Below are 68,620 nucleotides of genomic sequence, written 5' to 3'. Positions count from 1 at the left end.
TTGGGTTCGGTTCATCATGGTTGGGTCAATGGTTGGGTTGGTCCATCATGGTCGGGCCAATGGTGGGGTTGGTCCATCATGGTGGCATCTCTGGTGGGGCTGGTCCATCATGGTGGGGTCAATGGTGGGGTTGATCCATCATGGTGGCGTCTATGTTGGGTTCGGTCCATCATGGTGGGGTCAATGGTTGGGTTGGTCCATCATGGTGGGGTCTATGGTGGGTTCGGTCCATCCATGGTGGGGTCAACCCAACCATGATGGGGTTAGTCTTGTCAATGGTGGGTTCGGTCCATCATGGTGGAGTCAATGGTGGGGTTGGTCCATCATGGTGGGGTCTATGGTGGGTTCGGTCCATCATGGTGGGGTCTCTGGTGGGTTCAGTCCATCATGGTGGCATCTCTGGTGGGGTTGGTCCATCATGGTGGGGTCAATGGTGGGTTCGGTCCATCCATGGTGGGGTCAACCCAACCATGATGGGGTTAGTCTTGTCAATGGTGGGTTCGGTCCATCATGGTGGGGTCAATGGTGGGTTCAGTCCATCATGGTGGGGTCAATGGTGGGTTCGGTCCATCATGGTGGGGTCAATGGTGGGGTTGGTCCATCATGGTGGGGTCAATGGTGGGGTTGGTCCATCATGGTGGGGTCAATGGTGGGTTCGGTCCATCATGGTGGGGTCAATGGTGGGTTTGGTCCATCATGGTGGGGTCTATGGTGGGGTTGGTCCATCATTGTGGGGTCAATGGTGGGTTCGGTCCATCATGGTGGGGTCAATGGTGGGTTCGGTCCATCATGGTGGGGTCAATGGTGGGGTTGGTCCATCATGGTGGGGTCAATGGTGGGGTTGGTCCATCATGGTGGGGTCAATGGTGGGTTCAGTCCATCATGGTGGCGTCTATGTTGGGTTCGGTTCATCATGGTGGGGTCAATGGTGGGGTTGGTCCATCATGGTGGGGTCAATGGTGGGTTCAGTCCACCATGGTGGGGTCAATGGTGGGGTTGGTCCATCATGGTGGGGTCTCTGGTGGGTTCAGTCCATCATGGTGGCATCTCTGGTGGGGTTGGTCCATCATGGTGGGGTCAATGGTGGGCTTGGTCCATCATGGTGGGGTCAATGGTGGGCTTGGTCCATCACGGTGGGGTCAATGGTGGGCTTGGTCCATCATGGTGGGGTCAATGGTGGGCTTGGTCCATCATTGTGGGGTCAATGGTGGGTTCGGTCCATCATGGTGGCGTCTATGTTGGGTTCGGTTCATCATGGTGGGGTCAATGGTTGGGTTGGTCCATCATGGTGGGGTCTATGGTGGGTTCGGTTCATCATGGTGGGGTCAATGGTGGGGTTGGTCCATCATGGTGGGGTCAATGGTGGGTTCGGTCCATCATGGTGGGGTCAATGGTGGGTTTGGTCCACCATGGTGGGGTTGGTTCATCATGGTGGCATCTCTGGTGGGGTTGGTCCATCATGGTGGGGTCAATGTTGGGGTTGGTCCATCCATGGTGGGGTCAATCCAACGATGATGGGATCAGTCTTGTCAATGGTGGGGTTGGTCCATCATGGTGGGGTGTCTGGTGGGGTCGGTCCATCCATGGTGGGGTCAATCCAACCATGATGGGATCAGTCTGGTCCATGGTGGGGTCTATGGTGGGGTCTGTCCATCTCTGGTGGGCTTGGTCCATTCATGGTGGGCTTGGTCAAACCATGGTGGGCTTGGTCCATCCATGGTGGGATCTGTGGTGTGGCCAGGCCATCTCTAGTCAGATCTGTGGTTGACTTGGTCCATCACTGGTGGGCTTTGTCTATCCATGGTGGGGTCTGTGGTAGGGACAGTCCAGTCATGGTGGGCTTGGTCCCTCCATGGTAGGGTTGATCCACGCATGGTGGGGTCAGTCCAATCACAGGGGCATTGGTGGTAGGTTCAATCCATCCCTGGTGGCATCAGCGTGTCCATGGTGGGATCCACGGTGGGTTGGGGTGGCCATGGTGGGGTCAACCCAGTCATGGTGGGCCAATGGTTGGGTTGGGGTGGCCATGGTGGGGTCAACCCAGTCATGTGGGCCCATGGTTGGGTTGGTGGGTCCATGGTAGGGTTGGTGGGTCCATGGTAGGGTTGGTGGGTTCCTGGTTGGGTTAGTGGGTCCATGGTTGGGTTGGTGGTTCTCAGGCAGGGTTGGTGGGTCCATGACAAGGTTGGTGGGTCCATGGTTGGGGTGGTGGGTCCATGCTTGGGTTGGTGGGTCCATGATTGGGTTAATGGGTCCATGGTTGGGTTGGTGGGCCCATGGTGGGGTTGGTGAGTCCATGGTTGGGGTGGTGGGTCCATGCTTGGGTTGGTGTGTCCATGACAGGGTTGATGGGTCCATGGTTGGGTTGCTGTGTCCATGGTTGGGTTGCTGGGTTCATGGTGGTGTTGGTGGTCCATGGTTGAGTTGGTGGGTCCATGGTTGGGTTGATGGGTCCATGGTTGGGTTGCTGGGTTCATGGTGGTGTTGGTGGTCCATGGTTGAGTTGGTGGGTCCATGGTTGGGTTGATGGGTCCAAGGTTGGGTTGGTGGGTCCATGATGGGATTGATGGGTCCATGGTTGGGTTGGTGGGTCCATGGTAGGGTTGGTGGGTTCATGGCAGGTTTGGCAGGTCCATGGTTGGGTTGGTGGGTCCATGGTAGGGTTGGTGGGTTCATGGCAGGTTTGGCAGGTCCATGGTTGGGTTGGTGGGTCCATGGTAGGGTTGGTGGGTTCCTGGTTGGGTTGGTGGGTCCATGGTTGGGTTGGTGGTTCTCGGGCAGGGTTGGTGGGTCCATGACAACGTTGGTGGATCCATGGTTGGGGTGGTGGGTCCATGCTTGGGTTGGTGGGTCCATGACAGGGTTGATGGGTCCATGGTTGGGTTGGTGGGTCCATGGTTGGGTTGGTGGGTTCATGGTGGTGTTGGTGGTCCATGGTTGAGTTGGTGGGTCCATGGTTGGGTTGATGGGTCCAAGGTTGGGTTGGTGGGTCCATGATGGGATTGATGGGTCCATGGTTGTGTTGGCGGGTCCACGGTTGGGTTGGCGGGCTCATGGTGGGATTGACAGGTCCATGGTTGGGTTGATGGGTCCATGGTTGCGTTGGTGGGTCCATGACGAGGTTGATGGGTCCATGTTTCGGTTGATGGGTCCATGACTGAGTTGGTGGGTCCATGGTTGGGTTAGTGGGTCCATGGTTGGGTTGGTGGGTCCATGATTGAGTTGGTGGGTCCGTGGTTGGGTTGGTGGGTCTATGGTTGGGTTGGTGGGTCCATGGTTGGGTTGGTGGGTCCATGGCTGGGTTGGTGGTTCCATGGTTGGGTTGGTGGCTCCATGGTTGGGTTGGCGGGTCCATGGTTGGGTTGGTGGGTCCATGGTTGGATTGGTGGGTCCATGGTTGGGTTAGTGGTTCTCTGGCAGGGTTGATGGGTCCATGGTTGCGTTGGTGGGTCCATGATGGGGTTGCTGGGTCCATGGTTGGGTTGATGGGCCCATGGTGGGGTTGGTGGTTCTTTGGAAGGGTTGGCAGGTCCATGGTTGGGTTGGTGGGTCCATGGCTGGTGGTGGGTCCATGGCGGGTTGGTGGGTCCATGACAGGTTTGGCGGGTTCGTGGTTGGGTTGGCAGGTTCATGGTGGCATTGACAGGTTTATGGTGGGGTTGATGGGTTCATGGTGGGGTTGGTGGGTTCATTGTTGGGTTGGTGGGTCCATGGCAGGGTTGATGGGTCCATGGTTGGGTTGGTGGGTCAATGGTTGGGTTGGTGGGTTCATGGTTGGGTTGGCGGATCTATAGTTGGGTTGGTGAGCCCATGGTGGGGTTGGTGGGCCCATGGTGGGGTTGGTGGGTCCATGGCGGGGTTGGTGGTTCTCTGTCAGAGTTGGTGGGTCCATGGTTGGGTTGGTGGGTCCATGGTTGGGTTGGCAGGTTCACAGTTGGGTTGGTGGTTCCATGGTTGGGTTGATGGGTCCATGGTTGGGTTGGTGGGTCCATGGTTGGGTTGGTGGTTCCATGGTTGGGTTGGTGGGTCCATGGTTGGGTTGGCAGGTTCACAGTTGGGTTGGTGGTTCCATGGTTGGGTTGGTGGGTCTATGGTTGGGTTGATGGGTCCATGGTTGGGTTGGCCGGTTTATGGTGGGATTGACAGGTCTATGGTTGGGTTGATGGGTCCATGGTAGGGTCTGTGGGTCCATGGTTGGGTTGGTGGGTCCATGGTTGGGTTGGTGGGTTCATAGTTGGTTTAGCGGGTCCATGGTTGGGTTGGTAGTTCTCTGGCAGGGTTAATGGGTTCATGGTTGGGTGGGTGGGTCCATGGTTGGGTTGGTGGTTCCATGGTTGGGTTGGTGGGTCCATGGTTGGGTTGGCAGGTTCACAGTTGGGTTGGTGGTTCCATGGTTGGGTTGGTGGGTCTATGGTTGGGTTGATGGGTCCATGGTTGGGTTGGCAGGTTTATGGTGGGATTGACAGATCTATGGTTGGGTTGGTGGGTCCATGGTTGGGTTGGCGGGTCCATGGTTGGGTTGGTGGGTCCATGGTTGGGTTGGTGGGTTCATAGTTGGTTTAGCGGGTCCATGGTTGGGTTGGTAGTTCTCTGGCAGGGTTGATGGGTTCATGGTTGGGTGGGTGGGTCCATGGTTGAGTTGGTGGGTCCATGGCTGCCTGAGGAGGTCTCAGGTGTCCCCAATGGTCTCCAGGATCCAGGGCAGGTAGCTGTAGACCTGGCTGTAGACCCCTGGCCTCCCCGCCTGCCCGCAGGGGTGGTCGCCCCAGGACACAATGCCCTGCAGGACCCCGTCACACACCAGAGGTCCCCCCGAGTCACCCTGGGGACAAAAGGGACCGTGACAAGACCTCAGTCACAGACCCGGCCAGAGAGGGGACACCAGGGAGGGGACACACGGCCACCGGAGGGGACGGCTGCCCCTGAGACCTGGGGACAGTGAAGTGACCAGGGTGGGGTGGCAGGGGCTGAAGAGATGTGACCATGGGACATGGTGATGGGACATGGGGATGTGGTGATGGGACATGGAAATGTGGTGATGGGACATGGGGCCATGGTGATGGGACATGGGGATGTGGCTGTAGAACATGGTGAGTGGCCATGGGGACACGGGGATGTGATGGAACATGGGGACGAGACACGGGGACATGGTGATGGGACATGGGGATGTGGTGATGGGACATGGGGCCATGGGGTCATGGGAACATGTTGAGGGGCCATGGGCACGTGGTGATGGGACATGGGGACGTGGTGATGGGACATGGGGACATGGTGATGGGACATGGGGACATGGGGTCATGGGGACGTGGTGATGGGACATGGGGACTTGGTGATGGGACATGGACATGTGGTGATGGGCCATAGGGATGTGGTGATGGGCCATGGGGACTTGGTGATGGGACATGGGGACATGGTGATGGGACATGGAGATGCAGTGATGGGACATGGTGATGGGACGTGGGGCCCTGATGGGACATGGAAATGTGGTGATGGGACATGGAAATGTGGTGATGGGACATGGGGCCATGGTGATGGGACAGGGGGACATGGTGATGGGACATGGGGATGTGGCTGTAGAACATGGTGATGGGACATGGGGCCGTGGGGCCGTGATGGGACATGGAAATGTGGTGATGGGACATGGGGCCATGGTGATGGGACATGGGGCCATGGTGATGGGACATGGAGATGCGGTGATGGGACATGGGGACATGGTGATGGGACATGGAGATGCAGTGATGGGACATGGGGACATGGTGATGGGACATCGGGACGTGGTGATGGGACATGGAGATGTGGTGATGGGACATGGGGATGTGGTGATGGGACATGGGGCCATGGGGTCATGGGAACATGGTGAAGGGCCATGGGCACGTGGTGATGGGACATAGGGATGTGGTGATGGGCCATGGGGACTTGGTGATGGGACATGGGGACGTGGTGATGGGACATGGACATGTGGTGATGGGACATAGGGATGTGGTGATGGGCCATGGGGACTTGGTGATGGGACATGGGGACATGGTGATGGGACTTGGAGATGTGGTGATGGGACATGGTGATGGGATGTGGGGCCCTGATGGGACATGGAAATGTGGTGATGGGACATGGGACCATGGTGATGGGACATGGAGATGCGGTGATGGGACAGGGGGACATGGTGATGGGACATGGGGACATGAAGATAGGACATGGGGATGTGGCTGTAGAACATGGTGAGGGGCCATGGGGACATGGGGATGTGATGGGCCATGGGGACATGGTGATGGGACATGGGGACATGGTGATGGGACATGGAGATGTGGTGATGGGACATGGGGATGTGGTGATGGGACATGGGGCCATGGGGTCATGGGAACATGGTGAAGGGCCATGGGCACGTGGTGATGGGACATAGGGATGTGGTGATGGGCCATGGGGACTTGGTGATGGGACATGGGGACGTGGTGATGGGACATGGACATGTGGTGATGGGCCATAGGGATGTGGTGATGGGCCATGGGGACTTGGTGATGGGACATGGGGACATGGTGATGGGACTTGGAGATGTGGTGATGGGACATGGGGACATGGTGATGGGACTTGGAGATGTGGTGATGGGACATGGTGATGGGACGTGGGGCCCTGATGGGACATGGAAATGTGGTGATGGGACATGGAGACATGGTGATAGGACATGGGGATGTGGCTGTAGAACATGGTGATGGGCCATGGGGCCGTGGGGCCGTGATGGGACATGGGGACATGGTGATGGGACATGGAGATGTGGTGATGGGACATGGAGATGTGGTGATGGGACATGGGGATGTGGTGATGGGACATGGGGCCATGGGGTCATGGGAACATGTTGAGGGGCCATGGGCACGTGGTGATGGGACATGGACATGTGGTGATGGGCCATAGGGATGTGGTGATGGGCCGTGGGGACTTGGTGATGGGACATGGGGACATGGTGATGGGACTTGGAGATGTGGTGATGGGACATGGTGATGGGACGTGGGGCCCTGATGGGACATGGAAATGTGGTGATGGGACATGGGGCCATGGTGATGGGACATGGAGATGCGGTGATGGGACAGGGGGACATGGTGATGGGACATGGGGACATGAAGATAGGACATGGGGATGTGGCTGTAGAACATGGTGAGGGGCCATGGGGACATGGGGATGTGATGGGCCATGGGGACATGGGGACATGGTGATGGGACATGGGGACGTGGTGATGGGACATGGGGATGTGGTGATGGGACATGGGGCCATGGGGTCATGGGAACATGTTGAGGGGCCATGGGCACGTGGTGATGGGACATGGGGACGTGGTGATGGGACATGGGGACATGGTGATGGGACATGGGGTCATGGGGACGTGGTGATGGGACATGGGGACTTGGTGATGGGACATGGACATGTGGTGATGGGCCATAGGGATGTGGTGATGGGCCATGGGGACTTGGTGATGGGACATGGGGACATGGTGATGGGACTTGGAGATGTGGTGATGGGACATGGGGCCATGGGGTCATGGGAACATGTTGAGGGGCCATGGGCACGTAGTGATGGGCCATAGGGATGTGGTGATGGGCCGTGGGGACTTGGTGATGGGACATGGGGACATGGTGATGGGACTTGGAGATGTGGTGATGGGACATGGTGATGGGACGTGGGGCCCTGATGGGACATGGAAATGTGGTGATGGGACATGGGGCCATGGTGATGGGACATGGAGATGCGGTGATGGGACAGGGGGACATGGTGATGGGACATGGGGACATGAAGATAGGACATGGGGATGTGGCTGTAGAACATGGTGAGGGGCCATGGGGACATGGGGATGTGATGGGCCATGGGGACATGGGGACATGGTGATGGGACATGGGGACGTGGTGATGGGACATGGGGATGTGGTGATGGGACATGGGGATGTGGTGATGGGCCATGGGGCCATGGGGTCATGAGAACATGTTGAGGGGCCATGGGCACGTGGTGATGGGACATGGGGACGTGGTGATGGGCCATGGGGACGTGGTGATGGGACATGGGGATGTGGTGATGGGACATGGGGCCATGGGGTCATGGGAACATGTTGAGGGGCCATGGGCACGTGGTGATGGGACATGGGGACGTGGTGATGGGACATGGGGACATGGTGATGGGACATGGGGACATGGGGTCATGGGGACGTGGTGATGGGCCATGGGGACTTGGTGATGGGACATGGACATGTGGTGATGGGCCATAGGGATGTGGTGATGGGCCATGGGGACTTGGTGATGGGACATGGGGACATGGTGATGGGACTTGGAGATGTGGTGATGGGACATGGGGCCATGGGGTCATGGGAACATGTTGAGGGGCCATGGGCACGTAGTGATGGGCCATAGGGATGTGGTGATGGGCCGTGGGGACTTGGTGATGGGACATGGGGACATGGTGATGGGACTTGGAGATGTGGTGATGGGACTTGGAGATGTGGTGATGGGACATGGGGACATGGTGATGGGACTTGGAGATGTGGTGATGGGACATGGTGATGGGACGTGGGGCCCTGATGGGACATGGAAATGTGGTGATAGGACAGGGGGACATGGTGATGGGACATGGGGACATGAAGATAGGACATGGGGATGTGGCTGTAGAACATGGTGAGTGGCCATGGGGACACGGGGATGTGATGGGACATGGGGACGAGACACGGGGACATGGTGATGGGACATGGGGATGTGGTGATGGGACATGGGGCCATGGGGTCATGGGAACATGTTGAGGGGCCATGGGCACGTGGTGATGGGACATGGGGACGTGGTGATGGGACATGGGGACATGGTGATGGGACATGGGGACATGGGGTCATGGGGACGTGGTGATGGGACATGGGGACTTGGTGATGGGACATGGACATGTGGTGATGGGCCATAGGGATGTGGTGATGGGCCATGGGGACTTGGTGATGGGACATGGGGACATGGTGATGGGACTTGGAGATGTGGTGATGGGACATGGGGCCATGGGGTCATGGGAACATGTTGAGGGGCCATGGGCACGTAGTGATGGGCCATAGGGATGTGGTGATGGGCCGTGGGGACTTGGTGATGGGACATGGGGACATGGTGATGGGACTTGGAGATGTGGTGATGGGACATGGTGATGGGATGTGGGGCCCTGATGGGACATGGAAATGTGGTGATGGGACATGGGGCCATGGTGATGGGACATGGAGATGCGGTGATGGGGCAGGGGGACATGTTGATGGGACATGGGGACATGAAGATAGGACATGGGGATGTGGCTGTAGAACATGGTGAGGGGCCATGGGGACATGGGGATGTGATGGGCCATGGGGACATGGGGACATGGTGATGGGACATGGGGACATGGTGATGGGACATGGAGATGTGGTGATGGGACATGGGGATGTGGTGATGGGACATGGGGCCATGGGGTCATGAGAACATGTTGAGGGGCCATGGGCACGTGGTGATGGGACATGGGGACTTGGTGATGGGACATGGACATGTGGTGATGGGCCATAGGGATGTGGTGATGGGCCATGGGGACTTGGTGATGGGACATGGGGACATGGTGATGGGACTTGGAGATGTGGTGATGGGACACGGGGCCATGGGGACATGGTGATGGGACATGGGGACATGGTGATGGGACATGGCGGTACCTGGCAGGAGTCCTTGCCGCCCCCATCCACGCCGGCGCACAGCATGTCCTCGGTGACCTTGGTGCCATAGGCCATCCGGCAGGCGGTGTCACTCACCACGGTGACGTTCACACACTGGGGGGTGTCGGGGTAGGACTCTAGGGACACACGTGGACAACCGGGGTCAGGAACCATGGAGATGCCACCACCAAACCCAGGGCAGGTTGAGGTGACCATCCCTTGGTCACCTGTGCCCATTGTACATGGAGATGCCACCACCCAACCCAAGAAAGGTTGAGGTGACCAAGGGATCTTGGTCACATGGGTGTCACCTGCAGAGGTGCCACCATCCAACCCAAGGCAGGTTGAGGTGACCGTCTCATGGTCACTTGTGCCCATTGACCATGGAGATGCCACCACTCAACTCAAGGCAGGTTGAGGTGACCGTCCCATGGTCACTTGTGCCCATTGACCATGGAGATGCCACCACTCAACCCAAGGCAGGTTGAGGTGACCGTCCCATGGTCACTTGTGCCCATTGACCATGGAGATGCCACCAGCCAACCCAAGGCAGGTTGAGGTGACCGTCCCTTGGTCACACGTGTCCCATTGACCATGGAGATGCCACCACCCAACCCAAGGCAGGTTGAGGTGACCGTCCCATGGTCACTTGTGCCCATTGACCATGGAGATGCCACCACCCAACCCAAGGCAGGTTGAGTTGACCAACCCTTGGTCACATCTGCCCCTTGACCATGGAGATGCCACCACCCAACCCAAGGCAGGTTGAGGTGACCATCCCTTGGTCACTTGAGCCCATTGACCATGGAGATGCTACCACCCAACCCAAGGCAGGTTGAGTGACCATCCCTTGATCACACGTGTCCATTGACCATGGAGATGCCACCACCCAACCCAAGGCAGGTTGAGTTGACCATCCCATGGTCACTTGTGCCCATTGACCATGGAGATGCCACCACCCAACCCAAGGCAGGTTGAGGTGACCGTCCCATGGTCACTTGTGCCCATTGACCATGGAGATGCCACCACCCAACCCAAGGCAGGTTGAGTGACCATCCCTTGATCACACGTGTCCATTGACCATGGAGATGCCACCAGCCAACCCAAGGCAGGTTGAGGTGACCATCCCTTGGTCACTTGAGCCCATTGACCATGGAGATGCCACCACCCAACCCAAGGCAGGTTGAGGTGAACATCCCATGGTCACTTGTGCCCATTGACCATGGAGATGCCACCACCCAACCCAAGGCAGGTTGAGGTGAACGTCCCTTGGTCACTTGTGCCCATTGACCATGGAGATGCCACCACCCAACCCAAGGCAGGTTGAGGTGACCGTCCCATGGTCACTTGTGCCCATTGACCATGGAGATGCCACCACCCAACCCAAGGCAGGTTGAGGTGAACGTCCCTTGGTCACTTGTGCCCATTGACCATGGAGATGCCACCACCCAACCCAAGGCAGGTTGAGGTGACCGTCCCATGGTCACTTGTGCCCATTGACCATGGAGATGCCACCACCCAACCCAAGGCAGGTTGAGGTGACCGTCCCATGGTCACTTGTGCCCATTGACCATGGAGATGCCACCACCCAACCCAAGGCAGGTTGAGGTGACCGTCCCATGGTCACTTGTGCCCATTGACCATGGAGATGCCACCACCCAACCCAAGGCAGGTTGAGGTGACCGTCCCATGGTCACTTGTGCCCATTGACCATGGAGATGCCACCACCCAACCCAAGGCAGGTTGAGTGACCATCCCTTGATCACACGTGTCCATTGACCATGGAGATGCCACCAGCCAACCCAAGGCAGGTTGAGTGACCATCCCTTGATCACACGTGTCCATTGACCATGGAGATGCCACCAGCCAACCCAACGTCCATCAAGGTCTCCATCCCCGAACACCTGCAGAGATGCCACCACCCGCCCTGAACGCCTGGGTCCCGCGTACCCTGCGGACTGGTGGTTGTCCCCCAGCCCATGACGGTGCAGTTGACCCCGGTGGCCGGGGGTCCCTCGGGGAGCCGCAGGGGTTGGACCAAGGGGGTGACACTGAAGGGCGGCTCCACCCGCAGCAGCATCAGGTCGTGGGCGTAGGAGTTGTCACCGTCCAGGGCGTCGAAGCCGGGGTGGACCACGATGTCCACGGCCGTGGCGAACTGCTCCCAGCCCGTGAATGTGGCCAGGCTGTGCTCCCCGGCACGCACCTGGATGTGGCTGGGGGACAGGGGACACCGGTGGGACGGGGGACACGGGGTGGGGTGGCAACGGGGATGGGGGACACGGGGGAGGTGGCCGTGAGGGTGTGGGTGTGAAGGTGGGTGAGTGAAGGACATGGCTGTGGTGGGGCTGGGACATGATGGGGGTGGGTGTGGAGGGGTGGGGACAAAGGGACGTGGGCATGGAGGGATGGGGACATGAGGGATGGGGACAGGGAGAGATGGGGACACAAGGGACATGGCCATGGAGGGATGGGGACAAGAGGGACATGGCCATGGAGGGATGGGGACAAGAGGGATGGGGACACAAGGGACATGGGCATGGAGGGATGGGGACAAGAGGGATGGGGACAAGAGGGACATGGTCATAGAGAGATGGGGACATAAGGCACATGGTCATGGAGAGATGGGGACACAAGGGACATGGTCATGGAGAGATGGGGACACAAGGGACATGGCCATGGAGAGATGGGGACAAGAGGGACATGGACATGGACATGGAGGGATGGGGACATGAGGGACATGGTCATAGAGAGATGGGGACAAGAGGGACATGGCCATGGAGGGATGGGGACATGAGGGATGCGGACATGAGGGACATGGTCATGGAGGGATGGGGACAAGAGGGACATGGCCATGGAGGGATGGGGACAAGAGTGATGGGGACAAGAGGGACATAGCCATGGAGGGATGGGGACAAGAGGGACATGGTCATGGAGGGATGGGGACAAGAGGGACATGGTCATAGAGAGATGGGGACAAGAGGGACATGGCCATGGAGAGATGGGGACAAGAGGGACATGGTCATAGAGAGATGGGGACAAGAGGGACATGGTCATGGAGGGATGGGGACAAGAGGGACATGGTCATGGAGGGATGGGGACAAGAGGGACATGGCCATGGAGGGATGGGGACAAGAGTGATGGGGACAAGAGGGACATAGCCATGGAGAGATGGGGACAAGAGGGACATGGTCATGGAGGGATGGGGACATGAGGGACATGGCCATAGAGAGATGGGGACAAGAGGGACATGGTCATAGAGAGATGGGGACAAGAGGGACATGGCCATAGAGAGATGGGGACAAGAGGGACATGGCCATGGAGGGATGGGGACAAGAGTGATGGGGACATGAGGGATGGGGACAAGAGGGACATGGCCATGGAGGGATGGGGACAAGAGTGATGGGGACAAGAGGGACATAGCCATGGAGAGATGGGGACAAGAGGGACATGGCCATGGAGGGATGGGGACAAGAGGGATGGGGACAAGAGGGACATAGCCATGGAGAGATGGGGACAAGAGGGACATGGCCATGGAGAGATGGGGACAAGAGGGACATGGCCATGGAGGGATGGGGACAAGAGTGATGGGGACATGAGGCATGGGGACAAGAGGGACATGGCCATGGAGGGATGGGGACAAGAGGGATGGGGACAAGAGGGACATGGCCATGGAGGGATGGGGACATGAGGGATGGGGACAAGAGGGACATGGCCATGGAGGGATGGGGACAAGAGTGATGGGGACATGAGGGATGGGGACAAGAGGGACATGGCCATGGAGGGATGGGGACTTGAAGGACATGGTCATGGAGGGATGGGGACAAGAGTGATGGGGACAAGAGGGATGGGGACAAGAGAGACATAGCCATGGAGGGATGGGGACAAGAGTGATGGGGACAAGAGGGACATAGCCATGGAGGGATGGGGACAAGAGGGACATGGTCATGGAGGGATGGGGACAAGAGGGACATGGCCATGGAGGGATGTGGACATGAGGGACATGGCCATGGAGGGATGGGAACAAGAGGGACATGGTCATAGAGAGATGGGGACATGAGGGACATGGTCATGGAGGGATGGGGACAAGAGGGACATGGTCATGGAGGGATGGGGACATGAGGGACATGGTCATGGAGGGATGGGGACAAGAGGGACATGGCCATGGAGGGATGGGGACAAGAGGGACTTGGTCATAGAGAGATGGGGACAAGAGGGACATGGTCATGGAGGGATGGGGACAAGAGTGATGGGGACATGAGGGATGGGGACAAGAGGGACATGGCCATGGAGGGATGGGGACATGAGGGACATGGTCATGGAGGGATGGGGACAAGAGTGATGGGGACATGAGGGATGGGGACAAGAGAGACATGGCCATGGAGGGATGGGGACATGAGGGATGGGGACAAGAGGGACATGGCCATGGAGAGATGGGGACATGAGGGACATGGTCATGGAGGGATGGGGACAAGAGGGACCTGGTCATAGAGAGATGGGGACAAGAGGGACATGGCCATGGAGAGATGGGGACAAGAGGGACATGGTCATAGAGAGATGGGGACAAGAGGGACATGGCCATGGAGGGATGGGGACAAGAGGGATGGGGACAAAGGGACATGGGCATGGAGGGATGGGGACAAGAGGGACATGGTCATGGAGGGATGGGGACAAGAGGGACCTGGTCATAGAGAGATGGGGACAAGAGGGACATGGCCATGGAGAGATGGAGACAAGAGGGACATGGTCATAGAGAGATGGGGACAAGAGGGACATGGCCATGGAGGGATGGGGACAAGAGGGATGGGGACAAAGGGACATGGGCATGGAGGGATGGGGACAAGAGGGACATGGTCATGGAGGGATGGGGACAAGAGGGACATGGTCATGGAGAGATGGAGACAAGAGGGACATGGTCATAGAGAGATGGGGACAAGAGGGACATGGGCATGGAGGGATGGGGACAAGAGGGATGGGGACAAAGGGACATGGGCATGGAGGGATGGGGACAAGAGGGACATGGTCATGGAGGGATGGGGACAAGAGGGACATAGCCATGGAGAGATGGGGACAAGAGGGACATAGCCATGGAGAGATGGGGACAAGAGGGACATGGTCATAGAGAGATGGGGACAAGAGGGACATGGCCATGGAGAGATGGGGACAAGAGGGACATGGTCATAGAGAGATGGGGACAAGGGGGACATGGCCATGGAGAGATGGGGACAAAGGGACATGGTCATGGAGGGATGGGGACATGAGGACATGGCCATGGAGGGATGGGGACAAGAGGGATGGGGACAAGAGGGACATGGCCATGGAGGAATGGGGACAAGAGGGATGGGGACAAGAGGGATGGGGACAAAGGGACATGGGCATGGAGGGATGGGGACAAGAGGGATGGGGACAAGAGGGACATGGTCATGGAGGGATGGGGACATGAGGGATGGGGACAAGAGGGACATGGCCATGGAGAGATGGGGACAAGAGGGACATGGTCATAGAGAGATGGGGACAAGAGGGACATGGCCATGGAGAGATGGGGACAAGAGGGACATGGTCATAGAGAGATGGGGACAAGGGGGACATGGCCATGGAGAGATGGGGACAAAGGGACATGGTCATGGAGGGATGGGGACATGAGGACATGGCCATGGAGGGATGGGGACAAGAGGGATGGGGACAAAGGGACATGGGCATGGAGGGATGGGGACAAGAGGGACATGGTCATGGAGGGATGGGGACATGAGGGATGGGGACAAGAGGGACATGGCCATGGAGAGATGGGGACAAGAGGGATGGGGACATGAAGGACATGGTCATGGAGGGATGGGGACATGAGGGATGGGGACAAGAGGGACATGGCCATGGAGAGATGTGGACAAGAGGGACACGAGGGGTGGGGACATGGGGGCACGGCCGTGGCAGGTGTGGCACGGTCATGGTGACCCAGTTTCTCTTTCCAGTGCCCCCAGTGCCCCCAGTTCTCCTCCCAGTGCCCCCATTGCCCCAATTGTCCCCATTGCCCCACATCCCCCATTGTCTCCAATGTCCCCAGTGCTTCCAGTGCCCCCAGTGCCCCTCCCAGTCCCTCCCAGTGCCCCCAATGACCCCATTGCCCCCATTGTCCCCGTCGCCCCCATTGTCCCCTTAGTCCCCATTGCCCCCAATATCCCCATTGCCCCCAATGCCCTCAGTGTCCCCATTGCCCCCATTGTCCCCGTCGCCCCCATTGTCCCCTTAGTCCCCATTGCCCCCAATATCCCCATTGCCCCCAATGCCCTCAATGTCCCCATTGCCCCCATTGTCCCCGTCGCCCCCATTGTCCCCTTAGTCCCTATTGCCCCCAATATCCCCGTTGTTCCCATTGCCCCCAATATCCCCAATGTCCCCATTGCCCCTATTGCCCCAATGTCCCCATTGCCCCCATTGCCCTCAATGTCCCCATTGCCCCTATTGCCCCAATGTCCCCATTGCCCCCATTGCCCTCAATGTCCCCATTGCCCCTATTGCCCCAATGTCCCCATTGCCCCCATTGCCCCAATGTCTCCATTGTCCCCATTGCCCCCAATGTCCCCATTGCCTCCAGTGCCCCCAATGCCCCCATCGTCCCCACTGCCCCATAGTGCCCCCTTGCCCCCATTGTCCCCCTTGCCCCCATTCTCCCCATTGCCCTCAATGTCCAAAATGCCCCCATTGTCTCCAATGTCCCATTGTCCCCATTGTCCCCATTGCCCCCATTGTCTCCAGTGTCCCATTGTCCCCATTGTACCCATTGCCCACAGTGCCCCCATTGCTCCTATTGCCCCCATTGTCCCCACTGGCCCCATTGCCCCCAGTATCCCCATTGCCCCCAATGTCCCCAATGTCCCCATTGCCCCCATTTTCCCCATCGCCCCCTTTGTCCCCTTAGTCCCCATTGTCCCCATTGCCCCCATTGTCCCCTTAGTCCCCATTGCCCCCATTGCCCCCAATGTCCCCATTATCCCCATCGCCCTCATTGCCCCCATTGTCCCATAGTGCCCCCTTGTCCCCATTGTCCCCATTGCCCACAGTGCCCACATTGCCCCCATTGTCCCAAATGCCCCCACTGTCCCATAGTGCCCCCATTGTCCCCCTTGCCCCCATTCTCCCCATTGCCCTCAATGTCCAAAATGCCTCCATTGTCTCCAATGTCCCATTGTCCCCATTGCCCCCATTGTCCCCATTGTCCTCATTACCCCTATTGCCCCCATTGTCTCCAGTGTCCCATTGTCCCCATTGCCCCCATTGTCCCCATTGCCCACAGTGCCCCCATTGCCCCCATTGTCCCCATTGCCCACAGTGCCCCCATTGCCCCCATTGTCCCAAATGCCCCCAGTGCCCCATTGCCCCCATCGCCCCCATTGTACCCATAGCCCCCATAGTCCCCATTGCCCCACCTGGTCCTGCAGTGCGCGGCGCTGAGCACCCACTGGGTGTCGATCAGGGCCCCCCCGCACTGGTGCTGGTCGAACTGGAACAGCAGCACCAGCCCAGGGTGCCCAAGGAGGGGACACGTGGCGCCCCCAATGATCCGCTCGCCCCACGGCCGCACTGGGGGCACGGGGAATTGGGGGTCATGGGCGACCCCCCCCCATGTTCACAGGGACCCCCCCCCGGACCCACATTGGGGACCACCCCCCCCCCCGCACCCCCATTCCCACCCCATAGCACCCACAGGGACAGGGACCGCCCCATATCCCCATAGACCCCTGTATACTCATTTTGGGGTCCCCCCCCGTACCCCCATTCCCACCCCATAGTACCCACAGGGACCCCCCCCATATCCCCAAATTGACCTGCAGGGAGTCCCCTGCACCCCCATGTGCTCTTTGGGGACCCCCTGTATCCCCATTCCCACCCCATAGCACCCACAGGTACCCCACATATACCCATAGACCCCCCCCTATACCCACATTGGGCCCCCCCCACACCCCCATTCTCACCCCATAGAACCAACAGGGAACCCCCATCCCCAAATTGACACCCCCCCCAGGGTTCCCCCATTCACACCCTATGAGACCCAAGGGCTCCCATATCCCCATAGACCCCCCTAGACCCACATTGGGGACTCCCCGGACCCCCATCCCCACCCCATAGCACCCACAGGGACCCCCCCCATATCCCCATAGACCCCCATAGACCCACATTGGGGACCCCCATATACCCCCATTCCCACCCCATAGCACCCACAGGGACCCCCCATATCCCCATAAACCCCCCTATGCCCACCTTGGGGACCCTCCTCTACCCCCATTCTTACCCCATAGCACCCACAGGGACCCCCCATATCCCCATAGACTCCCATATACCCACTTTGGGGACCCCCCTGTACCCCATCCCCGCCCCATAGCGCCCCCCAGCCCCCCAAGTCCCCTCACCGGGGGTCGCCATTGCCAGCAGGAGGAGGAGGGGGCCGAGGCGGCGCCGTGGGGCCATGATGGGGGTCGCTATGGGGGGGTGGGGTGTGGGTGGCCCCGCTTATCAAGTCTCTTCGTTAATTATTAACTCATTAGCTGTCCCCCCCCATGTTTGTTTGGTGACTTTAAACAGCAGGTGGCACATTCACACCCCACCCCCCCCCACCTATGGTGTGGGGCTGGGGAATGGGGACCCGGATGCCTGGGTCCCTTAGGGTGGCTGTGGGGCTGGGGAAGGGGGACCCGGATGCCTGGGTCCCTTTGTGTGGCTGTGGGGCTGGGGTAAGGTCACCCAGATGCCTGGGTCCCTTTTAGTGGTTGTGGGGCTGGGGAAGGTGACCCGGATGCCTGGGTCCCTTTGGGTGGCTGTAGGGCTGGGTAAGTGGGGCCCGGACGCCTGGGTCCCTTAGGATGGCTGTGGGGCTGGGGAAGTGGGGCCCGGATGCCTGGGTCCCTTAGGGTGGCTGTAGGGCTGGGGAAGGGGGACCCGGATGCCTGGGTCCCTTAGGGTGGCTGTGGGGCTGGGGAAGTGGAGCCCGGATGCCTGGGTCCCTTAGGGTGGCTGTGGGGCTGGGAAAGGGGGACTCGGATGCCTGGGTCCCTTAGGGTGGTTGTGGGGCTGGTGAAGGTGACCTGGATGCCTGGGTCCCTTAGGGTGGCTGTGGGGCTGGGGTAAGGTCACCCGGATGCCTGGGTCCCTTTTAGTGGTTATGGGGCTGGGGAAGTTGGGCCCGGATGCCTGGGTCCCTTTGGGTAGTGGCAAGGGTGGGTCTGGATGCCTCGGTCCCTTAGGGTGGCTGTGGGGCTGGGGAAGTGGGGACCCGGATGCCTGGGTCCCTTAGGGTGGCTGTGGGGCTGGGGAAGTGGAGCCCGGATGCCTGGGTCCCTTAGGGTGGCTGTGGGGCTGGGAAAGGGGGACTCGGATGCCTGGGTCCCTTAGGGTGGTTGTGGGGCTGGTGAAGGTGACCTGGATGCCTGGGTCCCTTTGGGTGGTTGTGGGGCTGGGGAAGGTGACCCGGATGCCTGGGTCCCTTTGGGTGGCTGTGGGGCTGGGGAAGTGGGGACCCGGATGCCTGGGTCCCTTTGGGTGGTTGTGGGGCTGGGGAAGTGGGGACCCGGATGCCTGGGTCCCTTTGGGTGGCTGTGGGGCTGGGGAAGTGGGGACCCGGATGCCTGGGTCCCTTAGGGTGGCTGTGGGGCTGGGGAAGTGGGGCCCGGATGCCTGGGTCCCTTTGGGTGGCTGTAGGGCTGGGTAAGTGGGGCCCGGACGCCTGGGTCCCTTAGGATGGCTGTGGGGCTGGGGAAGTGGGGCCCGGATGCCTGGGTCCCTTAGGGTGGCTGTAGGGCTGGGGAAGGGGGACCCGGATGCCTGGGTCCCTTAGGGTGGCTGTGGGGCTGGGGAAGTGGAGCCCGGATGCCTGGGTCCCTTAGGGTGGCTGTGGGGCTGGGAAAGGGGGACTCGTATGCCTGGGTCCCTTAGGGTGGTTGTGGGTCTGGGGAAGGTGACCCGGATGCCTGGGTCCCTTTGGGTAGCTGCAAGGGGGGTCTGGATGCCTGGGTCCCTTAGGGTGGCTGTGGGGCTGGGAAAGGGGGACTCGGATGCCTGGGTCCCTTAGGGTGGCTGTGGGGCTGGGGAAGGGGGACCCGGATGCCTGGGTCCCTTTGTGTGGCTGTGGGGCTGGGTTAAGGTCACCCAGATGCCTGGGTCCCTTTTAGTGGTTATGGGTCTGAGGAAGGGGGACCCGGACGTCTGGGTTCCTTTTAGTGGTTATGGGGCTGGGGAATGGGGACCCGGATGCCTGGGTCCCTTTGGGTGGCTGTGGGGCTGGGTAAGTGGGACCCGGACGCCTGGGTCCCTTTTAGTGGTTATGGGGCTGGGGAATGGGGACCCGGATGCCTGGGTCCCTTAGGGTGGCTGTAGGGCTGGGGAAGGGGGACCCGGATGCCTGGGTCCCTTAGGGTGGCTGTGGGGCTGGGGAAGTGGAGCCCGGATGCCTGGGTCCCTTAGGGTGGCTGTGGGGCTGGGAAAGGGGGACTCGGATGCCTGGGTCCCTTAAGGTGGCTGTGGGGTTGGAGAAGGGGGGCCCGGATGCCTGGGTCCCCTACAGCATCTATGGGGTGAAGTGGGTTCTTTACAGTATCTATGGGGTGACGTGGGGCAGCCCCGGATGCCTGGGTCCCCCATGGTATCTATGGGGTGTCGTGGGTGCCCCTATGGGGTGCCATGGGGCAGGGCCCCGCCCCCTCCCGCCCCATTACTGTGGGATTAAGCAAATCCCCACGCGGCAGCACAGCGGCCACGCCCTGGGCGTGGGTCACGTGACCCCGAGGGCGTTAACGCTAATTACAGCCCTAACGCTAATTACACCCCTAACGATCCTCAAGAGGATCGGGCCCCTGGTGGCTGATTGGGGGAGGGACGCTGGGGTTGGAAGCCACGCCCAATGGGGGCGGGACTGGGTCCCGCCCCCTTTTGGCAGTGAGATCCAAAATGTGGGGAGGGGGCGGGACTTGGGAAGTGCCCAACCAATGACCCTCCTTGTGTTGGCCAGCCATCATTGGTTGGGTGACCCTCATGGGATTGGGTGACCCTTATTGGCCAACTCTTGTTGGGTTGGCCAACAGCGATTGGTTGGGTGACCATGGTGTCAACCAACCTTCTTGGCTTGACCAACCATCATCGTCTTTGGCTGAGCCTTATTGGCCAGCTCTTGTTGGGTTAGCCAACCGTCATTAGTTGGGTGACCCTCATGGGATTGGGTGACCCTCATTGGCCAACTCTTGTTGGGTTGGCCAACCGTCATTGGTTGGGTGACCCTCATGGGATTGGGTGACCCTCATTGGCCAACTCTTGCTGGGTTGGCCAACCATCATTGATTGGGTGACCCTCATGGGATTGGGTGACCCTCATTGGCCAACTCTTGTTGGGTTGGCCAACCGTCATTGATTGGGTGACCCTCATGAGACTGGGTGAGCTTTGGGATTGGGTGACCCTCATTGGCCAACTCTTGTTGGGTTGGCCAACTGTCATTGGTTGGGTGACCATGGTGTCAACCAACCTTCTTGGCTTGACCAACCATCATCATCTTTGGCTGAGCCTTATTGGCCAACTCTTGTTGGGTTGGCCAACCGTCATTGGTTGGGTGACTCTCATGGGATTGGGTGACCCTCATGGGATTGGATGACCCTCATTGGCCAACTCTTGTTGGGTTGGCCAACCGTCATTGGTTGGGTGATCTTCATGGGATTGGGTGACCCTTATTGGCCAACTCTTGTTGGGTTGGCCAACCGTCATTGGTTGGGTGACCTTCATGGGATTGGGTGACCCTTATTGGCCAACTCTTGTTGGGTTGGCCAACCATCATTGGTTGGGTGACCCTCATGGGATTGGGTGACCCTTATTGGCCAACTCTTGTTGGGTTGGCCAACCATCATTGGTTGGGTGACCCTCATGGGATTCGGTGACCCTCATGGGATTGTGTGACCCTTATTGGCCAGCTCTTGTTGGGTTGGCCAACTGTCATTGGTTGGGTGACCTTCATTGGGTTGACCAACCTCCTTGGCTTGACCAACCATCATCATCTTTGGCTGACTCTTATTGGCCAGCTCTTGTTGGGTTGGCCAACCGTCATTAGTTGGGTGACCCTCATGGGATTGGGTGACCCTCATTGGCCAGCTCTTGTTGGGTTGGCCAACCGTCATTGGTTGGGTGATCTTCATGGGATTGGGTGACCCTTATTGGCCAACTCTTGTTGGGTTGGCCAACCGTCATTGGTTGGGTGACCTTCATGGGATTGGGTGACCCTTATTGGCCAACTCTTGTTGGGTTGGCCAACCATCATTGGTTGGGTGACCCTCATGGGATTGGGTGACCCTTATTGGCCAACTCTTGTTGGGTTGGCCAACCATCATTGGTTGGGTGACCCTCATGGGATTCGGTGACCCTCATGGGATTGTGTGACCCTTATTGGCCAGCTCTTGTTGGGTTGGCCAACTGTCATTGGTTGGGTGACCTTCATTGGGTTGACCAACCTCCTTGGCTTGACCAACCATCATCATCTTTGGCTGACTCTTATTGGCCAGCTCTTGTTGGGTTGGCCAACCGTCATTAGTTGGGTGACCCTCATGGGATTGGGTGACCCTCATTGGCCAGCTCTTGTTGGGTTGGCCAACCGTCATTGGTTGGGTGACCCTCATGGGATTGGGTGACCCTTATTGGCCAACTCTTGTTGGGTCGGCCAACCGTCATTGGTTGGGTGACCCTCATGGGATTGGGTGACCCTTATTGGCCAACTCTTGTTGGGTTGGCCAACAGCGATTGGTTGGGTGACCATGGTGTCAACCAACCTTCTTGGCTTGACCAACCATCATCGTCTTTGGCTGAGCCTTATTGGCCAGCTCTTGTTGGGTTGGCCAACCGTCATTGTTCGGGTGACCTTCATGGGATTGGGTGACCCTTATTGGCCAACTCTTGTTGGGTTGACCAGCCGTCATTGGTTGGGTGATCTTCATGGGATTGGATGACCCTTACTGGCCAACTCTTGTTGGGTTGGCCAACCGTCATTGGTTGGGTGACCCTCATGGGACTGGCTGACCCTTATTGGCCAACTCTTGTTGGGTCGGCCAACCGTCATTGATTGGGTGACCCTCATGAGACTGGGTGAGCTTTGGGATTGGGTGACCCTCATTGGCCAACTCTTGTTGGGTTGGCCAACCGTCATTGGTTGGGTGACCCTCATGAGACTGGGTGAGCTTTGGGTTTGGATGACCCTTATTGGCCAACTCTTGTTGGGTTGGCCAACTGTCATTGGTTGGGTGACCATGGTGTCAACCAACCTTCTTGGCTTGACCAACCATCATCATCTTTGGCTGAGCCTTATTGGCCAACTCTTGTTGGGTTGGCCAACCGTCATTGGTTGGGTGACTCTCATGGGATTGGGTGACCCTCATTGGCCAACTCTTGTTGGGTTGGCCAACTGTCATTGGTTGGGTGACCTTCATTGGGTTGACCAACCTCCTTGGCTTGACCAACCATTGGTTGGGTGACCCTCATGAGACTGGGTGAGCTTTGGGATTGGATGACCCTTATTGGTTAACTCTTTTTGGGTTGGCCAACCGCCATTGGTTGTGTGATCCTCGTGGGACTGCATGACGATCATGGGACTGGGTGACCTTTGTTGCTCATCACGTTCTTCATTCCCATTGGCCATCTCCTCTTGCTGGGTTGACTTGAGCGACCATCTTTGTTTGGCAACCCTTGTTGAGTTGACCAACTCCGTTTGGATTGGAGGACCTGGCCACCAACCCTGTGTCCTCAGTGCCACCGCAAGGCCACCGCAGCCCCACATCTTGGTCCTTGAGGTGACCACAAAGTCAATGAGATCGAAAGAATGTTCCCACCAAACATCACAACGTTTTAATTCCTCCCACCATCCCACCCACCATCTCACCAGCTTCGCCAGCTCACCCTGGTTCTACCCCCGCAACGTCCTACCCCGGTGAGCGGTGGAAGGGTGGACATGGTGGGGGGTCCTCTGACCCCCCGCCCCCAGACATCTGGAGGTTGTTGGACCATTGTTAGTTCTCCTTCATGATGTTCTGGATCCACTGGTAGTATCTGCAGACCTTGGTGTAGACACCAGGTCTCTTGGGCTGCCCACATCTCTCCATCCCCCAGGACACGATCCCTTGGAGGGTCCGGTTGCAAACCAGAGGTCCCCCGGAGTCGCCCTATGGAAAGAAGGGGGGTGGTCACCCAACCTTTGGTGGGTCAGCCAACGGTCAACCAATCGTTGTTGGGTCTTGATGGGTTGGTTGTATGACCTCTGTTGAGTTGGGAAACCAACGCTGGGTTGGGCAACCTCTGTTGAGTTGAGCAACCGCCATTGGGTTTGCCAGCCACCATTGGGTTCACCAACCACCATTGGGTTGGGCAACCAATATTGGCTTGGGCAACCAATATTGGCTTGGGCAACCACTATTGGGTTCACCAATCACCATTGGGTTGGCCAACCGCCATTGGGTTCGCCAACCGCCATTGGGTTGGTCAACTGCCATTGGGTTGGCCAACCACCGTTGGGCTGGTCAACCGCCACTGGGTTGGCCAACTGCCATTGGGTTGGCCAACCGCGTGGGATTGGCCAACCACCATTGGGTTGGTCAACCACCACTGGGTTGGCCAACCACTGTTGAGTTAGGCAACCACCGTTGGGTTTGCCAACCACCATTGGGTTCGCCAACTGCCATTGGGTTGGCCAACCGCCATTGGGTTGGCCAACCGCGTGGGATTGGCCAACCACCATTGGGTTGGTCAACCACCATTGGGTTGGTCAACTACCATTGGGTTTGCCAGCCACCGTTGCATTGGCCAACCACCATTGAGTTGGCCAACCACCATTGGGTTGGTCAACCACTGTTGAGTTAGGCAACCACCGTTGGGTTTGCCAACCACCATTGGGTTCGCCAACTGCCATTGGGTTGGTCAACTGCCGTTGGGTTTGCCAACCACCATTGGGTTGGTCAACCACCATTGGGTTGGTCAGCCACCATTGGGTAGGTCAACTCAGAACGATTTGGACAACCCTTCTTTGGCTGAAGACCATCATTGGGTTGGCCAATGATGGTTGATTTGGAGAACCGTTCTTTGGCTGAAGACCATCATTGGGTAGCCGCAGCAGAGTCCCCATTGGCCGTACCTGGCAGGAGTCCCTACCGCCCTGGACGCTCCCGGCGCAGAGCATGTTGTCGGTGATGGAGCCGGGGTAGAACTGGCGGCACTGGGCCGTGGAGAAGATGGTGACGTTGACGCACTGCAAGACGTCCGGGTAAGAGACTGAGACGGGAAACCGAGGTGGGGGAGAGAGAAACCAGAGCAATCGACCCGGAAATCAGCACAAATCCGTTTCCCGACCCAAAATATCCCAACGCCGACACCCGCCCCCCCCCCCCGACCCAAAGTGGTTGTGTCCACCACAGGAACCCACTTGGAGATGATTCTCCAGGTTGGTTTGGGGTGAAATATGAGCTTGAGGAGGACCCAGAGGTCCATATGGGGACCCAGAGGTCCATATGGGGACTCAGGTGTCCAGGAGAGCACCCAGATGTCCATGGGGGGACCCAGAGGTCCATATGGGGACCCAGAGGTCCAGGAGACCACCCAGATGTCCATGAAGGGATCCAGAGGTCTAGGAGAGGATGTGGGTGCACAGGAGGGGACTTGGGAGCTTGAGGAGGACCCAGAGGCCCATAAGGAGACCCAGGTGTGCAGGAGACCACCCAGATATCCATGGGGGGACCCAGAGGTCCAGGAGAGGACCCAGATGTCCAGGAGACCACCCAGAGGTCCAAGAGACCACCCAGATATCCATGGGGGGACCCAGAGGTCCAGGAGAGGACCCGGGTGTGCAGGAGACCACCCAGATATCCATGAGGGGACCCAGAGGTCCAGGAAGGACCCAGAGGTTCAGGATGGGACTTGGGTGTCCAGGAGAAGACCCAGGAACTCGTGAGAGGACCAAGGTGCCAAGGAGATGACCCAGATGTCCAAGGGGGAGACCCAGACCTCCAGGAGAGGCCCCAGACCCCCAAGAGGAGACCCAGAAGGGCCCATTGGTACCTTCAGGGGAGGTGACGGCCCCCCATCCCGAGGTGGTGCAGGTGGTGCCGGGGTCCGGGAGGCAGGAGGCCACGGGGATGGCCTGGATCCTGCTGCTGAGGGTGACGGGCGTCAGGAGCTTGATCATCATGATGTCGTTGTCCTTGGTGGTGGGGTCATAGCCGGGGTGGGGCACCAGCTTCTGCACCATCCTCTGCATCTCACCCGCCTCCCGCGTGTACAGGTTGTGCTTGCCCAGGCGGATGGTGGTGATCCTGGGGAGGGGACACGCATGGGACACGGGGAAAGGACCGAGAGACCACGGGCAACGTGTGGGACATGGGGTCTACAACAGGGCCAGGACACATGTGGGACACGGCATGGCCAACATACGGGACATGGGGTCTACAGCATGGCCAGGACACGTGTGGGACATGGCATGGCCAACGTGTGGGACACCGGGTTTAGAGCATGGCCAGGACACGTGTGGGACATGGCATGGCCAACGTGTGGGACATGGGGTCTACAGCATGGCCAGGACATGGCATGGCCAACATGTGGGACATGGGGTCTACAGCATGGCCAGGACACGTGTGGGACATGGCATGGCCAACATACGGGACACGGGGTCTACAGCATGGCCAGGACACGTGTGGGACATGGCATGGCCAACATACGGGACACGGGGTCTACAGCATGGCCAGGACACGTGTGGGACATGGCATGGCCAACATACGGGACATGGGGTCTACAACATGGCCAGGACACGTGTGGGACACGGCATGGCCAACGTGTAGGACATGGGGTCTACAGCATAACCAGGACATGGCATGGCCAGTGTATGGTCTATGGGGTCTACAGCATGTCCAAGACATGTGTGGGACACAGCATGGCCAACGTGTTGGACATGGGGTCTACAGCATGGCCAGGACACGGCATGGCCAATGTGTGGGACATGAGGTCTACAGCATGGCCAGAACACGTGTGGGACACGGCATGGCCAGTGTGTAGGACATGGGGTCTACAGCATGTCCAAGACATGTGTGGGACACAGCATGGCCAACGTGTAGACTATGGGGTCTACAGCATGGCCAACATGTGGGACACGGCATGACCAACATGTGGTCTATGGGGTCTATAGCATGGCCAGCACACGTGTGGGACACAGCATGGCCAACATGTGATCTATGGGGTCTACAGCATGGCCAAGACACATGTGGGACACGGCATGGCCAACGTGTGGTCTATGGGGTCTACAGCATGGCCAGGACACAGCATGGCCAACGTGTGGGACACATCACGGCCAACACGTGGGACATGGGGTCTACAGTATGGCCAACATGTGGGACACGGCATAGCCAACATGTGGTCTATGGGGTCTACAGCATGGCCAGGACACAGCATGGCCAACATGGGGACATGGCATGGCCAACGTGTGGTCTATGGGGTCTACAGCATGGCCAGGACACAGCATGGCCAACATGGGGACATGGCTTGGCCAACGTGTGGTCTATGGGGTCTACAGCATGGCCAAGACACGTGTGGGACACAGCACGGCCAACATGTGGGACATGGGGTCTACAGCATGGCCAACATGTGGTCTATGTTGTCTACAGCATGGCCAGGACATGGCATGGCCAACGTGTGGGACACATCATGGCCAACACGTGGGACATGGGGTCTATAGCATGGCCAACATGTGGTCTATGGTGTCTACAGCATGGCCAGGACATGGCATGGCCAACGTGTGGGACACATCATGGCCAACACGTGGGACATGGGGTCTACAGCATGACCAACATGTGGTCTACGGTGTCTACAGCATGGCCAGGACATGGCATGGCCAACCTGTGGGACACATCATGGCCAACACGTGGGACATGGGGTCTACAGCATGGCCAACATGTGGTCTATGGTGTCTACAGCATGGCCAGGACACGGAATGGCCAACATGTGGGACACATTATGGCCAACACGTGGGACATGGTGTCTACAGCATGGCCAACATGTGGGACACGGCATAGCCAACATGTGGTCTAATGGGTCTACAGCATGGCCAGGACACAGCATGGCCAATGTGGGGACACGGCATGGCCAATGTGTGGTCTATGGGGTCTACAGCATGGCCAGGACACATCATGGCCAACATGTGGGACATGGGGTCTACAGCATTGCCAACATGTGGATGTGGTCTATGGGGTCTATAGCATGGCCAGGACACGGAATGGCCAACGTGTGGGACACATCATGGCCAACACGTGGGACATGGTGTCTACAGCATGGCCAACATGTGGGACACGGCATAGCCAACATGTGGTCTATGGGGTCTACAGCATGGCCAGGACACAGCATGGCCAACATGGGGACATGGCTTGGCCAACGTGTGGTCTATGGGGTCTACAGCATGGCCAAGACACGTGTGGGACACAGCACGGCCAACATGTGGGACATGGGGTCTACAGCATGGCCAACATGTGGTCTATGTTGTCTACAGCATGGCCAGGACATGGCATGGCCAACGTGTGGGACACATCATGGCCAACACGTGGGACATGGGGTCTATAGCATGGCCAACATGTGGTCTATGGTGTCTACAGCATGGCCAGGACATGGCATGGCCAACGTGTGGGACACATCATGGCCAACACGTGGGACATGGGGTCTACAGCATGACCAACATGTGGTCTACGGTGTCTACAGCATGGCCAGGACATGGCATGGCCAACCTGTGGGACACATCATGGCCAACACGTGGGACATGGGGTCTACAGCATGGCCAACATGTGGTCTATGGTGTCTACAGCATGGCCAGGACACGGAATGGCCAACATGTGGGACACATTATGGCCAACACGTGGGACATGGTGTCTACAGCATGGCCAACATGTGGGACACGGCATAGCCAACATGTGGTCTAATGGGTCTACAGCATGGCCAGGACACAGCATGGCCAATGTGGGGACACGGCATGGCCAATGTGTGGTCTATGGGGTCTACAGCATGGCCAGGACACATCATGGCCAACATGTGGGACATGGGGTCTACAGCATTGCCAACATGTGGATGTGGTCTATGGGGTCTATAGCATGGCCAGGACACGGAATGGCCAACGTGTGGGACACATCATGGCCAACACGTGGGACATGGTGTCTACAGCATGGCCAACATGTGGGACACGGCATAGCCAACATGTGGTCTATGGGGTCTACAGCATGGCCAGGACACAGCATGGCCAACATGGGGACATGGCTTGGCCAACGTGTGGTCTATGGGGTCTACAGCATGGCCAGGACACAGCATGGCCAACGTGGGGACATGGCTTGGCCAACGTGTGGTCTATGGGGTCTACAGCATGGCCAAGACACGTGTGGGACACATCATGGCCAACGTGTGGGACATGGGGTCTACAGCATGGCCAACATGTTGTCTATGTTGTCTACAGCATGGCCAGGACATGGCATGGCCAACGTGTGGGACACAGCATGGCCAACACGTGGGACATGGGGTCTACAGCATGACCAACATGTGGTCTATGGTGTCTACAGCATGGCCAGGACATGGCATGGCCAACGTGTGGGACACATCATGGCCAACACGTGGGACATGGGGTCTACAGCATGGCCAACATGTGGGACACGGCATAGCCAACATGTGGTCTATGGGGTCTACAGCATGGCCAGGACACAGCATGGCCAACATGGGGACATGGCTTGGCCAACGTGTGGTCTATGGGGTCTACAGCATGGCCAAGACACGTGTGGGACACAGCATGGCCAACATGTGGGACATGGGGTCTACAGCATGGCCAACATGTGGTCTACGGTGTCTACAGCATGGCCAGGACATGGCATGGCCAACGTGTGGGACACATCATGGCCAACGTGTGGGACATGGGGTCTACAGCATGGCCAACATGGGGACATGGCATGGCCAACATGTGGTCTATGGGGTCTACAGCATGGCCAGGACACGGCATGGCCAACGTGGGGACATGGCTTGGCCAACGTGTGGTCTATGGGGTCTACAGCATGGCCAAGACACGTGTGGGACACAGCATGGCCAACATGTGGGACATGGGGTCTACAGCATGGCCAGGACACAGCATAGCTAACGTGTGGGACACATCATGGCCAACACGTGGGACATGGGGTCTACAACATGGCCAACATGTGGGACACGGCATAGCCAACATGTGGTCTATGGGGTCTACAGCATGGCCAGGACACAGCATGGCCAACATGGGGACACGGCATAGCCAACATGTGGTCTATGGGGTCTACAGCATGGCCAGGACACAGCATGGCCAACATGGGGACATGGCATAGCCAACATGTGGTCTATGAGGTCTACAGCATGGCCAGGACACGGCATGGCCAACATGGGGACACGGCACGGCCAATGTATGGTCTATGGGGTCTACAGCATGGCCAAGACACGTGTGGGACACGGCATGGCCAACGTGTGGGACATGGGGTCTACAGCACGACCAACATGTGGTCTATGGTGTCTACAGCATGGCCAGGACATGGCATGGCCAACGTGTGGGACACATCATGACCAACACGTGGGACATGGGGTCTACAGCATGGCCAACATGTGGGACTTGGGGTCTACCACACATCCATGCCACGTGTAGACCACAGAGACCCCCCCCATGGCCATGACCCTCACCGGACCACCACACAGGACACGCGTGGGCCATGATGACCATGTCCCGCGTGTCCCCGCCCCACCTGGAGGCCCAAGACCCACGGGAGATGACACGGGTCGCCGTCCTTACCCCGGCGTGGTGCAGTGCGCCGCCGTCACCACCCACTGCCTGTCCACCAGCACGCCGCCGCAGTACAGCTTGTACATGTCCAAGATGGCCGCCTGCCACGGCTGCGAGTGGGGCACGCAGTCCATGCCCCCCACCACACGCGTGTCGCCCCACGCCGAGGACGCTGCAAGGGGACCCAGGACACGCGTGTCAGCGCTGCCACACGCGTGTCAAGGCCACCACATGTGTGTCAAGGCCACCAAATGCGTGTCAAGGCCACCACATGCGTGTCAGCGCCGCCACACGCGTGTCATGGCCACCACACGTGTGTCATGGCCACCAAATGCGTGTCAAGGCCACAACACGCGTGTCAGCGCCGCCACATGCGTGTCAAGGCCACCACACGTGTGTCATGGCCACCAGACGCGTGTCACCGCCACCACATGCGTGTCAAGGCCACCACATGCGTGTCAAGGCCACCACACGCGTGTCAAGGCCACCACACGCGTGTCATGGCCGCCACACGCATGTCACAACCACCACACGTGTGTCACCGCTACCACAGGCGTGTCAGCGCCACCACATGCTTGTCACCGCCACCACACGCGTGTCAAGGCCACCACATGCGTGTCAAGGCCACCACATGCGTGTCAAGGCCACCACATGCGTGTCAAGGCCACCACACGCGTGTCATGGCCGCCACACGCATGTCACAACCACCACACGTGTGTCACCGCTACCACAGGCGTGTCAGCGCCACCACATGCTTGTCACCGCCACCACATGTGTGTCATGGCCACCACACGTGTGTCACCACCGCCACATGCATGTCAGCACCACCACATGCGTGTCATGGCCACCACACGCATGTCACCGCCACCACATGCGTGTCAGCACCACCACACACGTGTCACCGCCACCACACGTGTGTCACCACCACCACACGCGTGTCACCGCCGCCACATGCGTGTCAAGGCCACCACACTTGTGTCAGTGCCACCACATGCGTGTCAAGGCCACCACACGTGTGTCATGGCCACCAGACGCGTGTCACCGCCACCACATGCGTGTCAGCACCACCACATGCGTGTCAAGGCCACCACAGGCATGTCAGCGCCACCACACATGTGTCACGGCCACCACACGCGTGTCACCGCCACCACATGCATGTCAGCACCACCACATGCGTGTCACCGACACCACACGTGTGTCAGCACCACCACACGCATGTCACCACCACCACTACATGCGTGTCAAGGCCACCACATGCATGTCAGCATCACCACAGGTGTCTCAGCGCCACCACACGCGTGTCACGGCCACCACAGGTGTCTCAGCGCCACCACACGCGTGTCACCACCACCACATGTGTGTCACGGCCACCACACATGTGTCACGGCCACCACATGCGTGTCAAGGCCACCACATGCATGTCAGCACCACCACACGCGTGTCAAGGCCACCACATGCGTGTCAAGGCCACCACATGCGTGTCAGCGCCACCACATGCGTGTCAAGGCCACCACATGCGTGTCAAGGCCACCACACGTGTGTCAGCGCCACCACATGTGTCTCAGCGCCACCACACACGTGTCACGGCCACCACATGCGTGTCACCGCCACCACACGCGTGTCACTGCCACCACATGCGTGTCACGGCCACCACACGCGTGTCAAGGCCACCACACGCGTGTCAGCACCACCACATGCGTGTCATGGCCACCACAAGTGTGTCACCGCCACCACTCGCGTGTCACCACCCGTGGACTCACCCGTGGTCACCACCAGGACCAGCGTTCCCAGCACCCTCATGGCTCCCCAGAGGCTGGTGGCCACCATGGCTCGTGTCTCCGTGGCCGCTGTGGGGCAGAGCCGTTAGTCCCCCCCTCGTGTTGGACCCTCTGCCCCACACCCCACTCCAGGAGACCACCCAGAGGTCCATGGGAGGACCCAGAGGTCCAGGAGACCACCCAGATGTCCAAGAGACCACCCAGAGGTCCATGGGGGGATCCAGAGGTCCAAGAGACCACCCAGATGTCCATAAAGGGACCTCGAGGTCCATAAAGGGACCCAGGTGTCCAGGAGACCACCCAGAGGTCCAAAAGACACCAAGATGTCCATGGGGGGACCCTGAGGTCCATGGGGGACCCAAGTGTCCAGGAGACCACCCAGATGTCCATGAGGGGACCCAGATGTCCGGGAGACCACCCAGATATCCATGAGAGGACCCAGAGGTCCATAAGGGGACCCAGAGGTCCAGGAGAGGACCCAGATGTCCGGGAGACCACCCAGATATCCATGGGGGGACCTCGAGGTCCATAAGGAGATCCAGAGGTCCATAAGGGGACCCAGGTGTCCAGGAGACCACCCAGAGGTCCAAAAGACACCAAAATGTCCATGGGGGGACCCAGAGGTCCAAGAGACCACCCAGATGTCCATGGGGGGACCCAGAGATCCATAAGGGGACCCAGGTGTCCAGGAGACCACCCAGAGGTCCAAGAGACCACCCAGATGTCCATGGGGGGACCCAGAGGTCCAAGAGACCACCCAGATATCCATAAAGGGACCTCGAGGTCCATAAGGGGACCCAGGTGTCCAGGAGACCACCCAGAGGTCCAAAAGACACCAAGATGTCCATGGGGGGACCCTGAGGTCCATTGGGGACCCAAGTGTCCAGGAGACCACCCAGATGTCCATGAGGGGACCCAGATGTCCGGGAGACCACCCAGATATCCATGAGAGGACCCAGCGGTCCATAAGGGGACCCAGAGGTCCAGGAGAGGACCCAGAGGTCCAAGAGACCACCCAGATGTCCATGGGGGGACCCAGAGGTCCAAGAAACCACCCAGATATCCATGGGGGGACCCAGAGATCCATAAGGGGACCCAGGTGTCCAGGAGACCACCCAGAGGTCCAAAAGACACCAAGATGTCCATGGGGGGGCCTTGAGGTCCATAAGGGGACCCAGGTGTCCAGGAGAGGACCCAGGTGTCCAGGACAGCACCCAGATGTCCATGGGGGGACCCAGAGGTCCAAAAGACCACCCTAATATCCATAGGGGGACCCAGAGGTCCATAAGGGGACCCAGAGGTCCAAGAGACCACCCAGATGTCCATGGGGGGACCCAGAGGTCCAAGAGACCACCCAGATGTCCATGGGGGGACCTCGAGGTCCATAAGGGGACCCAGGTGTCCAGGAGACCACCCAGAGGTCCAAAAGACACCAAGATGTCCATGGGGGGACCCTGAGGTCCATGGGGGACCCAGGTGTCCAGGAGAGAACCCAGGTGTCCAGGAGACCACCCAGATGTCCATGGGGGGATCCAGAGGTCCAGGAGACCACCCAGATGTCCATGGGGGGACCTCGAGGTCCATAAAGGGACCCAGGTGTCCAGGAGACCACCCAGAGGTCCAAAAGACACCAAGATGTCCATGGGGGGACCTTGAGGTCCATTGGGGACCCAGGTGTCCAGGAGACCACCCAGATGTCCATGGGAGGACCCAGAGGTCCATAAGGGAACCAAAGGTCCAGGAGAGGACCCAGAGGGCCAAGAGACCACCCAGATGTCCATGAGGGGACCCAGATGTCCGGGAGACCACCCAGATATCCATGGGAGGACCCAGAGGTCCATAAGGGGACTCAGAGGTCCAGGAGAGGACCCAGAGGTCCAAGAGCCCACCCAGATGTCCATGGAAGGACCCAGAGGTCCAAGAGACCACCCAGGTGTCCATGAAGGGACCTCGAGGTCCATAAGGGGACCCAGGTGTCCAGGGGACCACCCAGAGGTCCATGGGGGCACCCAGAGTTCCAAGAGACCACCCAGATGTCCATGGAAGGACCCAGAGGTCCATAATGGGACCCAGAGGTCCAGGATGGGACTTGGTTTTTGGGGTTCGCCCCACACCACTTTGGGATCTCCACCCCCAACCTCGGTCCCCTCCACCCCGGGCCACACAATCCGCCCCGTCATCGAGCCCCAGCGATGGTGACATTGTCACCCCGGGTGTCACGGTGACGATGACACAGTCATCGTTAATGAGGCCACTAATTATGGGTTACGCCAGCTCTTCTGCTTCCCCCTCCTTGGCCCGGGGGGGTTGACCTCCCAGAACCTCCCGTTGCCCTTGGATGCCTCCCTGGGGCTGGGGCTGTGGGTCACGGCCCCATGGAGATGTGGGTCACAGCCCCTCCGTGGTTGTGGGTCACGGTTCTTCAAGGCTGTGGGTTGGGGGGACCCTTGGATGTGGGTTGGAAGCGCCCTTAGATATGGGGCGTTGCTCCCCCAAGGTCATTGCTCCCCATAGTTGTGGGTTGTGTCCCCCCATTGCTGTGGGTCGTGGGTCCCCGTAGGTCACCATTCCCCGTGGATGTGGGTCTGGGGTTCCCATGGCTGTGGGTCATGGTTGTCCATGGGGTTGAGTCGCGGTTCCCTGTAGCCATGGGTTGGAGGGACCTTTGAGTCATGGTTTCCCATGGCCGTGGGTCACAGATCCCCGTGGCCGTGGGTCACAGATCCCCCATGGCCATGGGTCACTGGTGGTCATGGCCATGGGGTCACTGGTCCCCATGGAGAAAGGTCGTGGGCCCCATGGAAGTGGGTCAAGGCTCCACGTGAGTGTGGGTCACGGTTCCCATGGCCATGGGTTGGAGCCACCCATGGGTGTGGGGCACCACTCCCTGTGGACGTGTGCCACGGGCCCCACAGATAAGGGCGGGAAATGGGTCCCATGGGTGCTGGTCGTTGCTCCCCATGGAGGTGGGAGGTGGTGGGACCCATGGATGGAGGTGGTGGGACCCAAGGACATGGGAGTTGGGGTCCATGGATGTGGGAGGTGGTGGGACCCATGGATGTGGGAGGTGGTGGGACCCAAGGACATGGGAGGTGGTGGGACCCAAGGACATGGGAGGTGGGACCCATGGATGTGGGAGGTGGTGGGACCCATGGATGGAGGTGGTGGGATCCAAGGACATGGGAGGTGGGGTCCATGGATGTGGGAGGTGGTGGGACCCATGGATGGAGGTGGTGGGACCCAAGGACATGGGAGGTGGTGGGACCCATGGACATGGGAGGTGGTGGGACCCAAGGACATGGGAGGTGGGACCCATGGATGTGGGAGGTGGTGGGACCCATGGATGGAGGTGATGGGACCCAAGGACATGGGAGGTGGTGGGACCCAAGGACATGGGAGGTGGGACCCATGGATGTGGGAGGTGGTGGGACCCATGGATGGAGGTGGTGGGACCCAAGGACATGGGAGGTGGTGGGACCCAAGGACATGGGAGTTGGGGTCCATGGATGTGGGAGGTGGTGGGACCCATGGATGGAGGTGATGGGACCCAAGGACATGGGAGGTGGTGGGACCCAAGGACATGGGAGGTGGGACCCATGGATGTGGGAGGTGGTGGGACCCATGGACATGGGAGGTGGTGGGACCCAAGGACATGGGAGGTGGTGGGACCCATGGATGGAGGTGGTGGGACCCAAGGACATGGGAGGTGGTGGGACCCAAGGACATGGGAGGTGGGACCCATGGATGTGGGAGGTGGTGGGACCCATGGACATGGGAGGTGGTGGGACCCATGGGAGAGGGAGCAAAGCCTGGAGAAGGATGGACAGACAGATGAAGTGACCATGGAGAAGAAAGGATGGCTGGAGAGCTGGGATGAAGGGGTGGAGCCCCGTGAAGAAGGAAGAAAGGTCGGGGATGAGGGACAGAGGGACGGAATGGGGCTGGAGAAGGACAGAGGGACGGACACCAGGGATGGAGAAGGAAGGATGGAGATGATGGAGGAAACTTGGAGAAGAATGGAGACGGAGATGGAAGGATGGAGATGGAAGGATGGAGATGGAAGGATGGAGATGGAAGGATGGAGATGGAAGGATGGAGATGACGGATCAAACCTGGAGAAGGAAGGATGGAGATGGAGATGATGGAGATAGAGATGGAGATGGAGAAGGAAGGATGGAGATGATGGAGATGGAGATGGAGATGGAGATGGAGATGGAGATGGAGATGGAGATGGAGATGGAGATGGAGATGGAGATGGAGATGGAGATGGAGATGGAGGAAACCTGGACAAGGAAGAATGGAGGTGGAGAAGGAAGGAGCTCAAGGACAGAACGACCCCGAAGGACCCACAGACGGACACCAGTGGGTAACAACAACCCCCATGCACCGCCTCCACCGAACCTGCGTGTCCCGCGGGGGGCGGCGGGGGGCGCCCGCCCGGCTCCGTGTCCCGCGTGCCACCCGTGGCTCCCGTGGCCGAGATCCCGCTGGTGGCGGCTTCCGCGTCCCGTCCCCGGCAAACCCGGCGAGCAGGAGCCCAAACCCGGCCCGACCGGCCCCACCGCGCCCGGCGCCGCCCACGGGGGCCGCGGTTTTATACCGGTGCCCGGCCCGCCCGGTGCTGAGCTGGAGGCGTCGTGACCGGCATGGAGACGCCTCCACCCCTAATCCCCCGGCCCCGCCCAGGCTCGCGTCACCATTGGCCGCTCGCCTCGGCCACCGATTGGTCGGGGGGTTCGGTGGCCATGGGGAGGTGATGATTGGGTGGGGAGGTGGCGGTGGTGGGGGGTCTGCCGGTGTTGGGAAGGGGAGGGAGGTGATTGGTTGGTTGTGATGGAGGGGGAGGCGTGAGGTTGGCCAGTCAGATTTGAGAACCTGGACGTACTGGCTGGCCAATCAGATTTGAGAACCTGGACGTACTGGCTGGCCAATCAGATTTGAGAACCTGGACATACTGGCTGGCCAACCAGCTTTGGAGACCAATGCATGCTGGTTGGCCAATCAGCTTTGGAGACCAGGATGTCCTGATTGGCCAATCAGCTTTGGAAACCAACACATACTGGCTGACCAATCAGTTTTGGAGACCAACACATACTGGCTGACCAATCAGCTTTGAAAACCTGGACATACTGGCTGGCCAATCAGCTTTGGAGACCAATGCATGCTGGTTGGCCAATCAGCTTTGAAGACCAGGATGTCCTGATTGGCCAATCGGCTTTGGAAACCAACACATACTGGCTGACCAATCAGCTTTGGAGACCAACATGTGCTGGCTGACCAATCAGCTTTGAAAACCTGGACATACTGGCTGGCCAATCAGCTTTGGAGACCAACATGTGCTGGCTGACCAATCAGCTTTGAAAACCTGGACATACTGGCTGGCCAATCAGCTTTGGAGACCAACATGTGCTGGCTGACCAATCAGCTTTGAAAACCTGGACATACTGGCTGGCCAATCAGCTTTGAGGACCTGGAGATACTGGCTGACCAATCAGCTTTGAAAACCTGGACATACTGGCTGGCCAATCAGCTTTGAGGACCTGGAGATACTGGCTGGCCAATCAGCTTTGGAGACCAACATGTGCCGGCTGGCCAATCAACTTTGAAGACCAGTATGGACTGGTTGGCCAATCAGCTTTGGAGACGAGGATGTCCTCATTGGCCAATCAGCTTTGGAGACCAGGACATACTGGTTGGCCAATGAGTTTTGGAGACCAACATGTGCTGATTGGCCAATCAACTTTGAAGACCAGTATAGACTGGTTGGCCAATCAGCTTTGGAGACCAGGATGTCCTCATTGGCCAATCAGCTTTGGAGACCAGGACATACCGGTTGGCCAATGAGTTTTGGAGACCAACATGTGCTGATTGGCCAATCAGCTTTGGAGACCAGGACCTACTGGTTGACCAACCAGCTTTGGAGACCATCATGTACTGGTTGGCCAATGAGTTTTGGAGACCAACATGTGCTGGTTGGCCAATCAGCTTTGGAGACCAGGACCTACTGGTTGGCCAACCAGCTTTGGAGACCAACATGTGTTGATTGGCCAATCAGCTTTGGAGACCCCCACCCACGGGTTGGTCTTTGAGGGTTGGAGAAGACTGAAGCTGTGACGTGTGTCTATACATCCATCACATGTGTCTATACATCCATGATGCGTCCACACCTCCCGACACGTCTGTATGTCCATGTCACATGTCCACATGTCCATGACACACGTCAACATGTCCATGACGTGTCCACATGTCCATGACGTGTCCACATGTCCATGACACATGTCAACACGCCCATGACGTGTCCACATGTCCATGACGTGTCCACATGTCCATGACACACGTCAACACGTCCATGACGTGTCCACATGTCCATGATGTGTCCACATGTCCATGACACACGTCAACACGTCCATGACGTGTCCACATGTCCATGACGTGTCCACATGTCCATGACACACGTCAACACGTCCATGACGTGTCCACATGTCCATGATGTGTCCACATGTCCATGACACACGTCAACAGGTCCATGACGTGTCCACATGTCCGTGACGTGTCCACATGTCCATGACACACGTCAACATGTCCATGACGTGTCCACATGTCCATGATGTGTCCATATGTCCATGACACATGTCAACATGCCCATGACATGTCCACATGTCCATGACGTGTCCACATGTCCATGACACACGTCAACACGTCCATGACGTGTCCACATGTCCATGACGTGTCCACATGTCCATGACACACGTCAACACGTCCATGACGTGTCCACATGTCCATGATGTGTCCACATGTCCATGACACACGTCAACACGTCCATGACGTGTCCACATGTCCATGACGTGTCCACATGTCCATGACACACGTCAACACGTCCATGACGTGTCCACATGTCCATGACGTGTCCACATGTCCATGACACACGTCAACACGTCCATGACGTGTCCACATGTCCATGATGTGTCCACATGTCCATGACACACGTCAACACGCCCATGACGTGTCCACATGTCCATGACGTGTCCACATGTCCATGACACACGTCAACATGCCCATGACGTGTCCACATGTCCATGATGTGTCCATATGTCCATGACACACGTCAACATGCCCATGACGTGTCCACATGTCCATGATGTGTCCATATGTCCATGACACATGTCAACATGCCCATGACGTGTCCACATGTCGATGACGTGTCCACATGTCCATGACACACGTCAACACGTCCATGACGTGTCCACATGTCCATGACGTGTCCACATGTCCATGATGTGTCCATATGTCCGTGACACACGTCAACACGTCCATGACGTGTCCACATGTCCATGATGTGTCCACATGTCCATGACACACGCCAACACGTCCATGACGTGTCCACATGTCCATGATGTGTCCATATGTCCATGACACACGTCAACACGTCCATGACGTGTCCACATGTCCATGACGTGTCCACATGTCCATGATGTGTCCATATGTCCGTGACACACGTCAACACGTCCATGACGTGTCCACATGTCCATGATGTGTCCACATGTCCATGACACACGCCAACACGTCCATGACGTGTCCACATGTCCATGATGTGTCCATATGTCCATGACACACGTCAACACGTCCATGACGTGTCCACATGTCCATGACGTGTCCATATGTCCATGACACACGTCAACATGCCCATGACGTGTCCACATGTCCGTGATGTGTCCACATGTCCATGACACACGTCAACACGTCCATGATGTGTCCACATGTCCATGACGTGTCCACATGTCCATGACACACGTCAACACGTCCATGACGTGTCCACATGTCCATGATGTGTCCACATGTCCATGATACACGTCCACATGTCCATCACGCGTGTCCCACCACTCTCACCCTCACAGGGGCGGGGCTTCTGGCTGGTGGAGGGAGGGCGTGGCCAGGAGGTGGGGCTGGCTCCGCCCCCTCTAAATCCCAACTGGGCGTCAATGGTGTAAACAGGGCGTGGTGGCTTCTCGGGCTTGTTAGCGGCTGCCTCGTTAGGCAGCTCTTAATTGGCGCCAATTAGGACGCCCACACGCTGCCGGGAGGAGCCAACTTCCTGCTTGACACCTCGGGGTGGCCCCTGGGTGGCCAGGAGTTGCCACCTTGGCCACGGGGTGGCGGTTGTAGGTCACCACCAACCACCAAAGGCCATGAGTTGCCACCATGGCTACGAGACGTGTGGTTGCAGGTTGTCACCATGGCCACCAGCCACCCATGGCCATGAGATGCCACCATGGCCACCAGCCATGTGCTTGCAGGTTGTCACCGTGGCCACCAGCTACCCACAGCCATGAGAGGCCACCATGGCCACCAGCCATGTGCTTGCAGGTCACCACCACGGCCACCAGCCACCAACAGTCATGAGTTGCCACCATGGCCACCAGCACAAGACATGAGGCTGCAGATCACCACCATGGCCACCAGGTCACAGTTGCAACTCACCACCATGGCCACCAATCACCAATGACCATGAGTTGCCACCATGGCCACCAGCACCAGACATGTGGCTGCAGGTCATGACCATGGCCACCAGGTCATGGTTACAAGTCACCACCATGGCCACCAGCTACCCATGCTCAGGAGTTGCCACCATCACCACCAGCACCAGATGTGTGGCTGCAGGTCATGACCATGGCCACCAGGTCATGGTTGGAAGTCACCACCATGGCCACCAACCACCATCAGCCACAAGATGCCACCAGCCATGTGCTTGCAGGTCATCACCATGGCCACCAACCACCCACGGCCATGAGATGCCACCATGGCCACCACCCGTGTGCTTGCAGGTTGTCACCATGGCCACCAACCACCCATGGCCATGAGACGCCACCTGGCCACCAATTGCCCATGGCCATGAGATGCCACCATGGCCACCAACCACCCATGGCCATGAGATGCCACCTGGCCACCAGGTCATGGTTGCAAGTCACCACCATGGCCACCAACCATCCATGGCCATGAGATGCCACCACAGCCACCACCCGTGTTCTTGCAGGTTGTCACCATGGCCACCAACCACCCATGGCCATGAGATGCCACCATGGCCACCAGCCATGTACTTGTAGGTCACCAGCATGGCCACCAACCACCCATGGCCATGAGATGCCACCTGGCCACCAGGTCATGGTTGCAAGTCACCACCATGGCCACCAACCATCCACGGCCGTGAGATGCCACAATGGCCACCGACCACCCATGGCCATGAGATGCCACCTGGCCACCAGGTCATGGTTGCAAGTCACCACCATGGCCACCAACCGCCCACGGCCATGAGATGCCACCATGGCCACCAGCCATGTACTTGTAGGTCAACACCATGGCCACCAACCACCCATGGCCATGAGCTGCCACCTGGCCACCAGGTCATGGTTGCAAGTCACCACCATGGCCACCAACAGCCCATGGCCATGAGATGCCACCACGGCCACCAACCACCCATGGCCATGAGCTGCCACCTGGCCACCAGGTCATGGTTGCAAGTCACCACCATGGCCACCAACCATCCATGGCCATGAGATGCCACCACGGCCACCACCCGTGTTCTTGCAGGTTGTCACCATGGCCACCAACCACCCATGGCCATGAGATGCCACCATGGCCACCAGCCATGTACTTGTAGGTCACCAGCATGGCCACCAACCACCCATGGCCATGAGATGCCACCTGGCCACCAGGTCATGGTTGCAAGTCACCACCATGGCCACCAACCATCCACGGCCGTGAGATGCCACAATGACCACCGACCACCCATGGCCATAAGATGCCACCTGGCCACCAGGTCATGGTTGCAAGTCACCACTATGGCCACCAACCATCCACGGCCGTGAGATGCCACAATGGCCACCGACCACCCATGGCCATAAGATGCCACCTGGCCACCAGGTCATGGTTGCAAGTCACCACCATGGCCACCAACCGCCCACAGCCATGAGATGCCACCATGGCCACCAACCACCCATGGCCATGAGATACCACCTGGCTACCAGGTCATGGTTGCAAGTCACCACCATGGCCACCAACCACCCACAGCCGCGAGATGCCACCATGGCCACCACCCATGTTCTTGCAGGTTGTCACCACGCGTTTTATTGCGGGAGCTCTTCCCCCAACACGTGGGGCAGGAAGAGGGGGGTCAGACCCCTCCCCCGTCGTTCGTGGGGGGCCGGGGCGAGGAGAAGCCGTGGGGCTCAGTCGCGGCTGTTGTTCTTCATGGTGCTGTGGATCCAGGAGGTGAACTGGCAGACGCGGGTGTAGACGCCCGGCTTGCCGCGCTGCCCGCACACCTGCATGCCCCACGACACGATGCCCTGCAGCTCCTCCCGGCACACCAACGGGCCTCCGGAGTCACCCTGGGGGGGGGGACAAGAACCAACCTCAGGAGGTGGCACCAGGGTTGGGGCGACCAAACCGGTCCAAGTCTACCCCACGGGGAGGGCTCACAACCCATCGGTCTCCACTGGACAACACACGGCCTTTGGGGTAGGACATGGAGACCACCATGGCCAATGGGGTGAGCCATGGAGACCACCATGGCCAATGGGGTGAGCCGTGGAGACCACCATGGCCGATGGGATGAGCCATGGAGACCACCATGGCCGACGGGGTGAGGGCATGGAGACGACCATGGCCAATGGGGTGAGTCATGGAGATGACCATGGCCAATGGGGTCAATGGGGTATGGGGTCAAGGCATGGAGACCACCATGGCCAATGGGGTGAGCCATGGAGACCATCATGGCCAATGGGGTCGATGGGGTATGGGTTCAAGGCATGCAGACCACCATGGCCAATGGGGTGAGCCATGGAGATCATCATGGCCAATGGGGTGAGTCATGGAGATGACCATGGCCAGTGGGGTCAATGGGGTATGGGGTCAAGGCATGGAGACCACCATGGCCAATGGGGTCAATGGGTTATGGGGTCAAGGCATGGAGACCACCATGGCCAATGGGGTGAGCCATGGAGACCATCATGGCCGACGGGGTGAGCCATGGAGACCACCATGGCCAATGGGGTCAATGGGTTATGGGGCCAGTCAAGGCGTGGAGACCACCATGGCCAATGGGGTGAGCCATGGAGACCATCATGGCCAATGGGGTCAATGGGGTACGGGGTCAAGGCATGGAGACCACCATGGCCAATGGGGTGAGCCGTGGAGATCATCATGGCCAATGGGGTGAACCATGGAGACCACCATGGCCAATGGGGTCAATGGGGTATGGGGTCAAGGCGTGGAGACCACCATGGCCAATGGGATGAACCATGGAGACCATCATGGCCAATGGGGTCAATGGGGTACGGGGTCAAGGCATGGAGACCACCATGGCCAATGGGATGAGCCATGGAGACCATCATGGCCAATGGGATGAGCCATGGAGACCACCATGGCCAATGGGGTGAGCCATGGAGACCACCATGGCCAATGGGGTCAAGGCATGGAGACCACCATGGCCAATGGGATGAGCCATGGAAACCACCATGGCCAATGGGATGAGCCATGAAGACCACCATGGCCAATGGGATGAGCCATGGAGACCACCATGGCCAATGGGGTACAGTGCTTGGGGGTCCCTATAGCACCCAGAGGTCCCCATAGAACCTATGGACCCTGAGTGGTTCCTATAGCACCCGAGGGTCCCCATAGCAATTAGAGGATCCCCATAGCACCCAGCAGGTCACTATAGAACCTATGGATCCTGAGTGGTTCCTATAGCAGCCAGAAGGTTCCCATAGCACCCAGAGGTCCCCGTAGCACCCAAAGGGTCTCCATAGCACCCAGAGGGTCCCCATAGCACCCAGAGGGTCCCCATAGCACCTACGGACCCTGAGTGGTTCCTATAGCACCCAGAAGGTCCCCATAGCAAATAGAGGGTCTCTATAGCACCCAGCAGGTCACTATAGAACCTATGGACCCTGAGAGGTTCCTATAGCACCCATAGGTCCCCATAGCACATGGGGGTTCCCCATAGCACCTATGGACCCTGAGTGGTTCCTATAGCACCCAGAAGGTCCCCATAGCACCAGGGGGTCCCCATAACACCTAGAGGTCCCCATAGCACCCAGGGGGTCCCCATGGTCCTTACGGGTGTCCCTAGAGCTTCCTACATCCCCAACCCTCCACGGAGTCTTCTACTGGTCCTCAACACCAAGTGACGTCCCCACCACCCCCCAAGTTCTTCTCCTTTGGGGTAGGTGGGGCCACTGGGACCACCCCCATGGGGTGAGGCCACCAGAGGGACCCCTGGGTGCTCTGTGGACCTCTGGGCGTTACCAGCCGTACCTGGCAGGAGTCGGTGCCCCCCGCGGTGGCGCCGGCGCAGAGCATGTTCTTGGTGATGCCCTTGGGGTAGAGCTTGGCGCACTCTTCATTGGAGATGGTGTAGACCAGCCCGCACTGGAGGACGTCGGGGAAGAACCCTGGGGACAAGGGGACACGGGGGTCAGGGGGACACGGGGAGGAGGGGACATCGAGGTGGGAGCCAACTGGCCATGCTGGAGGGGGGTTGGAGGCTCCCGTGGTCATGGAGCTGGTGGGGGTGGAGACCAGCGTGGTCAACTCATGGAGCACTGGTGGAGACAGGTGTCCAATGGATGTCCCCAAGACAACGAGATGTCCCCAAGACACTGTCCCCAAGATGCCGAGATGTCCTCAAGACACTGAGATGTCCCCAAGATGCCGAGATGTCCCCAAGACAGACACCGAGATGTCCCCATGATGCCGACATGACCCAAAGACACCAAGATGACCCCAAGGTACTGAAATGTCCCCAAGATGCCAAGGTGACCCCAACATGCTGAGATGTCCCCAAGATGCCAAGATGTCCCCAAGGTGCTGAGATGTCCCCAAGGTGCTAAGATGTCCCCAAGGTGCTCTTACATTCCCAAGAAACCAAGATGCCCCCAAGATAACGAAATGTCCCCAAGGTACCGAGATGCCCCCAAGATGCCAAGTTGACCCCAAGATGCCCTCAAGACGCTGAGATGTCCCCAAGATGCTGAGATATCTCCATGATGCTGAGATGACCCCAAGGTACTGAAATGTCCCCAAGATGCCAAGATGACCCCAAGACACCAAGATAACCCCAACATGCTGAGATGTCCCCAAGATGCCAAGATGTCCCCAAAACACCGAGATATCCCCAAGATGCCGAGATGTCCCCAAGATGCTCTTACGTTGCCAAGACACCAAGATGCCTCCAAGGTACTTAAATGTCCCCAAGACACCGAGATGCCCCCAAGGTGCTGAGCTGTCCCCAAGGTGCTCTTACATTCCCAAGAAGCCAAGATGTCCCCAAGATGCTGAAATGTCCCCAAGACGCCGAGATGTCCCCAAGGTGCTGAGATGTCCCCAAGATGCTCTTACATTTCCAAGAAACCAAGATGCCCCCAAGGTAACGAAATGTCCCCAAGGTACTGAGGTGCCCCCAAGATGCCCCCAAGGTGCTGAGATGCCCCCAAGACACCAAGATGTCCCCAAGGTACTGAAATGTCCCCAACATGCCGAGATATCCCCAAGATGCCGAGATGTCCCCAAGATGCTCTTACATTGCCAAGAAACCAAGATGCCCCCAAGCTGCTGAGATGTCCCCAAGACGCCGAGATGTCCCCAAGGTGCTCTCACATTCCCAAGAAACCAAGATGCCCCCAAGGTACTGAGATGTCCCCAAGGTACTGAGATGTCCCCAAGATGCCGAGATGCCCCCAAGGTGCTAAAATCTCCCCAAGATGCTCTTACATTCCCGAGAAACCAAGATGCCCCCAAAGTACTGAGATGCCCCCAAGATGCCAAGATGTCCTCAAGACGCCAAGATGCCCCCAAGACGCCAAGATGCCCCCAAGGTAATGAAATGTCCCCAAGATGCCGAGATGTCCCCAAGATGCTTTTACATTCCCAAGAAACCAAGATGTCCTCAAGACACCAAGATGTCCTCAAGACACCAAGATGACCCCAAACCACCAAGATGACCCCAAACCACCAAGATTACCCCCCAAATGAGGTGCAAGGAGGTGTCTCCACCCACCTTCAGGGCTGCTGGTGCTCCCCCAGCCTGAGACGATGCACTCGGTGTTGGGGGGTGGACAACGCTTGGGCAGGGCCACCGGCTGGACGTGCTCGGTGAAGTGCACGGGCTTCTGGAGCTTGAGGAGCATGATGTCGCTGTCATGGCTGGTGGAGTCATAGTTGGGGTGGACAAAGGCCTTGGCCGAGTTGACACACTGTTCTGTCCCCTCCTTGGTCTTCAAGCTGTGGTCGCCCATGCGGATGGGGATGGAGCTGGGGGAGAGAAGAGCACGGTGAGGTCCTCTGGTGGACGTGGCACCATGGAAGGTCCATGGGGTGGAGAAAAGACCATGGTGAGGTTCTCTGGTGGACGTGGCACCATGGAAGGTCCATGGAAGGACCATGGTGAGGTTCTCTGGTGGACGTGGCACCAAGAGAAGTCCATGGGGTGGAGAAAAGACCATGGTGAGGTCTCTGGTGGACATGGAACCATGGAAGGTCCACACGGTGGAGAAAAGACCATGGTGAGGTTCTCTGGTGGACGTGGCACCATGGAAGGTCCATGGAAGGACCATGGTTGAGGTCTCTGGTGGACATGGCACCACAGAAGGTCCATGGAAGGACCATGGTGAGGTTCTCTGGTGGACGTGGCACCAAGAGAAGTCCATGGGGTGGAGAAAAGACCATGGTGAGGTCTCTGGTGGACATGGAACCATGGAAGGTCCACATGGTGGAGACAATACTATGGTGAGGTTCTCTGGTGGTTGTGGCACCATGGAAGGTCCACACGGTGGACAAAAGACCATGGTGAGGTTCTCTGGTGGCCATGGCACCATGGAAGGTCCATGGAAGGATCATGGTTGAGGTCTCTGGTGGACATGGCACCACAGAAGGTCCATGGAAGGACCATGGTGAGGTTCTCCGGTGGACGTGGCACCAAGAGAAGTCCATGGGGTGGAGAAAAGACCATGGTGAGGTCTCTGGTGGACGTGGCACCATGGAAGGTCCACACGGTGGAGACAAGACCCTGGTGAGGTCTCTGGTGGTTGTGGAACCACGGAAGGTCCATGGAAGGCCCTTGGTGAGGTTGTCTGGTGGAGCATGGAAGGACCATGGTGAGGTCTCTGGTGGATGTGGCACCATGGAAGGTCCATGGAAGGACCATGGTGAGGTTCTCTGGTGGACATGGAACCATGGAAGGTCCACATGGTGGAGACTATTATAGTGAGGTTCTCTGGTGGTTGTGGCACCATGGAAGGTCCATGGAAGGACCATGGTTGAGGTCTCTGGTGGACATGGCACCACAGAAGGTCCATGGAAGGACCATGGTGAGGTTCTCTGGTGGACGTGGCACCAAGAGAAGTCCATGGGGTGGAGAAAAGACCATGGTGAGGTCTCTGGTGGACGTGGCACCATGGAAGGTCCATGGGATGGAGAAAAGACCATGGTGAGGTCTCTGGTGGACATGGAACCATGGAAGGTCCACACGGTGGACAAAAGACCATGGTGAGGTTCTCTGGTGGCCATGGCACCATGGAAGGTCCATGGAAGGACCATGGTTGAGGTCTCTGGTGGACATGGCACCACAGAAGGTCCATGGAAGGACCATGGTGAGGTTCTCCGGTGGACGTGGCACCAAGAGAAGTCCATGGGGTGGAGAAAAGACCATGGTGAGGTCTCTGGTGGACATGGAACCATGGAAGGTCCACATGGTGGAGACAAAACTATGGTGAGGTTCTCTGGTGGTTGTGGCACCATGGAAGGTCCACACGGTGGAAAAAAGACCATGGTGAGGTTCTCCGGTGGACATGGCACCAAGAGAAGTCCATGGGGTGGAGAAAAGACCATGGTGAGGTCTCTGGTGGACATGGAACCATGGAAGGTCCACATGGTGGAGACAATACTATGGTGAGGTTCTCTGGTGGTTGTGGCACCATGGAAGGTCCACACGGTGGACAAAAGACCATGGTGAGGTTCTCTGGTGGCCATGGCACCATGGAAGGTCCATGGAAGGACCATGGTTGAGGTCTCTGGTGGACATGGCACCACAGAAGGTCCATGGAAGGACCATAGTGAGGTTCTCCGGTGGACGTGGCACCAAGAGAAGTTCATGGGGTGGAGAAAAGACCATGGTGAGGTTCTCTGGTGGACGTGGCACCATGGAAGGTCCACATGGTGGAGACAAGACCTTGATGAGGTCTCTGGTGGTTGTGGAACCACGGAAGGTCCATGGAAGGCCCTTGGTGAGGTTGTCTGGTGGACCATGGAAGGACCATGGTGAGGTCTCTGGTGGATGTGGCACCATGGAAGGTCCATGGAAGGACCATGGTGAGGTTCTCTGGTGGACATGGAACCATGGAAGGTCCACATGGTGGAGACTACTATGGTGAGGTTCTCTGGTGGTTGTGGCACCATGGAAGGTCCATGGAAGGACCATGGTGAGGTTCTCTGGTGGATGTGGCACCATGGAAGGTCCATGGTGAGGTTCTCCAGTGGACGTGGCACCAAGAGAAGTCCATGGGGTGGAGAGAAGACCACGGTGAGGTCTCTGGTGGACATGGCACCATGGAAGGTCCACACAGTGGAGGGTAGGAGAAGCCACCAAGAAGTAAGATAAGAAGCTTCTCCTGTCATCCATGGAGGGGGAAACTGAGGCAGGTCAAGCAAAAAGTTGGCCAATGTGAGTCCTCCGTGGTCCAGCCCAACCTGGAGAAGAACCAGCTCCAACCCACCCAAAGAAACCCTAAAATCTGGGGTTTCTTCCCCATTTTTGTGGCAGGTCCTTCCTGTGAACTTGGACTTGGCCAGGAGAAGCTCGGGCCACCAGAAGGTCCTTCTGGGAGCCCAAGTGGGTGGTTCTGGTGGCCAACCGGTTGAGGTGGGGAGGAGGCCCTGAGCTGGAGACACCCCCATGATGACCATCTCCAGCACTGTTGTTCTCCACTGTTGATGTTCTTCACCACTGATGTTCGCCAACATTGACGTTCTCCACAATTGGGATTCTCTACCGTTGACCTTCTCCATTGTTGATGTTCTCCACTGTTGATATTATCCACCATTGACCTTCACCACCATTGGGGTTCTCCACCATTGGGGTTCTCCACCACCAACCTTCTCTACCATGGGGGTTCTCCACTCTTAACCTTCACCACCACTGGCCTCCTCCACCAACACTCTCCATCATTGAGTTACTCCACCTTTGACCTTCTCCACCATTGGGGTTCCCCAACATTGACCTTCTCCATCATTGACCTTCTCCACCAACATTCTCCACCTTTGACCTTCTCCACTGTTCACCTTCTCCACCAACATTCTCCACCACTGAGTTTCTCCACCATTGAGTTTCTCCACCTTGGACCTTCAGCCCCATTGACCTTCACCCCCATTGACCTTCTCCACCCCCACTGACCTTCATTCTCAATGACCTACACCACCATTGAGTTTCTCCAATGTTCTCCACCATTGAGTTCCTCCACCATTGACCTTCACACCCAGTGACCTTCACCCCCATTGACCTTCTCCACCTTGGACCTTCACCCCCATTGACCTTCTCCACCCCCATTGACCTTCTCCACCTTGGATCTTCACCCCCATTGACCTTCTCCACCCCCATTGAGGTTCTCCAACATTCTCCACCATTGACCTTCTCCATGACTGACCTTCACCCCGTTGAGTTTCACCCCCATTGACCTTCTCCACCCCCACTGACCTTCTCCACCCCCACTGACCTTCATTCTCAATGACCTACACCACCATTGAGTTTCTCCAATGTTCTCCACCATTGAGTTCCTCCACCATTGACCTTCACCCCCAGTGACCTTCTCCACCCCCGTTGACCTTCTCCACCTTGGACCTTCACCCCCATTGACCTTCTCCACCCCCATTGACCTTCTCCACCTTGGACCTTCACCCCCATTGACCTTCTCCACCCCCATTGAGGTTCTCCAACATTCTCCACCATTGACCTTCTCCATGACTGACCTTCACCCCATTGAGTTTCACCCCCATTGACCTTCTCCACCCCCACTGACCTTCTCCACCCCCATCAACCTTCATCCTCAATGACCTCCACCACCATTGAGTTTCTCCAATGTTCTCCACCATTGAGTTCCTCCACCATTGACCTTCTCCACCCTTGACCTTCACCCCCATTGACCTTCTCCTCCACCACTGACCTTCTCTGCTTCATACCTTCACCCCCATCGACCTTCATCCTCAATGACCTCCACCACCATTGAGTTTCTCCAGTGTTCTCCACCATTGAGTTCCTCCACCATTGACCTTCACTGCCATTGACCTTCACCGCCATTGACCTTCTCCTCCACCACTGACCTTCTCTGCTTCGTACCTTCACCCCCATTGACCTTCATCCTCAATGACCTCCACCACCATTGAGTTTCTCCAATGTTCTCCACCATTGAGTTCCTCCACCATTGACCTTCACCCCCATTGACCTTCACCCCCATTGACCTTCTCCACCCCCAGTGACCTTCTCCAACATTCTCCACCATTGACCTTCTCCACCATTGACCTTCACCCCCACTGACCTTCTCCTCCACCATTGACCTTCTCTGCTTCGTACCTTCACCCCCATCGACCTTCATCCTCAATGACCTCCACCACCACTGAGTTTCTCCAATGTTCTCCACCATTGAGTTCCTCCACCATTGACCTTCACACCCAGTGACCTTCACCGCCATTGACCTTCTTCCACCCCCACTGACCTTCGCCACCTTGTACCTTCACCCCCATCGAGTTTCACCCCCATTGACCTTCTCCACCCCCATCGACCTTCATCCTCAATGACCTCCACCACCATTGAGTTTCTCCAGTGTTCTCCACCATTGAGTTCCTCCACCATTGACCTTCACCGCCATTGACCTTCTCCTCTCCCATCGACCTTCATCCACCCCCACTGACCTTCTCCACCTTGTACCTTCACCCCCATTGAGTTTCATCCCCATTGACCTTCTCCACCCCCATCGACCTTCATCCTCAATGACCTCCACCACCATTGAGTTTCTCCAGTGTTCTCCACCATTGAGTTCCTCCACCATTGACCTTCACCGCCATTGACCTTCTCCTCTCCCATCGACCTTCATCCTCATCGACTTTCAGCCCCATCGACCTTCAGCCCCATTGAGTTTCTCCACCATTGACCTCCAACCCCATTGACGTTCTCCAACCCCATTGACGTTCTCCACCCCCACTGACGTTCTCCACCCCCACTGACGTTCTCCACCCCCATTGACGTTCTCCACCCCCATTGACGTTCTCCACCCCCACTGACGTTCTCCACCCCCACTGACGTTCTCCACCCCCACTGACGTTCTCCACCCCCACTGACGTTCTCCACCCCCATTGACGTTCTCCACCCCCATTGACGTTCTCCACCCCCATTGACATTCTCCACCCCCACTGACGTTCTCCACCCCCACTGACGTTCACCCCCATTGATGTTCTCCACCCCCACTGACGTTCTCCACCCCCACTGACGTTCTCCACCCCCACTGACGTTCTCCACCCCCACTGACCTTCATCCCCATTGATGTTCTCCACCCCCACTGACGTTCACCCCCATTGATGTTCTCCACCCCCATTGACGTTCTCCACCCCCACTGACGTTCTCCACCCCCACTGACGTTCACCCCCATTGATGTTCTCCACCCCCACTGACGTTCTCCACCCCCACTGACCTTCACCCCCATTGATGTTCTCCACCCCCATTGACGTTCTCCAACTCCACTGACGTTCTCCAACCCCATTGACCTTCACCCCCATTGATGTTCTCCACCCCATCGACCCACCCCCCCCTCACCCCCATGCCCCACGCACCTCTGGGTGTCGCAGTGGGCAGCGGTCAGCACCCAGCGGCGCCCCAGCAGGACCCCCCCGCAGTGGATGTTGCGCTGGGGTCCCAGCAGCACCACCTGGTACGGGTGGCGCCTCTTGGGGCAGTTCTGCCCGTGCACGATGCGCGTCTCGTCCCCCGCGGCCGCTGGGGGGCGCCGGGGGTCAGGGCCTCCCAGTGCCCGCCAGTCCCTTCCCAGTATGTCCCAGTGCCCTCCAGTCCCTTCCCAGTATGTCCCAGTGCCCTCCAGTCCCTTCTCATTCCCTTCCCAGTGCCTTCTAGTACATCCCAGTGCCCCCCAGTGCGTCCCAGTACATCCCAGTGCGTCCCAGTGCCCCCCAGTGCCTCCCCAGTGCCCTCCAGTCCCTTCCCAGTATGTCCCAGTGCCCTCCAGTTCCTTCTCATTCCCTTCCCAGTGCCTTCCAGTACATCCCAGTGCCCACCAGTGCGTTCCAGTACATCGCAGTGCCCCCCAGTGTGTCCCAGTGCCTCCCAGTGCCCTCCAGTCCTTCCCAGTGCCTCCCAGTGCTGTCCAGTGCCTTCCCGGTCCCTTCCCAGTGCATCCCAGTGCCCTCCAGTTCCTTCTCATTCCCTTCCCAGTGCCTTCCAGTACATCCCACTGCCCCCCAGCACATTCCAGTACATCCCAGTGCCCCCCAGTGTGTCCCAGTGCCTCCCAGTGCCCTCCAGTCCTTCCCAGTATGTCCCAGTGCCCTCCAGTTCCTTCTCATTCCCTTCCCAGTGCCTTCCAGTACATCCCAGTGCCCCCCAGCGCATTCCAGTACATCCCAGTGCCCCCAGTGTGTCCCAGTGCCTCCCAGTGCCCTCCAGTCCCTTCCCAGTGTGTCCCAGTGCCTCCCAGTGCCCTCCAGTCCTTCCCAGTGCCTCCCAGTGCTGTCCAGTGCCTTCCCGGTCCCTTCCCAGTGCATCCCAGTGCCCTCCAGTTCCTTCTCATTCCCTTCCCAGTGCCTTCCAGTACATCCCAGTGCCCCCCAGTGCGTTCCAGTACATCCCAGTGCGTCCCAGTGCCCCCCAGTGCCTCCCAGTGCCCTCCAGTGTGTCCCAGTGCCTCCCAGTGCCCTCCAGTCCTTCCCAGTGCCTCCCAATGCTGTCCAGTGCCTTCCCGGTCCCTTGCCAGTGCATCCCAGTGCCCTCCAGTTCCTTCTCATTCCCTTCCCAGTGCCTTCCAGTACATCCCACTGCCCCCCAGCGCGTTCCAGTACATCCCACTGCCCCCCAGTGTGTCCCAGTGTCCACCAGTGCTTCCCAGTGCCTCCCAGTGCCTCCCAGTGCCCTCCAGTCCCTTCCCAGTGTGTCCCAGTGCCCTCCAGTTCCTTCTCATTCCCTTCCCAGTGCCTTCCAGTACATCCCAGTGCCCCCCAGCGCGTTCCAGTACATCCCAGTGCCCCCCAGTGTGTCCCAGTGCCTCCCAGTGTGTCCCAGAGCCTCCCAGTGCCCTCCAGTCCTTCCCAGTGCCTCCCAGTGCTGTCCAGTGCCTTCCCGGTCCCTTCCCAGTGCATCCCAGTGCCCTCCAGTTCCTTCTCATTCCCTTCCCAGTGCCTCCCAGCACATCCCAGTGCCCCCCAGTGCGTCCCAGTACATCCCAGTGCGTCCCAGTGCGTCCCAGTGCCCCCCAGTGCCCTCCAGTCCTTCCCAGTATGTCCCAGTGCCCTCCAGTTCCTTCTCATTCCCTTCCCAGTGCCTTCCAGTACATCCCAGTGCCCCCCAGCGCATTCCAGTACATCCCAGTGCCCCCAGTGTGTCCCAGTGCCTCCCAGTGCCCTCCAGTCCCTTCCCAGTGTGTCCCAGTGCCTCCCAGTGCCCTCCAGTCCTTCCCAGTGCCTCCCAGTGCTGTCCAGTGCCTTCCCGGTCCCTTCCCAGTGCATCCCAGTGCCCTCCAGTTCCTTCTCATTCCCTTCCCAGTGCCTTCCAGTACATCCCAGTGCCCCCCAGTGCGTTCCAGTACATCCCAGTGCGTCCCAGTGCCCCCCAGTGCCTCCCAGTGCCCTCCAGTGTGTCCCAGTGCCTCCCAGTGCCCTCCAGTCCTTCCCAGTGCCTCCCAATGCTGTCCAGTGCCTTCCCGGTCCCTTGCCAGTGCATCCCAGTGCCCTCCAGTTCCTTCTCATTCCCTTCCCAGTGCCTTCCAGTACATCCCACTGCCCCCCAGCGCGTTCCAGTACATCCCAGTGCCCCCCAGTGTGTCCCAGTGTCCACCAGTGCTTCCCAGTGCCTCCCAGTGCCTCCCAGTGCCCTCCAGTCCCTTCCCAGTGTGTCCCAGTGCCCTCCAGTTCCTTCTCATTCCCTTCCCAGTGCCTTCCAGTACATCCCACTGCCCTCCAGCGCGTTCCAGTACATCCCAGTGCCCCCCAGTGTGTCCCAGTGCCTCCCAGTGTGTCCCAGTGCCTCCCAGTGCCCTCCAGTCCTTCCCAGTGCCTCCCAGTGCTGTCCAGTGCCTTCCCGGTCCCTTCCCAGTGCATCCCAGTGCCCTCCAGTTCCTTCTCATTCCCTTCCCAGTGCCTTCCAGTACATCCCAGTGCCCCCCAGCGCATTCCAGTACATCCCAGTGCCCCCAGTGTGTCCCAGTGCCTCCCAGTGCCCTCCAGTCCCTTCCCAGTGTGTCCCAGTGCCTCCCAGTGCCCTCCAGTCCTTCCCAGTGCCTCCCAATGCTGTCCAGTGCCTTCCCGGTCCCTTCCCAGTGCATCCCAGTGCCCTCCAGTTCCTTCTCATTCCCTTCCCAGTGCCTCCCAGCACATCCCAGTGCCCCCCAGTGCGTCCCAGTACATCCCAGTGCGTCCCAGTGCCCCCCAGTGCCTCCCCAGTGCCTCCCCAACGCCCTCCAGTCCCTTCCCAGTATGTCCCAGTGCCCTCTAGTCCCTTCTCATTCCCTTCCCAGTGCCTCTCAGTGCCCTCCAGTCCTTCCCAGTGCCATACAGTGCCTTCCCAGTCCCTTCCCAGTGCATCCCAGTGCCCTCCAGTTCCTTCTCATTCCCTTCCCAGTGCCTTCTAGTACATCCCAGTGCCCCCCAGTGCGTCCCAGTACATCCCAGTGCGTCCCAGTGCCCCCCAGTGCCTCCCAGTGCCCTCCAGTCCCTTCCCAGTATGTCCCAGTGCCCTCCAGTGCCTTCTCATTCCCTTCCCAGTGCCTCCCAGCACATCCCACTGCCCCCCAGCACGTTCCAGTACATCCCAGTGCCCCCCAGTGTGTCCCAGTGCCTCCCAGTGTGTCCCAGTGCCTCCCAGTGTGTCCCAGTGCCTCCCAGTGCCCTCCAGTCCCTTCCCAGTGCCTCCCAGTGCCCTCCAGTCCTTCCCAGTGCCTCCCAATGCTGTCCAGTGCCTTCCCGGTCCCTTCCCAGTGCATCCCAGTGCCCTCCAGTTCCTTCTCATTCCCTTCCCAGTGCCTTCCAGTACATCCCAGTGCCCCCCAGCGCATTCCAGTACATCCCAGTGCCCCCAGTGTGTCCCAGTGCCTCCCAGTGCCCTCCAGTCCCTTCCCAGTGTGTCCCAGTGCCTCCCAGTGCCCTCCAGTCCTTCCCAGTGCCTCCCAGTGCTGTCCAGTGCCTTCCCGGTCCCTTCCCAGTGCATCCCAGTGCCCTCCAGTTCCTTCTCATTCCCTTCCCAGTGCCTCCCAGCACATCCCAGTGCCCCCCAGTGCGTCCCAGTACATCCCAGTGCGTCCCAGTGCGTCCCAGTGCCCCCCAGTGCCCTCCAGTCCCTTCCCAGTATGTCCCAGTGCCTCCCAGTGCCTTCGCGGTCCCTTCCTGGTGCATCCCAGTGCCCAGTCAGTTCCTTCTCATTCCCTTCCCAGTGATTCCCAGTGCCCTCCAGTCCCGTCCCAGTGCCTCCCAGTGCCCCTCAGTGCGTCCCAGTGTGCCCCAGTGCATCCCAGTGCCCCCCAGTGGATCCCAGTGCCCCCCAGTGCCCTCCAGTTCCTTCCCAGTGCATCCCAGTGACTCCCAGTGCTTCTCAGTGCATCCCAGTGACTCCCAGTGCCCGTCAGTCCCTTCCCAGTATGTCCCAGTGCCCTCCAGTCCCTTCTCATTCCCTTCCAAGTGCATCCCAGTACATGCCAGTGCCTCCCAGTGCCCTCCAGTCCCTTCTCAGTGACTCCCAGTGCTCCTAGTGCCCTCCCAGTGTCCTCCAGTTCCTTCCCAGTGACTCCCAGTGCCCCCCAGTGCCCTGCAGTGACTTCCAGTGCCTCCCAGTGTCCCTCCGTGCCCCCCAGTGCATCCCCGTGACACCCAGTGCCCGCCAGTGGCTTCCCAGTATGTCCCAGTGCCCTCCAGTTCCTTCTCATTCCCTTCCCAGTGTGTCCCAGTGCCTCCCAGTGCCCTCCAGTCCCTTCCCAGTGCCTCGCAGTAACTCCCAGTGCCCTCCAGTTCCTTCTCATTCCCTTCCCAGTGCCTCCCAGTGCCTCCCAGTGCCCCCCAGTGCCTTCCCAGTATGTCCCAGTGCCCTCCAGTTCCTTCTCATTCCCTTCCCAGTGCCTCCCAGTGCCCTCCAGTCCTTCCCAGTACATCCCAGTTCCCCCCAGTGCCTCCCAGTGCCCCCCAGTGCCTCCCCAGTGCCTCCCCAGTGCCTCCCCAGTGCCTCCCCAGTGCCCCCAGTACATCCCAGTGCCCCCCAGTGCTCCCAGTGCCCCCCAGTACATCCCAGTGCCCCCCAGTACATCCTAGTGTGTCCCAGCACATCCCAGTGCCCTCCCAGTGCCCTCCCAGTCTGTTCCCAGTGCCCTCTAGTTCCTTCCAAATACATCCCAGTGCCCTCCAGTCCTGTCCCAGTGCCCTCCAGTCCCTTCCCAGTGCCTCCCAGTGCATCCCAGTGCCCTCCCAGTGCCTCCCAGTCTGTTCCCAGTGCGTCCCAGTGCCCTCTAGTTCCTTCCCAATATGTCCCAGTGCCCTCCAGTTCCTCCCCAGTGCCTCCCAGTGCCCTCCAGTCCCCTCCCAGTGTGTCCCAGTGCCATCCAGTCCCTTCCCAGTCCCTTCCCAGTGCATCCCAGTGCCCTCCCAGTGCCTTGCAGTTATTTCCCAGTGCTCCCCAGTATCACCCCATTTCCTCCCACCACTTGCCAGCTCTTCCCAGTAGCCTCCAGTTCCCTCCCAGTGCCTTTCCAGTGCCTCCCAGTCCCCTCCCAGTATCCCTCAGCACCTCCCAGTGCTTCCTCATTCCTTCCCACGTGCTACCAGTTTGCTCCCAGTGCCCCCAGTTCACATCCTGCTCCTTCCCAGTACCCTCCCAGTACCCTCCACGGCCCCCTCATTCCTTTCCATGCTCGACCAGTGCTCCCAGTGCTTCCCAGTACCTCCTCTCACCCACACCAGTATGATCCTGCTGCCTCCCAGTGTCCCCAGTTCACCTGCAGCTCCTTCCCAGCACTCCCCAGTGCCTCCCAGTCTGTCTCCCAGCAGCCCCCAGTGCTCCCCAGTTCCATCCCAGTAACACCCAGTGCCCTCCTAGCACCCACCAGTACCCTCCCAGTGCCTCCCAGTGCTTCCCAAGTCCTTCCCAGTGCTTTCCAGTTCCCCCCAGTGCCCCCCAGTCCCCTCCCAGTGCCTCACAGCGCCTTCCCAGAGCCTCCCAGTGTCCCCAGTCCCCTCCCAGTGCCCCCTAGGTTCCCCCCAGTCCCTCCCAGTTCTCCCCAGCTCCCTCCCAATGCCCCATAGCGCTTTCCCAGTGCCTCCCAGTCCCTCCCAGTTGCCCCTAGTTCCCCCAGTCCCTCTCAGTTCCTCCCAGTGCTTTCCCAGTTCCTCCCAGTGCTTTCCCAGTCACCTCCCAGTTACCCCCAGCTTCCCCCCCAGTGCCCCCTAGCGCCTTCCCAGTTCCCTCCAGTGCCTCCCAGTCCCTCCCAGTGACTCCCAGTTCCCTCCCAGTGCTTTCCCAATGCCTCCCAGTGACCCCCAGTTCCCTCCCAGTGACCCCCCCCCAGTCCCTCCCAGTGCTTTCCCAATGCCTCCCAGTGTCCCCCAGTCCCCTCCCAGTGCCTTCCTAGTGCCTCCAGTGTCCCCAGTCCCCTTCCAGTTCCCTCCCAGTTTTACCCCCAGTTCCCCCCAATGCCCCGCAGCTCCCTCCCAGTGCCCCATAGCACCTCCCCAGTGCCTCCCAGTTCCCCCCAGTCCCCTCCCAGTTCCCCCCAGTCCCCTCCCAGTTGCTCCCAGTGCCCCCAGTCCCTCCTAGTGCTTTCCCAATGCCTCCCAGTGTCTCCCAGTTCCCCCTAGTGCCTTCCCAGTGTCCCCAGTCCCTCCCCAGTCCCCTCCCAGTGCTTCCCAGTGTCCCCAGTCCCCTCCCAGTGCCTCCCAGTGTCCCCAGTCCCCTTCCAGTGCCCTCCCAGTTTTACCCCCAGCTCCCTCCCAGTGCCCCATAGCACTTCCCCAGTGCCTCCCAGTGCCCCCCAGTCCCCTCCCAGTTCCCCCCAATCCCCTCCCAGTTGCTCCCAGTGCTCCCAGTGCTCACCAGTGAGCAGCAGCAGCAGCGGCAGCAATCGCTCCATGACGGCGGGAGGAGGAGGAGGCTGAGCAGGCAGCGCCGGATCGGGCCCCTTAAATCCCCGCGGGCCCCGGGAGGGACCGGGACGCGCCCGCTGAGGGGGCGGGGCCACGCCTGGACACGCCCACCGCGGGGGGGTGAGGGGGGGCGGCACCAGTGCTCCCAGTAACAGCCCGGAGCCTTCCCAGTGCTTCCAGTAAAACCCTGGAGCTTTCCCAGTGCTCCCAGTAATACCTTGGAGTCTTCCCAGTGCTCCCAGTAACAGCCTGGAGCCTTCCCAGTGCTCCCAGTAATACCTTGGAGTCTTCCCAGTGCTCCCAGTAACAGCCTGGAGCCTTCCCAGTTCTCCCAGTACAACCCTGGAGCTTTCCCAGTGCTCCCAGTACCACCCTAGAGCCTTCCCAGTACCCCCAGTACAACCCCAGAGCCTTCCCAGTGCTCCCAGTAACAGCCCTGAGCCTCCCCAGTACAACTTCAGAGCCTTCCCAGTGCTCCCAGTAACAGCCCGGAGCCTTCCCAGTGCTCCCAGCACAACCCTGGAGCCTTCCCAGTGCTCCCAGTGCTCCCAGTAAAAGCCTGGAGCCTTCCCAGTGCTTCCAGTAAAACCCTGGAGCTTTCCCAGTGCTCCCAGTAATACCTTGGAGTCTTCCCAGTGCTCCCAGTACAACCCTGGAGCTTTCCCAGTGCTCCCAGTACCACCGTAGAGCCTTCCCCGTCCTCCCAGTACTCCCAGTACAACCCCAGAGCCTTCCCAGTGCTCCCAGTAACAGCCCGGAGCCTTCCCAGTGCTCCCAATACAAACCTGGAACTTTCCCAGTGCTCCCAGTAACAGCCTGGTGCCTTCCCAGTGCTTCCAGTAAAACCCTGGAGCTTTCCCAGTGCTCCCAGTAATACCTTGGAGTCTTCCCAGTGCACCCAGTACAACCCTGGAGCCTTCCTAGTGCTCCCAGTAACAGCCCAGAGCCTTCCCAGTGCTCCCAGTACAACCCTGAATCCTTCCCAGTGCTCCCAGTACAACTCTGGAGCTTTCCCAGTGCTCCCAGTAACAGCCTGGGTCCTTCCCAGTGCTCCCAATACTCCCAGTAAAGCCCTGGAGCCTTCCCAGTGCTCCCAGTAAAGCCCTGGAGCCTTCCCAGTGCTCCCAGTAACAGCCCGGAGCCTTCCCCGTTCTCCCAGTACAACTCTGGAGCTTTCCCAGTGCTCCCAGTACCACCCTAGAGCCTTCCCCGTGCTCCCAGTACTCCCAGTACAACCCCAGAGCCTTCCCAGTGCTCCCAGTAACAGCCCGGAGCCTTCCCAGTGCTCCCAATACAAACCTGGAGCCTTCCCAGTTCTCCCAGTAAAACCCTGGAGCTTTCCCAGTGCTCCCAGTTGCACCTTGGAGCCTTCCCAGTGCTCCCAGTGAAGCCTTGGAGCCTTCCCAGTGCTCCCAGTACAACCCCAGAGCCTTCCCAGTGCTCCCAGTAAAACCCTGGAGCTTTCCCACTGCTCCCAGTGACAGCCCAGAGCCTTCCCATTGCTCCCAGTAACACCTTGGAGCCTTCCCAGTCCTCCCAGTACAATCCTGGAGCCTTCCCAGTGTTCCCAGTACCTCCCAGTACCTCCCAGTACCTCCCAGTGCCTCCCACTATCTCCTGGGGCCTTCCCAGTGCCTCCCAGTGCCTCCTAGTGCCGGCTTAGGGTCATCCCAGTGCCTCCCAGTGTCAATCTGAGGACTTCCCAGTGCCTCCCAGTGCCTTCCAGTGCCTCCCAGTGTTGGCCTGGGGCCTTCCCAGTGCCTCCCAGTACCCCATGGAGCCTTCCCAGTGCCTCCCAGTGCTGATCCAGTGCCTTCCCAGTGTCTCCCAGTGTCTCCCAGTGCCTTCCAGTACGTCCTAGAGCCTTCCCAGTGTCTCCCAGTGCCGGCACCCAGGGCCTTCCCAGTGTCTCCCAGTACCTCCCAATGTCTCCCAGTGCATCCCAGTGTCAATCTGAGGCCTTCCCAGTGTCTCCCAGTGCCTCCCAGTGCTGATCCAGGGCCTTCCCAGTGTCTCCCAGTGCCTCCCAGTGTCTTCCCAGTACCTCCCAGTGCCAACCCACAGCCTTCCCAATGTCTCCCAGTGCCACCCAGTTCCTCCCAGTGCCTTCCCAATGTCTCTCAATGCCTCCCAGTACCCCCTGCAGCCTTCCCAGTGCCTCCCAGTGCCTCCCAGTGCCTTCCCAGTTCCTCCCAGTATCTCCCAGTGCCTCCCAGTGTCTCCCAGTGCCCTCCCAGTGCCTCCCAGTTCCTCCCAGTACCTCCCAGTGCCCTCCCAGTGCCTTCCCAGTGCCTCCCAGTTCCTCCCAGTACCTCCCAGTGCCCTCCCAGTGCCTTCCCAGTGCCTTCCCAGTTCCTCCCAGTATCTCCCAGTGCTTTCCCAGTGCCTCCCAGTGTCTCCCAGTGCCCTCCCAGTGCCTTCCCAGTGCCTTCCCAGTGCCTCCCAGTTCCTCCCAGTACCTCCCAGTGCCCTCCCAGTGCCTTCCCAGTTCCTCCCAGTATCTCCCAGTGCCTTCCCAGCACCTCCCAGTGTCTCCCAGTGCCCTCTCAGTGCCTTCCCAGTGCCTCCCAGTGCCTTCCCAGTGCCTCCCAGTGCCTCCCAGTATCTCCCAGTGCCTTCCCAGTGCCTCCCAGTATCTTCCAGTGCCTTCCCAGTGCCTCCCAGTGCCTTCCCAGTGCCTTCCCAGTGCCTCCCAGTGCCTTCCCAGTGCCTCCCAGTGCCTCCCAGTATCTCCCAGTTCCTCCCAGTATCTCCCAGTGCCTTCCCAGTGCCTTCCCAGTGCCTCCCAGTATCTCCCAGTGCCTTCCCAGTGTCTCCCAGTGCCCTCCCAGTACCATCCCAGTTCACCCCCAGACACTGAGACCCCAAATTGGGTGTGGAATCAAACGTGCCTCAGTTTCCCCAGAATCACTTAATGAGGGGGCGTGGCCTGGTGTGGGGGTGGGCGGGGCCAAACCTGTGGGTGGTGGGGTGGGGAGGGGACCCCAAAGGCGTGGGTGGCCCCGATTGGCCGGTGTCACCGGGGTCACCTCCCGGTGGTGACACCGAGCAGGAAGTCCCCGGGGCTCCCCCACCCTGTCCCCACCCTCCGTCTGTCTGTCTGTCTGTCTGTCTGTCTGTCCGTCCGCCCCCGGTGGCCTCGGTGACACCTCCGGGTCCCCAAAGCTGCGGGTGGGGGTGGCGCCACCCCTGCTCGTGCCCCGTGTCACCTCCTGCCACATGTCCCCGTGTCCCCATCCCGGTGTCCCCAAGCCGGATCGTTTTGTCACCGGCTGGGAAGTGGGGTGACAGGTTTGGGGACGAGGAGGTGGCAGCGGGGAGGAAGGTTCGGGTTGGGGACCGTGGGGACGGGGTGGGGACAAGAGATGGGGACAAGGGACAGGGACAAGATAGGGACAAGGGATGGGGACAAGGGATGGGGACAAGGGACGGGGATGGGGACAAGGGACAGGGGTAGGGACAAGGGACAGGGGATACGGTTGGGGACAAGGGACAGGGTTGGGGACAAGGGATGTGGACAAGGGACAGGGACAAGATGTGGCTGGGGACAAGGGACAGGGTTGGGGACAAGGGACAGGGACAAGATAGGGACAGGGGATGGGGACAAGGAACGGGGATGGGGACAAGGGACAGGGCTGGGGACAAGGGATGTGGACAAGGGACAGGGACAAGATGTGGCTGGGGACAAGGGACAGGGTTGGGGAAAAGGGACAGGGATGGGGACAAGGGACAGGGACAAGATAGGGACAAGGGATGGGGACAAGGGACGGGGATGGGGACAAGGGACAGGGTTGGGGACAAGGGACAGGGACAAGATAGGGACAAGGGATGGGGACAAGGGACAGGGGTAGGGACAAGGGACAGGGCAAGGAACAGGGATGGACACAAGGGACAAATATGGGGACAAGGGACGGGGATGGGGACAAAGGATGTGGACAAGGGATAGGGACAAGATGTGGCTGGGGACAAGGGATAGGGTTGGGCACAAGGGACAAACATGGGGACAAAGGATGGGGAAAAGGGACAGGGACAAGGGATGGGGATGGGGACAAGGGACAAATATGGGGACAAGGGACAGGGAGGGGACAAGGGACAGGGGTGGGGACAAGGGACAAAGGTTGGGGACCCTGGGGACAGGAGTGGGGACTAGGGACAAATATGGGGACAAGGGATGGGGACAAGGGATGGGGATGGGGACAAGGGATGGGGATGGGGACAAGGGATGGGGAGGGGACAAGGGACAGGGCTGGGGACAAGGGATGTGGACAAGGGACAGGGACAAGATGTGGCTGGGGACAAGGGACAGGGTTGGGGACAAGGGATGGGGATGGGGACAAGGGACAGGGACAAGGGATGGGGAGGAGGCAAGGGACAGGGGTGGGGACAAGGGACAAAGGTTGGGGACCCTGGGGACAGGAGTGGGGACAAGGGACGGGGTTGGCGACAAGGGACAAAGGATGGGAAGATGAGACGGGGATGGGGACAAGGGACAAGGGACAGGGATAGGGACAAGGGACAAATATGGGGACAAGGGACAGGGAGGGGACAAGGGACAGGGGTGGGGACAAGGGACAAAGGTTGGGGACCTTGGGGACAGGAGTGGGGACAAGGGACAGGGGATGGGGACAAAGGATGTGGACAAGGGACAGGGACAAGATGTGGCCGGGGACAAGGGACAGGGTTGGGGACAAGGGACAGGGGTGGGGACAAGGGACAGGGGTGGGGACCCTGGGGACAGGAGTGGGGACAAGGGACAGGGCATGGAGACAAGGGACAAGGACAAGATGGGGCTGGGGACAAGGGACAGGGTTGGGGACAAGGGACAGGGGTGGGGACAAGGGACAGGGGTGGGGACCCTGGGGACAGGAGTGGGGACAAGGGACAGGGCATGGAGACAAGGGACAAGGACAAGATGGGGCTGGGGACAAGGGACAGGGAGGGGGACAAGGGACAAAGGATGGGGAGATGAGACGGGGATGGGGACAAGGGACAGGGAGGGGGACAAGGGACAGGGAGGGGGACAAGGGACAAATATGGGGACAAGGGACGGGGAGGGGACAAAGGACAAAGGTTGGGGACCCTGGGGACAGGAATGGGGACAAAGGACAAGGGATGGGGACAAGGGACAGGGACAAGATGGGGCTGGGGACAAAGGATGGGGATGGGGACAGGGACAAGGGACAATGGCAGGGCTGGAGCCCAGACGGACGTCACCAGCAGGGACACCCACACTTGTCCCCAGCGCCAGGTCAGATGCCACCACGGGGACAACCATCTGTCCCCAACCCACGTGACAGACGTCACCATTGTCACCCCCTGGCCAACAGGTGTCCCCAAGTGTCCCCTTGCGCCCCCCACAATGTCCCCTGAGGACCCCACAAACTTGTCACCCTACAGGACAAGCCCTGTCCCCAATGGGCCCGATGTCCCTTGAGGGGACAGTCCCGCTCCCCCTCAGCTAATTAGCAGCCTAATTAACCCTAACGAGCTTTCCCTCCTCGTGTCACCGTGTCCCCAAAGTGTCCCCCCCCCACCTTCCCCAGGCAACCTGGGCTTTCACAGAGCCTCTTAATTAGCGCCGCTGCTTGACCGGTGTTAATTAATTAATGCCTTAATTAGGTAATTAATTAGGGCGAGGTCGTCGCGACCGGCACCGGAAGGTGTCCAGGGATTTGGCTGAGGATTAATTAGCTCTATTAATTAGTGGGGATTAATTAGTCGCTTTCCCCAGCGCCGGGGGTGGGAGGAGGAGGAAGGTGACAGTTAATAGGTCGTTAATTAGTGTTAATTGGCCTGTTAATAGGAAGCTATCCCCCCAAACCAGTTACCCCCCAGTTCCCACTCCCCAGGGCTCCCAGTGCTCCCAGTTCACACCACCCCCAAACCAGTTATCCCCCACTTCCAGCTCCCAGTGCTCCCAGTTCCAACACCCAGTGCCCCCAGTTCCCACTCCCAGTGCTCCCAGTTCCTGCTCCCAGTGCTCCCAGTGCTCCCAGTTCCAACTCCCCAGTGCTCCCAGTTCCCACTCCGCAGTGCACCCAGTGCTCCCAGTTCCCAACCCCCAGTGACCCCAGTTCCAGTGCTCCCAGTTCCCACTCCACAGTGCACCCAGTGCTCCCAGTTCCCAACCCCCAGTGCTCCCAGTTCCAACTCCCCAGTGCTCCCAGTGCTCCCAGTTCCAAACCCCCAGTGCTCCCACTTCCAACTCCCAGTGCCCCCAGTTCCCACTCCCAGTGCTCCCAGTTCCCACTCCCCAGTGCTCCCAGTGCTCCCAGTTCCAAACCCCCAGTGACCCCAGTTCCAACTCCCCAGTGCTCCCAGTGCTCCCAGTTCCCAACCCCCAGTGCTCCCAGTTCCCACTCCGCAGTGCACCCAGTGCTCCCAGTTCCCAACCCCCAGTGACCCCAGTTCCAACTCCCCAGTGCTCCCAGTGCTCCCAGTTCCCACTCCCAGTGCTCCCACTTCCAACTCCCAGTGCCCCCAGTTCCCACTCCCAGTGCTCCCAGTTCCCACTCCCAGTGCTCCCAGTTCCTGCTCCCAGTGCTCCCAGTGCTCCCAGTTCCAACTCCCCAGTGCTCCCAGTTCCCACTCCGCAGTGCACCCAGTGCTCCCAGTTCCCAACCCCCAGTGACCCCAGTTCCAGCTCCCCAGTTCCAGTGCTCCCAGTTCCCACTCCGCAGTGCACCCAGTGCTCCCAGTTCCCAACCCCCAGTGCTCCCAGTTCCAACTCCCCAGAGCTCCCAGTGCTCCCAGTTCCAAACCCCCAGTGCTCCCACTTCCAACTCCCAGTGCCCCCTGTTCCCACTCCCAGTGCTCCCAGTTCCCACTCCCAGTGCTCCCAGTTCCCACTCCCCAGTGCTCCCAGTGCTCCCAGTTCCCAACCCCCAGTGACCCCAGTTCAAACTCCCCAGTGCTCCCAGTGCTCCGAGTTCCCACTCCCAGTGTTCCCAGTGCTTCCAGTTCCAAATCCCAGTGCTCCCAGTTCCCACTCCACAGTGCACCCAGTGCTCCCAGTTCCCAACCCCCAGTGACCCCAGTTCCAACTCCCCAGTGCTCCCAGTTCCCACTCCCCAGTGCTTCCAGTGCTCCCAGTTCCCACTCCCCAGTGCACCCAGTGCTCCGAGTTCCCACGCCCAGTGTTCCCAGTGCTTCCAGTTCCAAATCCCAGTGCTCCCAGTTCCCACTCCCCAGTGCTCCCAGTGCATCCAGTCCCAGCTTCCAGTGCTCCCAATTCCCACTCCCCAGTGTTCCCAGTGCTTCCAGTTCCAAATCCCAGTGCCCCCAGTTCCCACTCCCCAGTGCACCCAGTGACCCCAGTTCCAACTCCCAGGGCTCCCAATTCCCACTCCCCAGTGCTCCCAGTGTTCCCAGTTCAAACTCCCAGGGCTCCCAGTTCCCACTCCCCAGTGCTTCCAGTGCTCCCAGTTTCCACGCCCAGTGTTCCCAGTGCTTCCAGTTCCAAATCCCAGTGCTCCCAGTTCCCACTCCCCAGTGCTCCCAGTGCCCCCAGTTCCCAACCCCCAGTGACCCCAGTTCCCACTCCCCAGTGCTCCCAGTTCCCACTCCCCAGTGCTTCCAGTGCTCCCAGTTCCCACTCCCAGTGTTCCCAGTGCTTCCAGTTCCAAATCCCAGTGCTCCCAGTTTCCAACCCCCAGTGCTCCCAGTGCTCCCAGTTCCCACTCCCCAGTGCTTCCAGTGCTCCCAGTTCCCACTCCCAGTGTTCCCAGTGCTTCCAGTTCCAAATCCCAGTGCTCCCAGTTCCCACTCCCCAGTGCTCCCAGTGCTCCCAGTTCCCAACCCCCAGTGCTCCCAGTTCCCACTCCCCAGTGCTCCCAGTGCAACCCACTTCCCAACCCCCAGTGCTCCCAGTTCCCACTCCCCAGTGCTTCCAGTGCTCCCAGTTCCCACCCCCAGTGTTCCCAGTGCTTCCAGTTCCAAATCCCAATGTTCCCAATTCCCACTTCCCAGCGCACCCAGTGTTCCCAGTTCCCAACCCCCAGTGCCCCCAGTTCCCACTCACCAGTGCTCCCAGTGCCCCCAGTTCCCACTCCCCAGTGCACCCAGTGACCCCAGTTCCAACTCCCAGGGCTCCCAATTCCCACTCCCCAGTTCTCCCAGTGTTCCCAGTTCAAACTCCCAGGGCTCCCAGTTCCCACTCCCCAGTGCTCCCAGTGCTCCCAGTTCCCACTCCCCAGTGCACCCAGTGCTCCGAGTTCCCACTCCCAGTGTTCCCAGTGCTTCCAGTTCCAAATCCCAGTGCTCCCAGTTCCCACTCCCCAGTGCACCCAGTGTCCCCAGTTCCCAACCCCCAGTGACCCCAGTTCCAACTCCCCAATGTTCCCAGTGCTCCCAGTTCCCACTCCCCAGTGCTTCCAGTGCTCCGAGTTCCCACTCCCAGTGTTCCCAGTGCTTCCAGTTCCAAATCCCAGTGCTCCCAGTTCCCACTCCCCAGTGCACCCAGTGCCCCCAGTTCCCAACCCCCAGTGACCCCAATTCCAACTCCCCAGTGCTCCCAGTGCTCCCAATTCCCACCCCCCAGTGCACCCAGTGCTCCCAGTTCCCACTCCCCAGTGTTCCCAGTGCCCCCAGTTCCAACTCCCAGGGCTCCCAGTTCCCACTCCCCAGTGCTTCCAGTTCCCACTCCCAGTGTTCCCAGTGCTCCCAGTTCCCACTCCCCAGCACTTCCAGTTCCCACTCCCCAGTGCTCCCAGTGCTCCCAGTTCCCACTCCCCAGTGTTCCCAGTGCTTCCAGTTCCAAATCCCAGTGCTCCCAGTTCCCACTCCCCAGTGCACCCAGTGCTCCCAGTTCTCAACCCCCAGTGACCCCAGTTCCCACTCCCCAGTGCTCCCAGTTCCCACTCCCCAGTGCACCCAGTGCTCCGAGTTCCCACGCCCAGTGTTCCCAGTGCTTCCAGTTCCAAATCCCAGTGCTCCCAGTTCCCACTCCCCAGTGTTTCCAGTTCCCACTCCCCAGTGCTTCCAGTGCTCTGAGTTCCCACTCCCAGTGTTCCCAGTGCTTCCAGTTCCAAATCCCAATGCTCCTAGTTCCCACTCCCCAGTGCACCCAGTGCCCCCAATTCCCACTCCCCTTGTGCTTCCAGTTCCCACTCCCAGTGTTCCCAGTGCTCCCAGTTCCAACTCCCCAGTGCTCCCAGTTCCCAACTCCCAGTGCCCCCAGTTCCAACTCCCCAGTGCTCCCAGTGCTCCCAGTTCCCAACCCCCAGTGCTCCCAGTTCCCACTCCCCAGTGCTCCCAGTGCTCCCACTTCCCAACCCCCAGTGCTCCCAGTTCCCACTCCCCAGTGCTTCCAGTGCTCCCAGTTCCCACCCCCAGTGTTCCCAGTGCTTCCAGTTCCAAATCCCAATGCTCCCAATTCCCACTTCCCAGCGCACCCAGTGTTCCCAGTTCCCAACCCCCAGTGCCCCCAGTTCCCACTCACCAGTGCTCCCAGTGCCCCCAGTTCCCACTCCCCAGTGCACCCAGTGACCCCAGTTCCAACTCCCAGGGCTCCCAATTCCCACTCCCCAGTTCTCCCAGTGTTCCCAGTTCAAACTCCCAGGGCTCCCAGTTCCCACTCCCCAGTGCTCCCAGTGCTCCCAGTTCCCACTCCCCAGTGCACCCAGTGCTCCGAGTTCCCACTCCCAGTGTTCCCAGTGCTTCCAGTTCCAAATCCCAGTGCTCCCAGTTCCCACTCCCCAGTGCACCCAGTGTCCCCAGTTCCCAACCCCCAGTGACCCCAGTTCCAACTCCCCAATGTTCCCAGTGCTCCCAGTTCCCACTCCCCAGTGCTTCCAGTGCTCCGAGTTCCCACTCCCAGTGTTCCCAGTGCTTCCAGTTCCAAATCCCAGTGCTCCCAGTTCCCACTCCCCAGTGCACCCAGTGTCCCCAGTTCCCAACCCCCAGTGACCCCAGTTCCAACTCCCCAATGTTCCCAGTGCTCCCAGTTCCCACTCCCCAGTGCTTCCAGTGCTCCGAGTTCCC

The 68,620-nt window shown here is 59.2% G+C and overlaps 2 protein-coding genes and 1 long non-coding RNA gene across 3 annotated transcripts; 1 reads left to right on the top strand and 2 right to left on the bottom strand.

Annotated features, from left to right (window-relative positions):
- Positions 1-1,812: 1,812 nt before the first annotated feature.
- On the bottom strand, positions 1,813-18,236 carry LOC102091227 (trypsin-like). The gene is made up of 5 exons (XM_065044031.1): positions 18,073-18,236; positions 17,092-17,245; positions 11,621-11,886; positions 9,671-9,807; positions 1,813-4,822 (listed from the first exon to the last, which is right to left on the bottom strand). Exons 1-5 carry the CDS (start codon positions 18,128-18,130, stop codon positions 4,670-4,672), a joined length of 768 nt encoding a protein of 255 aa, XP_064900103.1. The 5' UTR covers positions 18,131-18,236; the 3' UTR covers positions 1,813-4,669.
- Positions 18,237-23,504: 5,268 nt separating this feature from the next.
- On the bottom strand, positions 23,505-58,735 carry LOC102091959 (trypsin-3). Its single transcript, XM_065043970.1, has 11 exons — positions 58,590-58,735; positions 52,127-52,289; positions 46,311-46,564; positions 44,570-44,706; positions 42,481-42,639; positions 36,656-36,848; positions 32,237-32,323; positions 30,486-30,648; positions 25,727-25,980; positions 24,807-24,943; positions 23,505-23,841 (listed from the first exon to the last, which is right to left on the bottom strand). The coding sequence occupies exons 1-11, from the start codon at positions 58,624-58,626 to the stop codon at positions 23,689-23,691; spliced, it is 1,737 nt and encodes a 578-aa protein (XP_064900042.1). The 5' UTR covers positions 58,627-58,735; the 3' UTR covers positions 23,505-23,688.
- On the top strand, positions 32,332-36,150 carry LOC135576849 (uncharacterized). The gene is made up of 3 exons (XR_010468558.1): positions 32,332-35,249; positions 35,322-35,863; positions 35,914-36,150. It is a non-coding gene; the product is annotated as an uncharacterized LOC135576849 (long non-coding RNA).
- Positions 58,736-68,620: the final 9,885 nt, after the last annotated feature.

This window comes from Columba livia, chromosome 31, assembly GCF_036013475.1.
Source record: "Columba livia isolate bColLiv1 breed racing homer chromosome 31, bColLiv1.pat.W.v2, whole genome shotgun sequence".
Taxonomy (NCBI): domain Eukaryota; kingdom Metazoa; phylum Chordata; class Aves; order Columbiformes; family Columbidae; genus Columba; species Columba livia.
Note: the sequence above shows the minus strand (reverse complement) of the source record. Positions and strands in the feature narration are given on the sequence as shown.

What these genes read in the sequence shown, in the direction of transcription:
- LOC102091227 (XM_065044031.1), bottom strand. Translation starts at nt 18,130, where the DNA reads ATGGCCCCACGGCGCCGCCTCGGCCCCCTCCTCCTCCTGCTGGCAATG. An exon ending in GCTGGCAATGGCGACCCCCG is followed by an intron (nt 17,246 to 18,072) that starts GTGAGGGGACTT and finishes CCGTGCCCCCAG; the next exon opens with TGCGGCCGTGGGGCGAGCGG. An exon ending in GCCGCGCACTGCAGGACCAG is followed by an intron (nt 11,887 to 17,091) that starts GTGGGGCAATGG and finishes CCTGTCCCCCAG; the next exon opens with CCACATCCAGGTGCGTGCCG.
- LOC102091959 (XM_065043970.1), bottom strand. Translation starts at nt 58,626, where the DNA reads ATGGAGCGATTGCTGCCGCTGCTGCTGCTGCTCACTG. An exon ending in GCCCCCCGCGGGACACGCAG is followed by an intron (nt 32,324 to 36,655) that starts GTTCGGTGGAGG and finishes TCTGCCCCACAG; the next exon opens with CGGCCACGGAGACACGAGCC. An exon ending in GCGCACTGCACCACGCCGGG is followed by an intron (nt 25,981 to 30,485) that starts GTAAGGACGGCG and finishes TCCCCTCCCCAG; the next exon opens with GATCACCACCATCCGCCTGG.